Below are 67,977 nucleotides of genomic sequence, written 5' to 3'. Positions count from 1 at the left end.
TAAGGTAAGTTAAGGGGGTGGTTTGGAATTATTATGATGTTATCATTATGATGTTGAAGAACGTCTTTCGGCAACATATAGGTAGGTGTAATTTTTTTCAAAATAGAAATCGAGCATGTAACGAAAAGTGGTTAGGATTTGATTATTTATGACTTTTAAAACAAGTAGAGAATAGCTTGTGAACGTGTGTCTTCAGTGGTGGTTGACTAGGTTGAAACTAGAATTCATTCATTTCTTACAATCTTAAATTCTATACTCATTCAACACTCCTGAAGTCGTAGTGATTCCCATGCAACTCCGGAAGTACTCGAACTTCGGTTTCTGCAATGGCTTCGCTAGTCCGTCAGCTATCCGTACTCACGTAGGCCAGGTTGGATTTATTGGTATATAATCGGAGCCGTAGAAAGAACAACTTGTTCGTACAGTGGTTGAAACAGGAATGAAACTTTATTTAAATTGACTTAATGACATTTGGGAGTGTAGGGTTACTGTGATGTGTTTTAGTGTTCTACAGACTACTGTGATTGCTAGTCTTGACGCTTCACACTCCAATACTCCTCCTCGACAAGATCTGGCAAAACTCCAATCTTCTCCCGTAATGTCTTGATCCTAACGTTTTGTAAAGGTTTCGTCAGGATATCTGCTAACATGACTTCAGTGGGGCAATACTTCAAAGTAATCTCCTTCTTGTCATTCAAGTCGCGCACATAAAAATATTTCGTATCGATGTGCTTTGTTCGTTTTTCAATTTTGTCTCCTTCTACCAACTTGATACAACCTTGGTTGTCTTCATATGTGGGCACTGGAATAGAAACATCTTCACCGAAGTCTTTTAGCAACTTCTTGATCCAGCTAAGTTCCTGGCATCCTTCCGTCAATGCTACAAATTCAGCTTCAGTTGATGACAACGAAATGCAACTTTGTTTTCTTGACGCCCAGCTGATCAATCCTCCTCCGAAACGTACTATGAATCCGGAATTTGATTTTCTGTCTCTATGGTTGCTTGCCCAATCTGCATCCACAAACATTTCCAGTCCGGTTGATGATGATCCAAGGTGCAATCTATGCTGGCTAGTGCTATGGAGATACCGCAAAACCCGTTTTGCCTCTTGCCAGTCACGTTGTGTAGGACAGGAGCACTTCTGTGCCAAAATTGACATGCTTGCTGACACGTCTGGGCGGGAATTCACAGCCACGTACAGCAGACCTCCTATCAAACTTAGGAATTGATTGTTGTTCGGTAGTTGGCAATCCTCCTCCTCCTTCTGCTGTAGGTATGACGGATCTAGTGGAATTTTCGACGGTTTCGCATGGTCCAGGTTGAATCGGTCAGCTAGCTTCCGGATGTACTGACGTTGGCACAACGTATAACGACCTCCTGGCTCCTTCCTGATTTCAAGACCCAGAAAATGCTTGATGTCACCAAGATTCGTCATCGTGAAGTTTTCTTGTAGTACGCCGAATATTTCATTGAACTCTTCTTCAGTTTGTGTGGCAATGATAACGTCATCCACGTAGATTAGGATGTAGCTTATTCTTCCATTCTTCATCCTTACGTATAAGCACGGATCCGCCTTGGACGGCTTGAACTGCATCGATTTGAAAACGCTGTCAATCCGTTGGTTCCACACACGAGCTGATTGTTTGAGTCCATATAGGCTTTTCTTTAAACGGCAGACAACATTTGCTCCTCCTGAGTGGTACATTTCCGGTTGCTTCATGTATATGGTTTCATCCAGTATTCCATGAAGGTATGCTGTCTTCACATCAACGTGTTTGACAATCATTTTTCGTCGACTTGCTATAGTGAGTAGTGTCCGCATAGTTACTTGTTTGGCTACAGGTGCAAATACTTCGTCAAAATCCACTCCGTATTTCTGAGTGAATCCCTGCGCCACAAGTCTAGCTTTATGCCTTACAATGTCACCTTTTTCGTCTCGCTTTGACTTGAATAGCCATTTGCATCCGATGGCCTTCCTATTTGATGGTAGTTCGACTAGCTCCCATGTACCATTCTCGACCAGGGAACGGTATTCGTCATCCATTGCGTCCATCCATTCTTGAGACTTGGCACCTTTTAAAGCTTCAGCTGGAGTACGGGGGTCACTATCGCCAGCTGCATTATCCATAGTCACCAGTCCTTGTTGAGGTTGGTTCGTCACAAGATCCATGTTCCGGTTTGAATTCTCCATGGTGTCACCAGTTTCGTTCTCGTCACCAGAAAAACGATTTGACGACAAACCTCGACTTGGAAAGAAGAAATCACGCAGCTTGTCTGGAAGATAGCGCTCCCTTCCACTTCGTCTCAATGGTAGTGTTTCTTGTTGGAATGGAACTTGATGCTGAGAACATGTCGGAACTGCATCATCTTGAAATTCTTCGTCGCTTTCATCACTCGTGATAATAGTTTCATCTCTCGGCATTGTTTCATCGATTACCTCAGCGGCTGTTACTTCGTCCGGTTCCTCGATTGCATCTTGAATGGGTTGAGGTTCGTATGAAGCTACTTCCACGTAATCCAAACTAACGATCTTCGATTTGGGGTTCACCGGAATCTGTACGTCTTGTACGACAGTCTGTGCTTGCTCGCTGAGAAACGTCACATCTCGAGACTTGACCAGCTTTCTTGATGCAGAGTCCCATAGACGATAAGCCTTCGTGTCCTCATCAAAACCAGTTAGAACGCACTCGAAAGCCTTCGGATCCCACTTCTTGCGTTTTTGTTTAGGGATGTGCGCCATTGCAGGTGATCCGAAAATACGCACGTGGGCTAGGTCAGGCTTCCTACCACTCCAAGCTTCTTCCGGGGTCATTTGGTGTCCTTTGGTTGGCGATCGATTTATTAAATACACCGCTGTCGCGACTGCTTCGGCCCAGAACGTTTTGGGAAGGTCTGCTTCGAACAGCATGCATCTTGCTCTTTCAACGATGGTTCGGTTGCATCGTTCCGCCAGTCCGTTCTGCTCTGGAGTATAATCCGCCGAAGTCTGATGCCGTATGCCCAAACGCTGTAGGTGGTCTTCGAATCGCTTGTTCACAAACTCCTTGCCGTTGTCTGTTCGGAGAGTTTTTAGCTGCTTACCCGTTTGTTTTTCAGCCATGCTTCGGAAATTTTCAAATGCCTTGTAGACGCTTTCTCCAGATTTCTCCTCCAGAAAATAGATCCAAATCTTGCGCGATTTGTCATCCGTAAACGTCAGGTAATAGCGGCTGCCACCCAAAGACGAGACCTCCATTGGTCCGCCAATATCAGAATGTACCAGCTCCAGAAGTTCATTCGCTCTTGTTCCTGATTTCGGAAATGGTAAACGCGTTTGCTTTCCCATCGCACAAACTTTACATTTCAGGTCTACTTTTGCCGTAGGGTGCTTCGAGACTTCCATACCGGTAACCATTCCATTCGTCAAACGATGTAGGCTTTTGATGTTGAGGTGTCCCATTCGTCTATGCCACAGGCCCAGATTCTCCGAGGAAGAGCATGCCAACGCCCTACGTGACACCAGTTGGTCCAACTTGAAAAGGTCGTTGTGTCTGGAACCAGTAGCGATGACCTGTCCCGATGGATTGATGACTTGAACTCCGCCCATGCTGAACTTCACTTCGTGGCCTCGCTTCACTATCTGGTTCACGGAAATCAAATTAACGGACAGTTCTGGAATTACCTGGACATCATGCATCTCTATTGGCGAATCTTCAGGGCAGCATTCGGGGTATATCTTAACCGTTCCTTTCGCAACGACGTTCATGGCACCTTTGTTGGCTGCAACGACTTTTCCACCGCACTTACGTGAATTTTCCAGCAATTCTTCCGTCTTCGTGAAGTGGCCGGATGCTCCCGAATCAAAATACCAATTCTGATCATCCTCAGCGATCGTCGATAATACGGTACACCACGCTTTTCCATTTTCGTGCTTCGAAACCTTCACTGGACAATATTTTGCGATATGCCCGAACTTCTTGCAGTTTCTACACTTTGGACCGTTGCTTGCCGTTTTCGTATTTGCATCTTGCCTTTGCTTCCATACTTGCTTCTTGCCTGCGTATGCAGCCCCGGTTGAAGGTATACTTACTTCTTGCAAGAGTTTGGTTTTGATAACATCAGCACTTATCTTCAACCCGGAGTTCTCAATTGCCATTATCATTGGGCGATATTCTTCAGGCAAGCCGGCGAGCAGCAACGTCCCGATCCATTCGTCTCCAATATCGAAACCAATACCGCGCAACTGGTGGGCTGTTGCGATGATGCTGTTCACAAAGACCTCCATGGACGCACAGTTCTCCAGAGTCGTTGAAATCAGCTTCCTGAGCAGTCCGACTTTCCTGGTTAGACCGGAGTCCTCGAATGCTGCCTCCAAGCGCGACCACGTCTCCCGAGCTGTTGAAACGTCCTTGACGTGAACGTAGTTTACAGGATCCAGTAAGAGTATGATCTTGCCACGAGCTCTTCTGTCCTTCATCACGTCCACATCCGCAAATGTTCCATCGGCGTTTCTTCCAGGCTTCACAGCGTCCCACAAATCTTCCAACTCCAAAAATGTTTGCACAGCAAAACGCCAGGTAGACCAATTATCGCGTCCCTGCAGCAACTGAATTGACGGCAAACTTAATGGATTGTGGCTTCGACTTGCACCAGCAGCGATCGTTCCAGCTTGACTTCGACCAGATCCGGTAGCCATGTCACCTCCGCCGTATTGCGTATTCATCTTTGTTGGAATTCCTTTGGTTCGATAAACTATTCTTCAGTACTTCAAAAAACTTTCTAGGCAAGGCCCATAACCTATTGGTATATAATCGGAGCCGTAGAAAGAACAACTTGTTCGTACAGTGGTTGAAACAGGAATGAAACTTTATTTAAATTAACTTAATGACATTTGGGAGTGTAGGGTTACTGTGATGTGTTTTAGTGTTCTACAGACTACTGTGATTGCTAGTCTTGACGCTTCACACTCCAATAGGATTGCCTCCAAAAAAACTTGTAATACCGTGCCACCAAGCTTGTACGGCGGCCGACACCACCATGTACTCCGCTTCACACGTCGAAAGCGCAACTGTTGATTGCTTTTTGCAGGACCACGATATCGCTCTTCCTGAAACAAGGATGAAGACATATCTGCTTGTGGATTTCCGTTGATGTGGACCCCCAGTTAGCATTGCAGTACCCTACAATATCCAGATTGTAGTTTAGCTTGTAGTGCACTGAGCCACATACACAATGCATCCGACTACCTCCGGATATGGAGTGTTCTTCATCGTTGTGACCTCTCCGTCGATCTTCAGCGATTTTTCGGTTGAGAGATTCTCTCCGGTGTTCATCGGAAGTTCAATACGGTCCCGACGTACGTTTCCTGGTCCAGGAGGATACCGTCGTTCGTCTTCTCGATCTGAATTCCAATGCAATGCAATGCCTCGCCGTTCCGAGATCCTTCATACGAAAGTAATTGCTGAGATGCTTCTTGAGCTTGTTTTTCATAGCTTCATCTTTGCTCATGATGATCAGATCAGCCGCGTAGATAGCCACAAGCAAGATGGGAAAACTCACTTGCAAAAAGTTACACTCCTCTGGTGTTTTCTCAGCTCAGAAGCATTCAATCAAGAAACCATGTATGTACGACTTTTAGCTTGTGGTTTTGTCTAAAAGTTTGCCGAATATAGTACCTCTCGCACACGCATACCGAAGTCGCTTCATTCAGTTCAAACCTTGCAACAATTTTTATTATGTATGCTGATTGACTCTCGACGAACGCTCCATCAATTTTCTTCACAATCATTCCCAAAAAATGTGCCAGCATCGAGAGTGTTGGCGCAGTTTGGGGGATGACGGAGTGAATGAAAACAGTCTTTCAGTTGTTATACTGAACAGCTTTAAAGCTAAAATATATTTGTAAGGATTAATTTTCATTGGATAAATTCATCGATAAGGAACTTACATTTCTGTCTTCTCCATAGACTAAGTACCGCTTCCCAACGTCTTCCAAACTAATTAATATAGCAAACCAACATTATTTGCACTTACTACGTGCCAAATTCGTTTGACAAAATACCGCCAACTCGCTGAGGCCGCCAACAATGAGGCTGACTGTGCTCTTTAAACTAAATCTTCTGCACAGGCTATATTGGCTACAATTGATCTGTCGAGAGCACCGACACACAAAAGAATACCTGGTTGTTTCACCATCTCGCGCGATTGCCGCTGCACAGTGGTTGCGGCAACAGAGAGTTTGAGTTCTCTTTCAGCACGGCCATAAACTTTTGGAATTCTTTTGGAATTCTTACAGGCTATCACCATGTCATTTTCATTGTGATAGCAATGTAATCGGTTTTTCCGTTGCACTCCCACTTGTACTAACACGGATCCGATTGACAGTGCAGAAAGTTCATCTTTCGCATCACATTGTCCAATGTCTTGTTCCAGACTCTTCCAGCCTGCTTGAGTTCGTAAATACTTTTGTTCAGCCGGCAAACGTGATTTGGATCTACATACCTTCCATCCAGCGGGTGGCTTCATGTATATGACTTCGTCCAGTTCACCATATAGATATGCAGACTTCACATCGACGTGCTTCCTTTGGCTGGTTATGGTCAGCAGTACATAGAATGTTGGTTGTTTGACTACTGTAGCAAAGACCTCTTCACAGTCAGTGCCGCCGTACCGCTGTGAAAAGCACTGCGCCACCAATGTTGCATTGTAACGGACCAAGGCGAAATTCTGGTCAGTCTTCTTCTTAAAGATCCATCTACTCCCCACAGCCGTTTTTCCAAGTGGTAACGTCGTCATTTCCCACGTTTCGTTATCCGCCCTCCTGCATGGCGATTATCCACTGTTCGCGTTCCAATCCACTAACGGCTTCATGGTAGTTTCGAGGTTCGTCCATCAAATGTACAGCAGCTCCATTTACTGCTTGATAACGAAGAGGGGGCACACCTTTGTTGATACGCTTTGATCTCCGACTTGATCCATACTCGTTCAGATCCTGATCTTCGCCCAACAAGGTAGTATCGAATGAATTCTTCGCTGCTGACTCGAATTCCTCCAGTTGTTCGCTGTCATTGTCGGATTTCTCCTTCATGTTCGTCCAAAACTTGGTCATCGGGTTTTTGCTCATCGGAATTACTTACTTGCAGATTCTCGCTACAGGAACTCTTCAATTCGTACTGCAACACGTTGTTAATGACCTTACCAAGCGTATCCTATTCTTGATTGTTATGGTTGGTCTTCGACTGTTGAAATTCGCCATCTCGATTAAGTAATGCGCCACCGGTGTACTCACCGCCGTTGTCCGACCTGATCGCCTTCGGTGTTCGGTTGAATTGCCTTTGGACCCTTTTGTCGAACTGTTGAATTTTCTCCACTACTTCGGACTTCTTCTTCATAAAGTGCAGCACACAGTATCTGCTATGTTCATCTGTTAGCGTGATGAAGTATTGATTGATTGATTTGTCTTTATTAAAGAGACTTTCAGGTGATGAAGTACCTGAATACGCTCATCGAGTTGGTTTCCATCGGACCACACACGTCAGTATGTATCAGGTCCACTGTCGCCACTCGCATAACAGTCCCATCTTTGCTGGGTTTCCTATTCATATGGGACTGTTTTGCGAGTGGGGGCAGTCCAGTACTTCCGAAATCATCTTCTCTGTCGATTTTGGGAAAGGTTTCCTGGTTTGTTTTCCAACAGCTTACAGTCTTCACGTACACCCCGTACATGCGCTCCCTTTTGGATCAGGTTGCTTACGGACAGCAGGTTTATCTATAGTCCGGGAACAAACAGAACTTCCGATAGCATGACAGCTGTTCGATCTCCACGTTCATCGACGCTGTGAATTATTCCAGATCCGACACCTTGAAGTTTCGCTTCATTTCCATTTTTTGCAAGGAATACATGTCCGATCACGGACACTGGACGGAGGTTGGCCGGCTCTTCCCACTGAAGAGGGCCGCAGGAACAAAGCTGCAGACGATAGCTCGACGACTTCAAATAACTCTCAAGTGGTTAGCCTTGTAAAAGGCTGATGGTTTCGGCTGTCCAAGTAAGAAGGCTTGAGGATGAATTTTCTCAGATGTTTATTTGATCACTGCTTCACAAAGACTGAATGCTCTTCGAGCAAATGCGATCACTTATATATCCCACCCCAGCATTCCCAAAACACACCATCCACCAATCAGCGCGAGCCTCGCTCGCATTGGTTGGTGCCCTGATAGACGCTGAGATGCGAACATGTCGCAACGTGTTCTTCGCGTCTTCGTCTCGCTTCGCTCGCATGATGTTGTAATTTGGTCTCGCTGTTGTCGGCGTCGATGTGGGGGAAAACATATCACCGGCAGAAACTGGAAACTTCGCTTCGTGAGCGAACAATACACTTTGACCCTACCTGACTTGATAGTATCGAAGAATCTCTGGTCACAGCAAACATGCGAAGAATCGACAATCCACTCTTTTTCTGATCTCGGACGTCATCCAGAACAAAAGCTTCTCCTTCTTCGATTTTTCGACAGGCTTTGATTCTTCCTTCCTAATCTCGAGTCTCGTTTGGCATTGCAGTCCTTCTTCTTGTGTCTTCGCCTCGCTTTCCACAGTTGTGGCACGAAAATCTCTTCAAGGCCTTGATTTCCAGGACCGATTCTCCATTTTTGTCATCATCGTGTAACTTCTTGGAGTATTCTAGGAACTTGCCCCTGGACGAAACTGCCTATGATCGCATATCAGTCCCATATTTGCTGGGTTTCCTATTCATATGGGACAGTTATGCGATCATAGGCAGGAAATCTATTTTCAGCTCGTCATTCTTCAGGATCAGCAATGTCGTCGGCACATGCTCGTAGAACATCGGTAAACTTCGCATTAAAATCGCTACTTGGATGTCCTATCCTAGATCTTTCCCGACAATTTGGAGCCTTGAGAACAGCTCCTCCAGGCTCCAGGTCGTAGATGTGAGCTTCAATGTCGCCACCTTCCGCAAGCTTCGCAAACTTGACAAATCAGGGCCACTCTTGGACACATCGACGTCTTTTGATGTTGACTCTTGAGCCGTTCCCAGGTTTCCTTAGCCGTTCTTGAGTCCCTGATCAACGGATGTTGTCGCTTCTTGACCAGCAGCGAAATCATTGCCCGAGCTTTCTGGTCTCCAGATGTCCAAGCAGTCGTGACTTCAGCCGGAGGATTCTTCGCAACGTATTTCCATAGGTCTTCTCGTTCGAACAGCATCTCGACTTCAAAACTCCATTGCGGGTACTTTCTATTGATGAGCTTTTCGATCCCCTGCTTGCTATCCATTTTCGTTCGAATATTTTCTTCCTCTTGAAAAACGTCAAGCCTTTTCGCACCTAGCCTACAGAGATCATAACCTCTTAGAGGACGAAGCGAGGAAGTAAAACTCGTGTGGCTAGTGTAACGATCAGCATAGGAATGAGTTTATTAGCAGTGATTGTAATGACTATAAATTATCAAGGCTACCATAATGTGCACGTCTAACATATTATTATCGGCAGGTTTGTTCTCTTTGTCATGAGGGATTTCGTCGACTGCCTGGAACTTGGTTGTATAAGGGTGCCGTTATAGTTACGCGTGAGAGTGAGAGTGCGCGTGTGCGAAGCCACAAAAATGAATATCAACAACAGCAAATCCACGAAAATCCTTTGGACGCGCACTCCCACTCTCACTTTGAAGCGGCACTATGGCAGCGCCGTAATTCTGTTGAAGAGCAGGCAGCTGCGTCAATCATAGTAGTGATAGGTTTTATTAGTATTGAATAATGTTCACTTTTCTTCGAATCATCAACCGAACTGGACGTTCTTCTTGCGCACTCCCAATAGGTTACGTGCGAACGTTCTGTTGGGAAGTTTCTAAAAGTCAGCCAGATTTTTTCAAAAGAAGATTTTTCTATCAGTCAAGATAATATCCAGCGCAAGCGGATCTAGCGGAACCGGAAGTTACCAGTCGATATCAAGCCTGCCCGGGATTGAACGCCTCATCGGTCGCGAGAATTGGGCAACCTGGAAGTTTGCGGTGCAAACCTACTTGGAGCTCGAAGATCTTTGAAGTGCGGTGAAACCGGCCCGGATGGATGACGGTACCTATGAAGCGGTAGGTAGGAGCTGGCAAGGATTGCAAGGCGCGCGCGAAGATCATCCTGCTGTTGGAACCGGTGAACTACGTCCACGTCCGGGAAGCAGGCACAGCTTAGCAAGTATGGTCCATATTGGAGAAAGCTTTCGAGGACTCGGGTCTAACCAGGCGAGTCGGGCTTCTCCATAAGCTGATCAAAACGGAGCTGTCATCGTGTGATTCCATGGCCGACGGTCGACTACGTCAATCAAATCGTGACGACAGCGATTTCTAAAGAGTAGGTTGGCACGTTATTGCTGGCCGGGTTCCCCGATGAGTATTGTCCCATGATCGTGGCCCTCGAGAACTCAGGAACACCGATCACCGCAGATGTTATCAAAACGAAGTTACTCCAAGAGATCCAGGTTCCGAGCGTGGATTCGGCGTTGGCAACGTATAAAAGCGGTAGCAGAAACGGTAAGCAAACCAAGAAGGTGGATCCCCCAAGAGGTCCGAAGTGTCGACGTTCAATGACAGCGACCAGGATCAGTGGTTCTTCGATTCAGGCGCAAGCGTGCACATGACCTGGAACCACAATCTGAAGGAGAACATGAAGCATTCTGTCGGCACATTGATAGCAGCAAATGAAGGCATCATAAAGGTGACAGCGACGGGCTCGACGGTACTCAAGCCACATTGCCAGCAAGAGGCCATTCCGGTCAAGGAAGTGCAGCTGTTGCCGGAGCTCGGTGCAAACCTTCTGTCCGTGAGCCAAATTGTGAAGCAGGGGCACACCGTGATTTTCACCAACGACGGATGCAGAGTGGTCGATACGGACGGCGACTTTATTGCTACAGGTATCCACGACAACAATCTTTTCAAACTAGAACAGCATCGACAGGACACGGAAAGCGCGCTAGCTTTTTCGTCGTCCGAGAGCTTGGAGGTTTGGCATCGAAGATTGGACCACTTGAACGTCAACAGCATTCGGCGGTTAGCCGATGGTTTAGTCGATGGAGTGAAAATCAACAGCGGTAACCATGGGAACTGCAAAGTCTGTCCTATAGGGCACTGCATGAAATTCTCTCCTTCTCTTTCACTCTTACAGAAACTTTGTAAACAACAAGGCCAAGAAACGTCAAAATCCCATGCAAAATCAAAACAGTGCAGTGCCCTATAGGGCAGTGCATGAAATTATCTCCTTCTCTTTCACTCTTACAGAAATTTTGTAAACAACAAGGCCACGAAACGTCAAAATCCCATACAAAATCAAAACAGTGCAGTGCCCTATGGGTAAGCAGTGTCGGCATCCGTTCAGCAAACAAGGCTCCCGTGCTGCCGAGAAATTGGATGTCGTTCATTCCGATTTCCAATTTGTGCGGACCAATGGAGGTGACTCCCCTGGGAGGTAGTCGATACAACATTGTTTTCGTAGATAACAACTCCCAGCGCATGTGGGTGTATTTCTTCAAGTAGAAGTCTAAGGGCGCCGTTATAGTTACGCGTGAGAGTGCGCGTGTGCGAAGCCGCAAAGAAGAATATCAACAATAGCAAATCCACGAAAATTCTATGGACGCGCAGTCTCACTCTCATTTTGATGCGGCTCTATGTCAGTGTTCAAAGAATTCCATGTGATGGCGGAACGGAAATCCAGGAGGAAGCTCAAAGAACCGACAACAGGGAGGAACACGTGGACCGTGGTTTCGAGGCGTACCTGAAACAGCCCGGCAAAAGGCACCAAATGACGAACGAGTACACTCCGGAGCAGAATGGCATAGCAGAGCGAGCAAACCGATCGATTGTGGAGCGTGATCGGTGCATGTTGTACGAAGCAGGACTACCACAAACCTGCTGGGCGGAAGCTGTCTCGACGGCTGTTTATTTGCTGAATTGATCTCCAACTCAGGGTCACGACGTTACCCCTCAAGGAAACGAAGCCAAACCTGTCCCACGTGATGGTATTCAAGCCGAAGTGGAAGAAAAGGGATCCGAAGTCCCAAGAGTGTATCCTGACTGGTTTCGACGAAGATATCAAAGAGTACAGGCTGTGCGATCCCAAATCCATCAACCAATGATGCGAAGTAGGAAGTTCCACGACGTATGCTGGTGCAGATGGATTGGGTTATTTTCATAAAATTCGTCGGGTAATTCGCCAATTGTTGCACACCTTAAAAACTCTTCAATTGTTACACACCTCATAAAAAAAACCGATTTAATCCACCTATGGTGAACAGAACCATTCTTACACTTATTAAAACTATTGTTGTATTATTTGTATTTAACATTTATTTTGTGTGATGGATCAAAAGTTCCAGAAAATATTGTGGATTTGGCATCTAGTGGATTGGTTTCCAAAATAGCATCATAGACCATGGACTTGACTACCAGAAATGCCAGACACCTTCTAGAATCTTGTGTGAAATTTAAAAAAAATAGCTTACATATTCTGGAATATTGTATCTTTTGTTAACTGCCAAAAGATCTTGAATCGATTAACAAATGGATAAGAAAATCAGCGAGATACACTTTGTCTAATATCTCTTAATCAGTCGAATAAATTAGCTCCGAAGTACTTGGTATTCATGGTTATGGTGTAAAAAGGACAAAAATAATATATCTATGCTAATCAGTTTTGGAATAAGCTAGTTATTTTGGCTGCCCAGTTCATGCATATTTCCCACAATACATAAATTCAAAGCTTTCATTTAACATATTGTTAGTTTTCATAGAATTCCTGTTTATTTGTAATTTGTTATTTATAATTTTATTGAAAACAATATCCTGCTAGTATACACTTTATATGAGGTCAGCATTATTGATTGAACAATAATTTCCCATAGACTGGTCAAAAGCTCATGCAAGAAAACAAACGAATATAATAATAAAAAACCCGATTTAATCCACCGTTGGTGCACAGAACCCTTCTTACACTTATTAAAATTATTGTTGTATTATTTGTATTTAACATATTTGTTTTGTGGAATTGACCAAAAGTTCTAGAAAATATTGTGGATTTGGCATCTAGTGGATTGGTTTCCAAAATAGCATCATGGACCATGGACTAAACTACCAGAAATGCCAGACACTTCCTAGAGTCTTAAATGGAATATTTAAAAAATAGCTTTCATATTCTGGAATTTTGTATCTTTTATTAACTGCTAAAAGATCTTGAATCGATTAACAAATGGGTAAGAAAATCAGCGAGATATACTTTGTCTAAATCAGTCTATTAAATTAGCTCCGAAGTACTTGGTGTTCATGGTTATGGTGTAAAAACGACAAAAATGATATATCTACTAAGTTAATCAGTTTTGGCATTAGCTAGTTATTTTGGCTGTCTGGTTCTTCAAAGCTTTCATTTAACATATTGTTAGTTTCCATAAAATTCCTGTGTATTAGTAATTTGTTATTTATAATTTTGTTGAAAACAATAACCTGCTAGTATAAGGACTGTTCAATTTATAAAACGGACAACTTTACAAGGCTATAAAAACAAAACGCATAGTTCAAATTTAACCACCCTTGCTTCGTTGTTCAGTACATCATCTTTCATTATAGTAATCATTTTTGAATCGAATAAAAATAGTTTTATCTAATAGAAAATCGGCCAGGTGTTAAATGAGGTGAATTTTTCGATTGCTGAAAATTGAAAATATATATAAAATTACTGTTCAGATATGATATATCGTTTCTAATAATAGAAAAGTATGTGCCATGCAGCTGCAGCATGAGTAATAAACATGCTAGCAAAATTTAAACGCAATTGTAAAATTAAGTGTTGAGATATTCAAGTCTCAAGTGAGATTCAATTTTTTGAATAAAATTCATTTGTAAAGCAAAAAGAGTATTTAAATAATAAATAATCAATTTTTTTATGCGTCCAGTCGAAAGTGGAAATAATGAGGTTTTAAATGCAGAAAACTGCTTCTTAATAACATTGTTGGTTTGGTTACTGTGCGCCATTACAGACACAGCAATCAAAACAGTTTCGTTCTTTGAAGGTTCTTGCAAATAACAATGACACCTAATGCAAATTTTGCATAACAATGATGTTGGAAATAAAAACTTTGCATCAGATTATTATTAAATAAGGTGTACAATAACATAGGACCAACTTTGTTGAAAATAAATAATAACAAGATTTGCTGGAGTCGAAAATCTGCATCAGTGACAATGAAAAGTATGACATTTTTTAATATGACCATCTTTATGGATTAAATTTTTGATGAAAAATACAATTGAAAGTAAATTTTTCTTCTGTATCATTTAGAGAGCAATATTCTACTACTCTGGACAAATTTTTAGCCCAATCCGTGATGCTATTGCAACACAGGACTTAAATGAACATTTTTTAAAAATTTCTGTGAAAACAAGGCAACTCACTATATCAAGCTGGAAACTGCTTGGTGCATTATTACTGATCAACTTTTGAGCTTTACCTTTAGTAGAATAGTACAAGATTCCAATTAATTAAAAACTTCAAGAATATGTGCATGTTAGGTATGTAAAAAGTAATGCCGAAATTTGAGAAATGGGTTTTATTGATGTTTTACGAAAACCGTTTCAGTTATACAATAAAGAAAATTTTGCTTTATGTTATATTTTTCCTACATTTGAGAATAGCTATAGAAAGTTATGCAAAAAACTGATAATGATTTTATTGCAAAATAAAAAAGATATCGCACAAGCAAGGTGTCCGTTTTATAAATTGAACAGTCCTTACACTTTGTATGAGGTCAGCATCATTTATTCAAAAATAATTTCCCATAGACTGGTCAAAAACAAATGCACGATAACAAGTGAATATAATAAAAAAAAGAATTTATTGAAATACTCCTCGTAAGATATCTCAGTAATCAAATGTCGAATCGAAATAAAATTTCAGGGCCTTATACAAGCATATTGTAGCTTTCATTTGGTGCATAGAGAATCCAAATCAGTTGACAGGCGGCTGAGATATTTATTATGGTACCCTTACCCTTGGTCAAACATCTCTCAAAAAGTTAACTTGTATTACTCCCAAGTACTCTTTGAAAGATATCTCGGTAACCAAATGTCCAATCCTAATGAAATTGTATAGGGTTCTACTAGAATATTGTAGCTTTCATTTGGTGCCAGGGTAACCGAAATCGGTTGACAGACGGCGAAGATATTTATTATTACATGTTTGGTCAAAAATCTCAAAAAGTTTAGTTGTATAAATCCTAAGTACTCTTCGAAAGATGTCTCTGTAACCAAATGTCCAATCGAAATAAAATTTCTGGGTGATCTACTAGGATGCTGTAGCTTTCATTTGGTGCCAAGAGAACTTAAATCGATTGACAAACGGCCGAAATATTTATTATGATACACTTGGTCAAAAATCTTAAAAAGTTTAGAAGTATGACTCATAAGTACTCTTCGAGAGATATCTCGGTAACCAAACGTCCAATCGGAAAAAAATTCAATAGCGTTCTACTAGGATGTAGTAGCTTTCATTTGTTTCCAAGAGAACTCAAATCGGTTGACAGACGGCTGAGATACGTGCGTGACTTTTTTTTGTAACGCACATACACACACACACACATACACACATACACACATACACACATACACACACACACACACATACAGACATTTGCTCAGTTCGTCGAGCTGAGTTCATTAGTATATGAGACTCGGCCCTCCGGGCCTCGGATCGAAAGTCGGTTTTTCGAGCGATATTTATACCCTTCTTATGGGTGTAAGAAGGGTAAAAAGAATTTATTGAAATACTCCTCGTAAGATATCTCAGTAATTAAATGTCGAATCGAAATAAAATTTCAGGGCCTTATACAAGCATATTGTAGCTTTCATTTGGTGCATAGAGAATCCAAATCAGTTGACAGGCGGCTGAGATATTTATTATGGTACCCTTACCCTTGGTCAAACATCTCTCAAAAAGTTAACTTGTATTACTCCCAAGTACTCTTTGAAAGATATCTCGGTAACCAAATGTCCAATCCTAATGAAATTGTATAGGGTTCTACTAGAATGTTGTAGCTTTTATTTGGTGCCAGGATAACCGAAATCGGTTGACAGACGGCTAAGATATTTATTATGATAATTTTGGTCAAAAATCTCAAAAGGTTTAGTTGTATAAATCTGAAGTACTCTTCGAAAGATATCTCTGTAACCAAATGTCCAATCGAAATAAAGTTTCTGGGTGATCTACTAGGATGCTGTAGCTTTCATTTGGTGCCAAGAGAACTTAAATCGATTGACAAACGGCCGAAATATTTATTATGATACACTTGGTCAAAAATCTTAAAAAGTTTAGAAGTATGACTCATAAGTACTCTTCGAGAGATATCTCGGTAACCAAACGTCCAATCGAAAAAAAAATCAATAGCGTTCTACTAGGATGTAGTAGCTTTCATTTGCTTCCAAGAGAACTCAAATCGGTTGACAGACGGCTGAGAAACGTGCGTGACTTTTTTTTGTAACGCACATACACACACACACACATACACACACACACATACAGACATTTGCTCAGTTCGTCGAGCTGAGTTCATTGGTATATGAGACTCGGCCCTCCGGGCCTCGGATCGAAAGTCGGTTTTTCGAGCGATATTTATACCCTTCTTATGGGTGTAAGAAGGGTAAAAAAGAATTTATTGAAATATTCTTCGTAAGATATCTCAGTAATCAAATGTCGAATCGAAATAAAATTTTAGGGCCTTATACAAGGATATTGTAGCTTTCATTTGGTGCTTAGCGAACCCAAATCGGTTGACAGATGGCTGAGATATTTATTATGGTACCCTTGGTCCAAAATCTTTCAAAAAGTTAACCTGTATTACTCCCAAGTACTCTTTGAAAGATATCTCGGTAATCAAATGTCCAATCCTAATGAAATTGTATAGGGTTCTACTAGAATATTGTAGCTTTCATTTGGTGCCAGGGTAACCGAAATCGGTTGACAGACGGCTAAGATATTTATTATTACATGTTTGGTCAAAAATCTCAAAAAGTTTAGTTGTATAAATCCTAAGTACTCTTCGAAAGATGTCTCTGTAACCAAATGTCCAATCGAAATAAAATTTCTGGGTGATCTACTAGGATGCTGTAGCTTTCATTTGGTGCCAAGAGAACTTAAATCGATTGACAAACGGCCGAAATATTTATTATGATACACTTGGTCAAAAATCTTAAAAAGTTTAGAAGTATGACTCATATTATGTATGTACTCTTCGAGAGATATCTCGGTAACCAAACGTCCAATCGGAAAAAAATTCAATAGCGTTCTACTAGGATGTAGTAGCTTTCATTTGCTTCCAAGAGAACTCAAATCGGTTGACAGACGGCTGAGAAACGTGCGTGACTTTTTTTTGTAACGCACATACACACACACACACATACACACATACACACACACACACATACAGACATTTGCTCAGTTCGTCGAGCTGAGTTCATTGGTATATGAGACTCGGCCCTCCGGGCCTCGGATCGAAAGTCGGTTTTTCGAGCGATATTTATACCCTTCTTATGGGTGTAAGAAGGGTAAAAAGAATTTATTGAAATATTCTTCGTAAGATATCTCAGTAATCAAATGTCGAATCGAAATAAAATTTCAGGGCCTTATACAAGGATATTGTAGCTTTCATTTGGTGCTTAGCGAACCCAAATCGGTTGACAGATGGCTGAGATATTTATTATGGTACCCTTGGTCCAAAATCTTTCAAAAAGTTAACCTGTATTACTCCCAAGTACTCTTTGAAAGATATCTCGGTAATCAAATGTCCAATCCTAATGAAATTGTATAGGGTTCTACTAGAATATTGTAGCTTTCATTTGGTGCCAGGGTAACCGAAATCGGTTGACAGACGGCTAAGATATTTATTATTACATGTTTGGTCAAAAATCTCAAAAAGTTTAGTTGTATAAATCCTAAGTACTCTTCGAAAGATATCTCTGTAACCAAATGTCCAATCGAAATAAAATTTCTGGGTGATCTACTAGGATGCTGTAGCTTTCATTTGGTGCCAAGAGAACTTAAATCGATTGACAAACGGCCGAAATATTTATTATGATACACTTGGTCAAAAATCTTAAAAAGTTTAGAAGTATGACTCATAAGTACTCTTCGAGAGATATCTCGGTAACCAAACGTCCAATCGGAAAAAAATTCAACAGCGTTCTACTAGGATGTAGTAGCTTTCATTTGCTTCCAAGAGAACTCAAATCGGTTGACAGACGGCTGAGAAACGTGCGTGACTTTTTTTTGTAACGCACATACACACACACACACACATACACACATACACACATACACACACACACACATACAGACATTTGCTCAGTTCGTCGAGCTGAGTTCATTGGTATATGAGACTCGGCCCTCCGGGCCTCGGATCGAAAGTCGGTTTTTCGAGCGATATTTATGCCCTTCTTATGGGTGTAAGAAGGGTAAAAAGAATTTATTGAAATATTCTTCGTAAGATATCTCAGTAATCAAATGTCGAATCGAAATAAAATTTCAGGGCCTTATACAAGGATATTGTAGCTTTCATTTGGTGCTTAGCGAACCCAAATCGGTTGACAGAGGGCTGAGATATTTATTATGGTACCCTTGGTCCAAAATCTTTCAAAAAGTTAACCTGTATTACTCCCAAGTACTCTTTGAAAGATATCTCGGTAATCAAATGTCCAATCCTAATGAAATTGTATAGGGTTCTACTAGAATATTGTAGCTTTCATTTGGTGCCAGGGTAACCGAAATCGGTTGACAGACGGCTAAGATATTTATTATTACATGTTTGGTCAAAAATCTCAAAAAGTTTAGTTGTATAAATCCTAAGTACTCTTCGAAAGATGTCTCTGTATATCAGGTATCAGGTATCAGTAGGTCGGCTCTAGAGGCACGTTCTCCTCCATTTGGGAAATTTGTGCCATCGCCATGAACACGAGCCTATTCATCATTTACCTGACGGAAAAGGGAAGGAAAAAGGATAGGACATGGGAAAGGACAGGTAAGGGAATAGGATCGTCATACTCGCAAAAGCGTACCACAATGGGTTCACATAGCGTCCTGAAAAGGACACTGTAATAACGCATAAGCGTGCCACAATGGGTTTGAACAGCGCCCTGAGAAGGGCACTGTGATAATGCATAAAGCGTAAAGAGAGCCTATAGCTCTTTACCACAGCGGGTCAAGAACAACAGAACGTCCTGAAGATTCAGGTTTCTGAAGTCAGTTTCACTTAATAAGTGTTTCCCGAGTACTCGGAAACGCAATTGCGCAAAAGCTGGACAGTTACATATTAAATGATACGAAGTTCCATAATCGGATTCACAGCTATCACATGCAAATGAATCAGCTTGCTGAATATTCGCCATGTGATAACTGAGTCGGCAGTGGCCAGTCAATGCTTTGACCAGCATGCTGCAATTCTGCTTTGACAGATTTGTTAGATACTTTGCCACCCCTAGAGATGGCTCAGTACAATACAATTTTGTTTGACGACATGACTCCAAACTATTCCAGTATTGTTTGTGCTGAGTGGAAGCCCAGGTGTCAATCTGAAGCTTCACCCAACACTTGGATACCGGAATAGCTGGCTCAGGGCCAATGAAGTCATGTGATGCTCCAGTGCGAGCTAACTCATCAGCCAATTCATTTCCAGCGATGGAAGAATGGCCAGGTACCCATACAAGGTGAACAGCGTTTGCTGAATTCAGCTCCTCAATTTGAGTTCGACAAGCGATAACTATCTTCGACCTGGAGTTGGCCGAAGCAAGTGCTTTAATAGCAGCCTGGCTATCTGAACAGAAGTATATTACTTTGCCCATTACGTGCTGCTGAAGTGCTGATTGCACTCCGCACATAAGAGCAAAGATTTCGGCCTGAAAAACGGTGCAGTGTCTGCCAAGTGAATAAGACTGATACAGCCTTAGTTCACGAGAATAAACACCAGCACCTGCTCGACCTTCTAGAAGGGAGCCATCAGTGTAACATACGATGCCGTCTGAAATACTTCTCTCCAGATAACCAGATGTCCACTCTTCCCGGGAAGGGAATTTCGTGGAAAATGTCCTATATGGAAAATTACAAGCAATTGTAAGATCACTTGGAGCAAGGACAACTTTGTCCCAATTCACCAAAAGTGGAAACAACGAGGTGTGTGTTGAACTGCGGTTCACAGGAGTTTCCTCTAGTAAACCGAGTACCCATAGACGGTAAGTGCAAGAAAGTGCTTCTTGTTTGAGATGAATGTGTAGTGGGACAACGTCAAAGAGAACTTCGAGCGCTGCCGTGGGAGTTGAAGAGAACGCTCCAGACATCGCCATTAAGCACATCCTTTGGAGATGGCCTAACTTTGATTGGACCGTTCTCACTTCGCCCTTTTGCCACCACACAAGACATCCATAGGCCAATATTGGCCGAACAACAGTTGTGTAGATCCATTTGATATACTTGGGTTTTAGACCCCAAGTTGTACCAAAGGTTCGCCGGCATTGCCCGAAGGCCATACAAGCTTTCTTGATTCTGAACTCAACATGAGGTGTCCAGGAAAGCTTGGAATCAAGAATGACTCCAACGTACTTTACCTGTTCAGTCACATTGATTTCAGAATCAAAGAGACGTAAAGTTCGAACACCATTACGGTTTCGCTTTTCCGTGAAAAGAACAATAGATGTTTTACTCGGATTTACCGAAAGGCCATATTGGCGACACCAACCCTCAACTACCTGAAGAGCGTTTTGCATCAGGTCGAAAAGGGTGCTGATGCACATACCGACTAACAATGTTAGGTAGTCGTCGGCAAAACCATAAGTAGGAAAACCGCTATTATTGAGTTGCCTCAATAGCGTATCTGCTACGAGATTCCATAAAAGTGGTGATAAGACTCCCCCTTGGGGACATCCACAAACACTCAATTTCCTAATCGCCGCTTGACGCAATGTCGAGAAGAGATGTCGGTTTTTGAGCATTTGGTGAATCCAATTGGAAATCATTGGAGATATACCATGACCCCGTGCGGCTTCCAATATGGCATCGAAAGGCACGTTGTCAAAGGCACCCTCGATATCTAAGAAAACACCCAAGCAGGATTGCTTTTGAGCGAATGCCTTCTCGATATCGTAAACAACTTTGTGTAAAAGAGTCACAGTGGACTTTCCAGATTGGTAAGCATGTTGGTTCACATGAAGAGGCACATTGGCCAGATAAACATCACGGATGTGATGATCCACAATGCGTTCTAAGCATTTCAGAAGAAAAGAGGTCAAACTGATAGGTCTGAAGCTCTTTGCTTCTTCATACGACGCGCGACCCACTTTCGGAATAAACTTCACAGTAATATCCCGCCAGGATTTGGGAATATACCCTGTAGCAAAACTGCAAACAAGTAGTTGTTTCAAAACATGTTTGAAATGATCAAATCCCTTCTGAAGCAAAATAGGATAAATCCCATCTGCCCCAGGAGATTTGAAAGGAGCAAAGCTATTAAGTGCCCATTCAATCGATTCTAAAGTTATGATACTCCGAGCCGAAGCTAAAGAATCATAACTACAAGAAAAGACATCAGGTTCATCCGAAGATGTAATATCCACACATCCGGGGAAGTGTGTACTGAATAAACATTCTAAAACTTCCTCATCAGAGGAAGTGAAATCACCATTTGGCAAACGAAGTCCGTTCACTTGAAAATCCTTAGATTTTGCAAGGATTTTGTTCAATCGACTGGCTTCACTCAGACTGGAAACATTTGTACAAAGGTTTTTCCAGCCGGATCGTTCAGCAGACCGAAGAGCTTTCTGGTAGGCCTTGCGAGCCGACCTGAAAGCCTCCGATCCAGCCGAACGTCGTCTGTTCCAACTCTTTCTACATTGTTTCCTAAGCTTCGCCAGATCGGAGTTCCACCAAGGGGTTCCTCTTGTGGTCTTCACAGACCGCAGAGGGCAGGCTTCTTCAAAAGCTTCCATGATGAAGGCCGTTGTGGTATCAACGGCATCATCTAAATCACTTGGAGTGTCAATTGATGGTGAGTATCCATGAAATTTGGCTGCAACCAAATCGGTAAAGAGATCCCAGTTGGTTGACCGGGGATTCCTGAAACGCAAAGTTTGCGAAGTAAAATTCACATGTTCAAACAAGATGTAACGATGATCAGATAAAGATTCTTCATCTGACACATGCCAATTGGTCAGCTCATGACTAATTCTGCTAGAGCAAAGCGTTATGTCTAACACTTCCTCTCTACCAGATACCATGAAGGTTGGGCGGTTGCCTATGTTAAGTAATCCAAGATCTGTACTACTCAAGTATTCCATCAAACTGGAGCCTCTCAAATTGATGTCTGAGCTGCCCCAGATTATATGGTGAGCATTAGCATCACTACCAACAATTAGCGGAAGGCCTTTTGAAGTGCAGTATGCAATGACTTGCTTGAAAGCATCCGTAGGGGATGGTTCATCATGCGGTAAATAAACCGAACAATAAACGTATTTCCTGTTGAGGTTTCCAACAGATACATCTATTATGATAGCACATACATCTCTGGTAGTTAGTTCAGAGATGAGTGTAGCAACGATTGCGTTGTTGACAAGCACACATGCTCGAGGCATGACACGTGAGTTTGCCATTTCATTTTTACTGAAAGTAGCAAACACCGGATTCACAAGGTTTCCTAAATAGAAATTCCCCTTACGAAAGTAAGGTTCTTGGACTAACGCCACTTGGGCTGTACCATTTTGCATAAGTCTACAAAGATTGATCGTTGCTGTTCTTTTGTGCTGAAGATTGATCTGAGCTATCCTAACCGTAGCCACTACCCAAACTAGGCAAGATTAAACTCTTAACAATCACAGCACAAAAAAGAACAGCAACAATAAAGCCAGATCGGTATCGAATTGAGTGCGCCAAAGGCGAGGATGCACAGAATACACTGTGTAAAACGCATAATGCGAAACCATATAGGTGAAAATCTAAACTAATTAATAACATCTCATAATCCCGCCCTTATTCAGCCTCAAGTATGAGATTGAAGAAGGGCAGCTGATTGTCTCGGAGAAACACAAGGTCCACCGCGCTATTGCTCCGGTTAGCACAGTAAGGGCAAATACTGTGGAGGGTGCCCTGGTACTCCACAGGCTCCGTTTGCGGTTAGGTTTTTATTAGACCCCCCTAGCCATTCATTCCTAGGCACGGTGAGCATAAAGCCGCATAACACCATGAATTAGGGGTCACCTGATTAGTGGATTCCTACCACTGGAACAGGCGGTCCGTAGTGCTATTCTTAGCCAGTTGAACTAACCGCTACCGACACTACACAGCTATCTAGGCTGATCGGGAAAAGAAGTTGATATTGGTGATCAACTTCATACGGGCCCGAAAAGCCGTGTAGGATATTGTAGCTTTCATTTGGTGCTTAGCGAACCCAAATCGGTTGACAGAGGGCTGAGATATTTATTATGGTACCCTTGGTCCAAAATCTTTCAAAAAGTTAACCTGTATTACTCCCAAGTACTCTTTGAAAGATATCTCGGTAATCAAATGTCCAATCCTAATGAAATTGTATAGGGTTCTACTAGAATATTGTAGCTTTCATTTGGTGCCAGGGTAACCGAAATCGGTTGACAGACGGCTAAGATATTTATTATTACATGTTTGGTCAAAAATCTCAAAAAGTTTAGTTGTATAAATCCTAAGTACTCTTCGAAAGATGTCTCTGTAACCAAATGTCCAATCGAAATAAAATTTCTGGGTGATCTACTAGGATGCTGTAGCTTTCATTTGGTGCCAAGAGAACTTAAATCGATTGACAAACGGCCGAAATATTTATTATGATACACTTGGTCAAAAATCTTAAAAAGTTTAGAAGTATGACTCATAAGTACTCTTCGAGAGATATCTCGGTAACCAAACGTCCAATCGGAAAAAAATTCAATAGCGTTCTACTAGGATGTAGTAGCTTTCATTTGCTTCCAAGAGAACTCAAATCGGTTGACAGACGGCTGAGAAACGTGCGTGACTTTTTTTTGTAACGCACATACACACACACACACATACACACATACACACATACACACACACACACATACAGACATTTGCTCAGTTCGTCGAGCTGAGTTCATTGGTATATGAGACTCGGCCCTCCGGGCCTCGGATCGAAAGTCGGTTTTTCGAGCGATATTTATACCCTTCTTATGGGTTAAGAAGGGTAATTATGGGTGTAAGAAGGGTAAAAAGGAATTTATTGAAATACTCTTCGTAAGATTTCTCAGTAACCAAATGTCCAATCGAAATAAAATTTCTGGGTGATTTACTAGGGTGTTGTAGCTTTCATTTGATGCTAAGAGAACCCAAATAGGTTGACAAACGGCTGAGATATTCATTATGATGCACTTGATCAAAAATCTCAAAAAGTTTAGTTGTATAAATCCTAAGTACTCTTGGAAAGATATCTCTGTAACCAAATATCCAATCGAAATAAAATTTCTGGGTGATTTACTAGGATGTTGTAGCTTTCATTTGCTGCCAAGAGAATTCAAATCGGTTGACAGATGGCTGAGATATTCATCAATATGCTAAATGTCAAAAATCTCTCAAAAAGCTAACCTATATTACTTTAAAGTACTCTTCGAAAGATATCTCGGTAACCAAATGTCCGATCGTAATAATATTCAATAGGGTTCTACTAGGATGTTGTAGCTTTCATTTGCAACTAAGAGAATCCAAATCGGATATCAGACGGCTGAGGAACGTGCGTGACTTTTTTTGTAACATACGCACACACACACATACACACACACATACACACACACACACACACACACACACACACACACACACACACACACACACACACACACACACACACACACACACACACACACACACACACACACACACACACACACACACACACACACACACACACACACAGACATTTGCTCAGTTCGTCGAGCTGAGTTGATTGGTATATGAGACTCGGCCCTGCGGGCCTCGGATCGAAAGTCGGTTTTTCGAGCGGTATTTATACCCTTCTTATGGGTGTAAGAAGGGTAAAAACATGAAGTGAACAATAATTGGCGTGTTTTTAAAGTGTGCAATGATTGGCGATTTACCCTATTATCCGATAGTTAGTTGAGTGGCTTTTTTGCCTGCCATTGCATAAATTTATATATTGTGCTACAAGTACAATGCCCAGGGAGTCGTGGAAATTTTCCCGACTGGAACGGGAATCTAATCCGCCGTCTCCGGATTGGCGATCCATAGCTTTAACCACTAGGCTAATTGGAGGCCCCACTTACTGACCTTACTGACCCATTCAGCCCAATGAACGTCGACATAATGACCCATTCAGCCTAACATACTTAGGTTTAATGAACTGATACCGTTTCATGGCCTTTTCAGGGTGTTTTAGGAAGTTTAAGGTTGAAGTCTGCGGTTGAAGGATTCGTCATTGACATAACCGTCATCATCGAAAATTCGAAAGCAGTTTTCTCCTTCAAATTTGAAATTTCCGCAGTGAAAATGTATTCACTGTGTTTCGGATGGAGAATGGAGTACAGTGAATACATTTTCATTGCAAACATTTAAGCTTTGTGCGCGAGAACTGCATTTGAATTTTCAATGATGACGGTTTTGTCAATGACGAATCCTTCAACCTTAAGGAGGTTTCATGGACATTGAGGGCCTCTTGCAATGATCTGCAGCCCCCTAAGACGTTCTTTAAAACTCTCTGAAACCCCATCAAACCCCCTTTAATGCCCTTGAAATTCCTGCCAGGGGATTACCCCTAAAACTGGAATTCCTCCGCAAACCTCTTGAAAACCCTCTGAATGCTCCTGAAACCCCTTGACCGCTAGTAGCGTCCCTGTAACGCTCCCGAAAACCCATAGAAAACTCCCTTTCTGGCAACACCTATAATACAAAGCTTACGAATTATCCTCAACATCCGGAAGTCGCCGATGTCCACGCATCATCGATGGAACGCTGCAATCGATCGAACGAACTTCAAAAGACCAGCACAAGTCCGTGTGCGGATATGGTATCCATCTTATCTTTTGCTCGACTATCACCACATGGAAACAAATCATCCGACTTTTTGACTTTTCGTCGGTTGAGCCGATACAATCCTCTTTCCGCGACGCCCGGTGCGAAGACTTCTCCGTCAAATAGCCTCCTCAGTGGGTGAGACTGGGTCCATAACCTTCTGAAATTGTTTATCAACATTATATCAACTGCAACTAGGTATACATACATACATATAACTAACAGTCGTCCTCACATTCTTTCCAGATTCCGCACGTCACCTCGTTGGACAGTATGAAGGCCCTGCCACTCGTGGAGATCAACCTGGAGGGTAACCCGCTGAAGGACCGCATCAAGGACCAGACCGTGTACATCAGGTATTTCGTAGGTTCCGGTGGTTGTCGTTCGTTCGGTACCACTTCCCGGCCGAATCTACTACTACTACTACTACTACTATTTCTATGTGTTGTTGTCAGTGAGGTCAGTGCGGGAGATCCTAGTGGTGGGACGGTGGAACCGATGGTACTCCGACCGAAGACAACCATCAGTAGTGCTACTAGTGATCATGATGACATGGGTTGAAGTGTGACTTGTGCGTTAGTGTGTGTGTGGATGTTGATTTTTGATGACATTTCGTTTTGACGAATTATGTGAGGAATCCTGAAGTCCCCCGTGTCTGAGGAAAAGGTTGAAAGGTAAATCTGTGTAGCTCCTTTGGATTTTTCCGGCGGATGTCGGTGGTACTCTAGTGGCATGGAGCTTGGTGGATTATCCGAACGGTTGGAGCGGATACAGGTTTACTGCGACCGATGACCAATGGATTCTGTGGGCAGGATGTTCAGAGGGCAGTCCCAATGGGTTTGATTTTAGTAGTATTATGAAGTTTTTGCGAAAATTTTCGGTATAATATTGGGTGATTGGCTTTCGGAACATAGAATTCAACCGATTCGTTTCCACGGGTCTGTAATACATGGTAACACCAATAAACTCAGAGGTCAATATAGTAATACCTATGTAAGTTCTATCGAAATCTCCAGAAGTTTAAATTCTTAGGGTTTAATGCCGAGCTTCTTGTAAGATATCCTGAATAGATGTAAACATCGATGGTAAAAACTAGAATAGCGACTGTCTCAAGAGGACATTCTACCATTTGAAGCATGCAATATAGCTTGCCTAATTTGCAACGAATCCAGTTATTAAGAGCTATCCAAAGGCCTAAGAATTGAGTACCTCAAGTAACAATTTGAAGTCTACTTAGTTTCAAACAAGCTTTGACAACCATCACAAAACCAAATGGATTTTGTTTTGGTTTTATGATTAGGCAGCGTATTCAACATTTTTTTTCGTCTAATTTTTCCCGCGTATTTTTTTACGTCTCACAATAAAAAAAGACAAAAAATGGGAACGAATCGGTTGTTTAGATTAGGATTAGACAATTTGAAATAAAAATCCCTTATTTCATCAATCACTGGTTGAAAAACCAAGTCATGGTCACACATTTCGGCATTTTTCTCACGCATCATCTGGGGCGACTGTAAGCTTCCAGTTCCATTTTCATACCAATTCTCCAGTCGACGGATCCTTACGGTTGTTCAGGAAATGTTGATCAGTTGGTCTCATCTAGTTTGTCAGATTAGGAAGCTTTAAAGAATGCAAGTTTTGTCCTAATTTGGTTTTCAGTAACGTTTGTGGTTTTAAAACGGTTTTAAAGCTGTTCTAACATTTCTTTTTGGTCATTATATACGTAATAAAACCAGAAGTGTCACTGAAAGTGTGTTATGTTTAAGAATTGTGAAGTTTAAGATGATTTGTCAGCATGGTTGACCTTAGGGAACATAGATCACTAACAGTTTACCTAATATTGTAATTCTGATGGTTTCTCGAAACGAAAAAATATCGAAAAAAATGCAATAGAGATTACCGCTCTCAACAGATTTCCTCGGATTGACGGCTCAAAACATTGATCAACTACACATTTGAATCTAGAAACCAACTCAGCGCTGCTCCGTGGATATCGAAGCAATTTGCTGGCAACCCTGCTGACAGACTGATGTGCAGACACTCCAGACGTTATCCACGATCACGAACAGATGTGGTCACTCCAGTAAAGGGGTGAAAAGTGCAATCCCAAGAATTCAGGTTTTATCTAGGTTTTACAACTGCTTTGGATTCAAAGCTTGACCACAATGAAGCCACGATAAAACTGAACTTGTTGCCAACGATATGTGTCTTGCCGTTTGATCAGTACTGCGCCAACAACGGCAAACGTCATCACAAGACAAACAAGGCCACCGCCATAACACGATACAGAAGCCGTGATCACCGTAAGCACATAGTCAGCAAAACAGGAGAGAAACTGTTACTGCTGATCTAGAGAACTGACGAAATCGGGGGAGGGACTGGGCAAACTAAACCGAGAACTGTCATCCGTACGCTCCGGATCCCGGGCCGTACACTGTGCTGAGAGTTCGATCGAGATACAATCGGCTTGTATTCGAAAACTGCGACATCTGATGAAGAAATTCGTAAAACTTGATCCACTAAGAGAGAAAAGAATTGGCAATCAATCCGAGGTAAAGACGTTTAGAGCAAAAGAAGTAATACAAAAAAAAATAAAACAGGAGAAAAAAATAACAAAAAAAAAAATCAAACAAAAAACAATGGATTGAAAAACAAACTCTAGACAATACAACATCGAGAAACTTGATGGAAATGTAGGATACATGCACTGCTAGGGAACACCACAATCTACAGTCACAATTGAACTTTATAGAATCTCATGTTAGGATATTTATCTAAATGGAACGAACTCACAATAACTACTAAGCAGGAAGAACTTGCATTCAAAGCGGCTGCTGAACACGAAGATCAACTGTGACAGCTTCCTTTTGAACTATACTTATTTACAGTGGGGCGTTTGGCATCTCAAGTATAAAGTAAAACATTGCCCAAATGTTGGAAGTTGGATTGAAAGCTTACAGGCCGCCACTTGAATTGCTGTGTCTTTCTACCACAGTATGAGTTTCGAATTCGCCCATACCCTTGGATATTAACCTTTTTTTTTTCTTTTTCACGTATCTTCCTACCCAGCGAGATTCGTAAGCGACTGCCCAAGATCATTAAGTTGGTAAGTATCCACCACAGTTCTTGTCAAACGTCTAGCCTTCCTAACATCCCTTCCCCGTACAGGACAACATGGATCTCCCGCCGCCGATCGGGTTCGACGTTCCGGAGGACGATCACAAGCTGCCCTCGGCCAAGGCGTCCTTCCTGTGCGACACGGCCGGGGCCGACATTGTCCGCCAGTTCCTGGAGCAGTACTTCGTGATCTACGACTCGGACAACCGGCAGCCGCTGCTGGAGGCGTACCACGAGCATGCCATGATCTCGATGACCGTATTCAACAGCCCCAGCCAGGGCAGCCAGCAGCGGTTGCAGACCTATCTGAACTTCAACCGCAACCTCAATCAGAAGCGCGATCTGGACACGCGGTGTCGAACGCTGAAGATGGGCCGGCTGCCGGTGGTGACGTTCCTGTCGGAGCTGCCGAAAACCAAGCATGACCCGCTGACGTTCGTCGTCGATCTGACGTTGTTTACGGTAAGTTTCAATTTTGCTTCAGTTCATTTGCTTTAGATGATAGAAGGTGGAAGATGATTTGGGATAGCATGTCGTAGGTGACATTCAAAATGGAGATAGTTCGAGAGTTCTCACATTCCATATGCCTTTCTTGTGAATGTGGTTCTGCTGCGTTCTTCAAAATCGCTCTGAACTCTCGAACTCTCTGTAGAACCATTCATTCCGCCGACTCCGTTTCACGTACCCGATGGTGCTCTCGGCCAGTCTTCTAAAGGCAGCAACTTGACTCCATCATCTACTATGCGTCCTCGAAGTCGAATATCAGCAAGGACATCAAGCAGATTTCATAAGTCGATGACCTAGCAAGACCTTTATAAACTTATGGTAATTGCTGTAACAGCAAAGAACGTGAAGCTGAAAGTCTCAAAGTCTATCCAGAATGAGGCCTTCGTATTCGCGGGAAGCCCAAAGAGTACGCAAGACGCGATCGCTTATGACAAGCAATCGCAGAAGCGCACGATGCAGTCATCAGAGCTACCAGGCAGCGCTCGCAAGGTCAGTAAGTTAACCGAAGATGAAAGTCAATAATGCCAGTTCGTCGGATCCCGGCCACGTTGAGAAGGGTGGGTCCGAAAGGACCAGCCCATTCCGGCATGAAGACAGCAGGGAGCTCGTAGGCCCTCAGTCACCTCAGATTGTGACGGAATGATGAGCAGGAGTTTTGAGGACGCCAAGGAGAATAGCTGACAATGGCTGCCCAGCGTCATCACGACAGAAGAATTTAAGTACTCAGAGGTCTTGAAGGCGATACGGAGCGATGTCAAGCTTACGGATCTTGGAGTATGCAGTATTCGACGTACTCGTACCGGAGATATGATCTTCGAGCTCAAGCGAAGGGTGCCGCTTGGGGAGAGTGTCGATGTTGAAGATCGAAGCAATCTATATAAGTTGTTTCTCAGTTCCACTCCGTTAATTTCTATCTTCGAGAGGTTATGGGCGACATATGTAGAGAACTGGAGCTGGATGCGAGAACTGGAAGTTTAGGATCGAGAAATTGTTGAAGTCGGCCGGATTGCTGGACGCGGTCAAGAAAGATGCGCCAACTGTTACAGCCGAATTAGCGAAGTTTCAAGAGATAGACAGGAAGCTGTGAAACTGATCATTTCCTTCATACGTGAAGATTTGTTGGATTTGATCCGGGAGAAGAAAACGTTGGAAGGTGTCTACGCCAAGAAGTCGATTTTGTCGCAAACGCTCATACGCAAGCAACTCGCGAAACTCAATTCGTCGATCAGGGACCATCTGAAGACGTTCGATGAGCTCATCCGAAAACTCAAGTCAGCGGGAGCGAAACTTGGAGAAGGCGATTTGGTTTTGAAGTTGTTCGTCACTCTTCCAGAATCCTACGATCCGTTGGAACAACAGCTTTGGAAAACCTGCACCACAGATAACAGACGTTTATGCTTATATTGGCAATGTGTGTAAAAATGCTCAACAGCCATTTTGTATGTAACGAGCAGCTGAAACTCATGTGGCAATCATTTAGAGATGGCGCAGTGATCGATAGTCAGTGATCGCTTTCAAGATTGCATGCACTACGCAATTTTACATTCAAGATTGTATTCGATCTTGAATGAAACTGGAACTTTGAACTATTCTTGCATTCAAGTTAGATGTAATGTCGCAATAAGTTGAGTAGATGGCGGTAGTGAGCCAACGTATATCGTTTTGAACATTTACACAGGATTCTGCGAAAAATTTGTACTAGCATAAACATCTGTTATCTGTGCCTGCACGAAGACAAACTGACGCTGGATGCCGTAAGAGCATGGTTGTTAGCAGAAGATCGGAAGAAAAGTGACCGGATAACTGTAGCCGGAGAAAAAAATACCTTCATGCTGGACTCCGGTACTGGCAATCATCAGGTGAATTGGTAGGAAAATTTCGTTCGTTTAAAGATACTGAAGCATCCAATCCACATTCGTTTGGTGAAGGACGACCAATCCAAAAAAACCAATAGGACACAATCGGTGAAGAATTGAAGTAATGAGCTGATTTTTTGTAAGGACTGTTCATTTTATAAAGAGGACAACTTTGCAAGGCTATAAAAAGAAAACGCGTAGTTCAAATTTGAGCAGCCTTGGTTAGTTGTTCAGTACATTATATTAGCAGATAATAATCATAAATAAATTGGTTTAAAATTATTGAACCTCATTGAAATGTGGCAAAATGTTTCGAGAGATCAATTTTTCAATTCCCAAAAACTATAGATAAACTCAAAATTTATGTAAAACATCGGTGTATCGTTTTTAATTGCAAAAAAGTGTTTGCCATGCTGCAGCAGTTTGAGTGATACATATTCTGGCAAAATATAAACCTAATCGGAATAATGGTTGTTTTGATATTAAAGTTACAAATTGGACTCGATTTTCAGAATAAAATTTATTTGTTAAACAAAAATGTATAAACATATTAAATTTTGAATGTTTTCAATGGATCTAGTCGAAAGTACTAATAATGCAAATTAAAATGCAGAAAACCGCTTCTTGATAGCATTGTTGGCTTGGTTACTGTGCTTCATGGCAGTTACCGGAGATAAAACCGCTTCATTCTATGAAGGTTCTTCTAAATAACGATGTACTCTATTGCAAATACAACGTAACAATGATGTCGAAAATAAAAATTAACCTGTAGTTATTTTCAAATAAGGTATATAATTACATAGGGTCAGACCTTGCTGAAAATAAATAATAATAAGCTTCTCCAGAATCAAAAACTTGCATTGATGGAGCAAAAAGTATGCAATTTTTCATTATGGCCATCATTAAGTATTAAATTTATGATGAAGAATGTACTTTAAAGCATATTTTTCTTCGGTATCATTTAGAATGTGATTCTCTTCTATACTGGACAAATTTTGAACTGTTTCCGTAGTGTTATTGCATCACTGGACTTAAACAAGTATTTTTTATCAATTTCATTGATAACAAGGCAACTCACTATATCAAGCTGTATAATGCTTGGCGCATTATTACTGACCAACTATTACACTCTACCTTTAGAAGAATAGTATTAGATCCCAACACATTGAAAAGTACATGAAAATTTTAAAGTTATGTATGTGGAAAGTTGTGTAGAATTTTGAGAAATGGGGTTTTATTGAGTTTAAACGAAAACCGCTTCAATTCCATAACTAAGGACAATTTGTATAATGTTATATTTTTCCTACACTGTAGAATAGCTATGGAAATTTATGCAAAAAACCGATAATGGTTTTATTGAAAAATAAAAAAGATATCACACAAATAAGGTGTCCTCTTTATAAAATGAACAGTCCTTATGGTGAGAAGGTCAATTCTCCATTTCTGCAATTGAGTTGTCCAAAAAATGTCTCACGAAACCTAATGCAAGCCTATCCATATACGTGAGAACAAAAGATGTTTACAAAGTTCTTACAGATAGATTAACACGGGAAGTTTGAACACAAATCACTTCCACTCAGGCATTTGGATTGGTCAATGAAATGGTTCAAAAAGCGTGAGTGTTATGATTTCTTGTCTAATTTGATGCTGTTTGAGCAAAATTTTGGGTAACCGAGTTGTTGTTTTCTCTATTTTTTGCAACATAAACAAACTCGGTTATCCAAAGTTTTGCTCAAACAGCATCAAATTAGACAAGGAATCACAATACTCACGCTTTTTGAACCATTTGTAAAAATGGAGAATTGACCTTCTCATCATTCAAAAATTCAGCTCATTACTTCAATTCTACTGCCGCCACTCGCATAACAGTCCCATCTTTGCTGGGTTTCCTATTCATATGGGACTGTTTAGCGAGTGGAGGCAGTCTAGTACTTCACCGATAATGTCCTGTTACCGCGTGGCACAAGGGATAAACCATAGAAACCATCAGACATGGAGTTCTGCGCTTCATAAAGGATGTTCTGTATGTGCCTGATGTAAGGGCGAATCTGCTTTCTGTAAAGAAGATGACCGAAGCTTATTACAAATAATCAACATGAAACCCTACAAATGCTAGGGCCCCACGTTATGCGCCATTATTACAAATATAATAAATATGTAGAAAAATTAATGGCCCACGTTGGGTGCCAAATTACGAAGAAACAACAATGGAACCCTATAAATGCTCTATTTTAATTTTCATTACGAAAAGTAACTAGAATATTATAAATGCACAAAAAATATGATATCACGCCACGAATTCACTGACAATACAAAACATAAATGTGCCCGGTTACTCAAATTGGTAACCATTTACGATCACAGGATGACGAGGTTTCATAACTTGGTTTTGGTCCATAAGTCAATCCTGAAATAGTGTTTTATTTGGCGGATGGCCTTCCTGTTAACAGTATTTGTTCTGTATTCATAACTTGATCGTTGATGATCGTTGTATTCATAACTTGATTTTGTCTAGGAAAACTAATCCTAATGGGCCATCCCGTATTGGGTTTTAATGCAAGACGGCTGCATTTTGATAGTACGTACTAGGGACCGGTTTGCCTGTTGACGAGTGGCAGCTAGTGAAATGTTTGTTAATTCTGTGTTCATCAACCTTCGCCTCGTAAGGACTTTAACTCTCGAGCGATCGCGCTGTTGTATTTTGTACAACACGGTAAAAAAAATCTCGCTTTTTATACTCAGCATTAGCGGGGTGCTGTCGGTGGTGGCCAACCGCGCGAGTTACGGAAGGTTAATATAAGTTGTTTCTCAGTTCCAACAACTACGTTAATTCCTACCTTCAAAAGTCAAGTATAAGGCTCTCATTGCTAAAGCGACCCCAAAGGGCAAACCTTGACAAGATCACGATCGCGGAAAAGCTCGGTAGCACTTAATGGGGCCTTAGCTGTAGTTACAAATGGCGGACGCCAACAACTTTGTTAAATTTGGGAAGATGAAGGTGGGTTGGTCGGTACGCCCGATGGTCTGTGTTTTGAACCGGGATACAAATTACGGGACTGCAAAGACTCTGGCAAGGTTGTATAAGCCCTCCCAAGTGTTTGATTTCTTCCGGGAAATCCGCGAACAGCAAACACCCGACGGGAGGCCCCAAGAGCCTGAACTTCAAGAGAACCTCAGCTGACAAGTCACAGTGCAGCTAACGCAGCTAAACCTGATCCATTGTGACACAGCCTTGCAACTGCTGTGCCTGGTAGTCGCTAAGTGAAGTACGGATATCGCCGTCATATTTGATCCATATCGCGTACCCGCCGGAAATGGTAATCGGGTTTCGGAGGGGTTCTTCTGTGGCTGTTATGCGCCTCTTCGGTGATCGGTGAGCATTTTACGCAGATGCTAAACTGTATGATGGCGGAGTTGACATGGCAAAGACCGGTTGTAATAGAGGATGACTTCAATACCTGGGCTGTGAAAGGGAGAAGCCGATAAGCTAGAGAAGGGAGCAGAGTCGATCATCGACATTTGTTTTTGAAGTCCTGCTGTAACAAATAACTTTGACTGGAGGGTAGACGATGCCTGCAAGCACAGCGATTACTTGGTGGTCCGCCACAGTACCGAGTAGATCAACAGCAGGTAGCGGGCGGAGTAAGGGGCGACCCTCGCAAATGGAAGAATCATACTTCATCGACGAGCTATTTACGGTAGGCTAAAGAGTCCACCGCCGTACCGGTGGACTCAAGCTTTTGCGAACCTGCGACGATCCTGTCTACAGGCTTGGCAGCGGACACAGCAAGCACGTACTGCACGCACTGATGAGTAACGGGATGAAGCATGAACGACGGATGGCGCTCGCGACTGCCGAAAAGTTGCACTTCAAGACCAAGATATAGACAAGCAAAAAGCCCTGCTATGAAGGCGTGTGTCAGATGCCAATATGAACCCATGGGGTGACGCCCACAAGGTCGTGATGGCTAAGACACGAGATGTAATGGTTTCCACCGAGCAGTTTCAAGAGATGCTGGGTTCATCGCGGCTTTTCCAGCGATTTTACGGCATTTCTGGAGCATTTTCCGTACGGTGAAGATCCGATCTATTGTCGACTGGCCAATTGTCGATGAAGTTCCATATCAAGCGAAACCACGAGCACGCAGGTCTTCTTGATGTGGAAGATTTGTCAGTTGCGTCAGGGGAAGCAAGATGACATGGAAGTCCAGATTTCGAAGCTTACTTAACTTTTTGAACTACTGAACGATTTGGAGCCGGAGACAGTACTGGACGACCAGTGACACGTTCCTGTTCTGATCAGCAGCTTACCAGAAGAGTACAAAACGAAACGAAAGCAGTCACTAGTGCGCTAGTTGAAAGCAATACCGGATGAAGACCTCACGCTGAACACGCTCAAAGGAAAATTGCTAGATGAATGGCAAAAGCGGAAGAACCGGAAATTCGACGAAGTCACGCGATACTGGACTCTGGAGCAACGGGTCACATCGCTAATCAACGTGAATTCTTCGAGAAGTTGGACGAAAAATCCCAAAGACGACAAGATCCAAAAGCCATGGATCCATGGCTCCATGATTGTGACAACGAAAAGCGCCAATTATTACTTTGGACGTTTTTTTTTGTTTGTGCCGGACATGAAATCCAACTTATTGTCGGAGATCTGTTTGGTAGAGAAAGGATTCAAAGTTACGTTTGACTCTATTCATAAGAATGGAGTTGTGGGAGCTACAGATGAGCTTTCTGGAAACTTGTTCGTGTTACGTTGGATGAAAAGGCAGTTCTGGATACATCTTGCGCGGATTGTGTACACGTGTGGCATAGGAGACTGGTGCACAGAGATTGTGATGCCGTCCTCAAGATGCGAAGTCTGGCGAACGGGATTGAGCTGAAAGGTTGCAAGTTCTCGAGTTTGTTGCAAAGTTTGCTTAAATTAGTAAATTTCAATTTTTTTGTATGGACAAAAGTCTACGAGGGGGGAGGGGGTTTATGAACAGCCCCTTGTGACTAACACGGTTGCACTGTTTGCACTGATGATCCGAGAATGGACAATCCCGAATATAGTGCATTTAGTCACTGGCATTGCCACAAGCATTGCCAACAAAATGTACGAGAAACTTTACCTTCCGGTTTTGAAGACTGCTGTTGACGTGAACTTCACTTCTTCTCCTGAATTGCGTTCACTGATGATTACGAACTTGATTGATGTTCGATGATGAACGTGACCGTCTTCAAAATGATGAGCCGTTGATAGAACTTTTCCAAAAAGGTTCTGGAGAGTAAATGAAGCTTCAGCTGTCTCGCCTTCAATCCAGTATAGTAGCCTGGCTCGGATGTGGGTGTACACTCTCGATCAAAAGTTTAGGATCACCTCCTCGAAAACATGTCATTTTTTTGGCCTTTATCCGCCAATTAGTGTCCGATTTTAAATCCCCACGTCTCATTTAAAAGATAATAAGTCAAGAAAACTCTATTTTTTACAAAAATATTTATATTTTAACTTAGCCTAAAGTTGCAACTTACGGCAGTGTCGCTGGAAATTGGGTCCAACAAATTTAAAGATGAGCGCGGTAGTGTAACCTTATTTCTATGAGCTTTCAACTGCTTTTTACCTAGAAAAAAGTTATTTAACTCTTGATGTCATCAATCAACAGTTTGGGGTCATATCTCAAAATGATGTATCAACCAACAGTTTTGGGTCACTTCACTCTATTTAAACATGGAAAAGTGATTTGCTGATATCTTCGTTACCAAATTTACTTATTGCTTTTCATTTATTCCTTACCCCTCAGTGATCATAATGTACAGTTGATTTCTCACATTTTAATTCTTATTCTCACCTGTGTTGGTAAAAATTCAAATTCTCAAATCTCATGGTTGAGCTTTTTCACGCGCGGTTCTCGACTCGCCAAAATCACCACCGAAAAAATCATGCATGAGTTGCCTCGCGATTTCACTCATTGCGTTATTTCTTGGTGTTCTTATTATTTAAATCGAAGTTTTTAGGATTGCATGATAGAACAAGAGCATATCTAGCGTAAGAACATTGATTGTCGTTCAAATTAATTTGAATTCGTTTTACAAGCAAACGAGATTTTGGCGCTTGACTCGTGAGAGCGAGATTTTGCATGAAAAACTCGCACGTGAGAAAACGATTCAGAATCGCGCGCGAGTTTGCTCACGCAGGAGCGGTTCATGAGTGTGCTTTGAGTTTGAGTTTACCAACACTGATTCTCACTACTTATGTTCAATTCCTCGCTTATCACTCCTCACTCTTTGCTGCTTATTCATCAATGTACTCAACTTACTTCCCATTCTTATCTTCTTACTTTTATTTCAATTTCTCTTCACTAATCTTTCTTCACTAATCACCCAAACTTACTTACTGCTCACTCCTCGCTCTTCATTTTTCCATGTTCGCTCCTCACTGATACCTTTCATTCACTCCTCACCCCTCACTCTTCACTTCTGTGTATAAAGAATATACTCCGTTTACACATAAGCTGCAGCGAGAAGCGTGCACAGCAAACGCTTACAGCAAAGCAAAAACCGGCAAAACGAATTGCTGAATTTCCAGCAATATTTTGCTGGAATCCAGCAAAAATGTGTGCCCTATCAGCACAAATTGTTGGATGTTGCTGAAATCAGTGTTGGTAAACTCACACTCAAAGCACATTCATGAACTGCTCCTGCGTGAGCAAGCTCACGCGCGATTCTGAATCATTTTCTCACGCGCGAGAATTTCATGCAAAATCTCGCTCTCACGAGTCAAGCGCTGAAATCTCATTCGCTTGTAAAACGTATCCAAATCAATTTGAACGGCATTCAATGTTGTTGTACGCTAGATTTGCTTTTGTTCTATCATACAATCCTAAAAACATCGATTTAAATATTAAGAACACCAAGAAATAAAGCAATGAGTGAAATTATGAGTCAACTCATAATTGATTTTTTCGGCGGTGATTTTGGCGAGTCAAGAATCGCGCGTGAATCAACTCCAACCATGAGATTTAAGAATTTGAGTTTTTACCAACACTGGCTGAAATTTGTATTGCTGAATGCATTCTGAATGTCATTATTTCTGCATAGTTTGTGAAGTTTTATTAATTTGGATGTTTCTAAATGCTGAAAAAATATGTTTCGAACCATTGAAAAAAATATCACCGATTTTCAAATGGCGATATTTCCTATTTTATTGCATGGAGGTCACTTTTAATCCAGTGAGATGCAATTAAATAATTGCTTATAAGATGTGAGAGTTTAATTTCTTAAGAAAGTTTGCTTAATAGTGATGTGCCCATTTTCTCACTAATGCATGATTATTGGTATTTAGATACTTTGACTTCCTATTTTTTGCGGTTCACTTTATCACTCCTCACTCACTGTTCATTCCTATTTTCTCACTTTTCGTTCCTCATTCTTCCCTACTTACTATTCCTCGCTCTTAATTGCTCACTCCTCACTACGAAATAAGCACTACTCACTCATCACTCTTCACTGTTCAATATCCAGTAATCGATGCCAATCAAGCCGCACATTTCACTACCCAAGACACAGAGATAGCTGAATAACAGTTTCATAAGCAGAAGTTTGCACTCCCAAAGAAACTTCTCACGCTTCACTGTTCATTCCACATTCTATTCTGAGTACTCCTCACTCTTTATTGCACACTTCCCATTCCTCATCATTTGTAGGACAGCTTTTTTAACCGTATAAATTCACGCAAATAGCACACATGTTCTTCAAATGTGTATGTTACTCCCATTCCCATATGCCTGAATTTGGTCATACATTTAAGAGGTATAGACTTATGTATACTATTCGGAAAGCATATGACAGCTTCTATGCTTTCCGAATACTAAGGGCCCACATAGCCGAGGCGGTAAACGCACGGGTATTCAGCATGACCATGCTGAGGGTGACGGGTTCGATTCCCGGTCGGTCCAGGATCTTTTCGTAAAGGAAATTTCCTTGACTTCCTTGGGCATAGAGTATCTTTGTGCCTGCCACACGATATACACATGCAAAATGGTCATTGGCAGAGGAAGCTCTCAGTTAATAAATGTGGAAGTGCTCATAGAACACTAAGCTGATGAAGAAGAAGAAGATGACAGTGTTATGTTTGAGTAACCACACAGAAGAATACTGTTTAGTACACTGGATCGAAATACAACCCAGCTAGCTTTATTACTTGACTATTTATAGCCCCGTCACAACAATAACAATGATTCAGCTATTCAGTAAACTTATGTAAAACTACACATCATCACTACTACCACAACACCCAAACACAGTATTTACAATTGCACGGATCAGCCGCCGGCCGTGTTCACTTCTTCTGACTTAAGCGGGCATTACAGACAGCTTCTAAGAAAAAAAGCATAGTGCATCTTAATGAGCATGAGCATGAGCATAGATGACCGCACAATTGGGTTTTTAAATTAAGAAAAATATATTGATGTTTCGATTTTATACGAAAGAGCACCTTTTTCCGAGCCACTGTGATTTTTTTCAGATTTTTAGAACCTTATTTTGGTACCTAAAATCAATTTCAAAGAATTTTTTTGAAATCACCTTTTGACAGCTGGGCAACTGTTTGACAGCTCCGCCCAGTACAAACTGCGACAAGGGGTGATTCGACAAATCGCTCCCATACTAACTTCAAATTGATTTTTAAATAGGTTCCCGGGCTCCGAAATTCAGAAAATTTGGATTTCGGCTCAGTTTGACATGCAGATTCAGAATATCGAATTAACTTAACACCGTTAAAGAAGCCAATTCGTAGTTGCTACTCCGTGATTGACCAGAGCAATCGAAATTGCACAAGGAATCAATGAATATGGGGACTAGCTTACTATTCTCAATGTACACAGTTCGAGAGCTCTCAACTTTATTAAGGTCAATAACGGCGCCGGCCACGTCCTTGCGGTCATCGAGGAAGGGAGGGAATGTTAGTAAGACAAACGTGGTTATAAAGACCGCGAATCGCTGCATCTCCACGTTTGTCTCAGGATGGAATTTTTTGATAGTAGGGTAAGGTACATTGTCAGTCCGGGAGTCACCTATGGTTGGTGATATGATTTGACAATGGATCAATATACACAAACCGCCGTTAACAACCGACCACTTTTCGACGCAAAAACTAGCCAAAAATAAAATTCTATTGCGCGTCTCCACTTCCACTAGGGAGCAGAAACCTTTAGTCTATTCCACACAGAAATACACTGAACGCGACTCACTTGTCGGCGCCCGGATTTTTTTCTCGACCGGCGAGCCCGAACTAACATTTTTCATTCTTTTGTGTAAATGCAAAAAAATGAAAGAAAATATTTATTATCAACTGAAAGTGTACTGCCGGTGGAAGCATATTTGTCCCATGTGCATTTTTGGCAATATTGAGATTTTGCAGCTTATGAACTTAATTCATAGTGTACTATCATACAGGGAAACAAAAAGAGTTAGTTTGTTCTGAAAATTGTCGAAAAAATGCAACGCCGATTTGTCACATTCTAAAAAGTGGACGCAAAAGCGTCACGTTTCATTGCAAATCCTATGGAACAATAAAATCGCTCTAAAACAAAAATTAGTGCTCAAATTCAAAATTGGTCGATGTTATAACACGATTCAGCACTTATGCTTCATAGTTGAGGCATTTTACTTTTTGAACTTTGGACGCGATTTTCTCGATTGTCTGTTTTTGCACATGGGACAATTATGCGTCCACCGACAGTGTAGGTATTGGGAACTAGCGCCGACGGGAAGCGAAAAATTCGGAACCGACTCGAGCCACGACGCGTCCACCGCACACTGAACTCCGAAAAAGCGGCCTGTACACTTTGCCTCCAAAAACTCACTCTTCTAAGAAAAAAAAACATAGTGCATCTTAAGATGATAAAACTGAACATGAAACTTGATGTTGATTTCGTAGTTTTCGAGCAAAGTATACTAACCGAGAGTATGTATAATCTTGTATAAGTAAAAATAGACGATTGGCAATGGAAAAGCCAAAATTGTCGAAAATTAACATAGGAAAACGATACTGCACATTAGTGTGGGTCATCGGAACCGTTTTCTCAGATCGAAGCTTTTTTGGTTCCGTTTCGGGTCCTGAGTATCTGTGCAAAGTTTGAGCACGATCGGTTTGCGCATTGCAATTGAAATTTGTATGGGATTTTGTATGGGAAAACATACTTTTTTGCATTTTTGTCATAAGTTGAAAAAGTTTGTCTGAAACTTTTTAACCGATACTATAAAATGATAGCCTAGGATGTTCTGAAAAACTTTGTTGAAGACCGCAAAGCGATCCGATGCTTGTGAAAATAGTTATAACCAACGCACCACATGCATGTTTTTATGTTTTAACATGTAAAGGAATAACAATAGCAACAAAATCATGCTGTTTCGCCAAGCAATGCCAACGCTATAACAATTTTCATAAGCATCAGATCACTTCGCGGTCTTCGACAAAGTTTTTCAGGACACCCTAGGCTATGTTTTCCTTTTATCGGTTACATGGTTTCAGAAAAGTTCGCGCTCGTTATGAGAGAAATGCAAAAAAGGGTGTTTTCCCATATAAAACCCCATACAAACTTCAAACACGATGCGCAAAACGTAGACATAACCGATCGTGCCCAAATTTTGCACACTTATTTGGGTCCTGAAATGGGATCAAAAAAGCTTTGATCTGATGGGATACCATTGAATTTTTTTATTTTCCATATAAACGATGACCCACTCTACTGCACATGGTTGCATTGCCCAAATTCGTAACGTAAAGCTAGAAAAAAAGAAGAGGCTAATCCTCCATATTGAATATGTTTTCGAATATCACTGTGGTCTGCGTCTGCATAGGTCTGGTCTGGTCACTGGTCTAGCGATGGGTGATTTTAAATCGAGATGTCTAACACGAGGCTAGTTCATCTCGGGATCCACGGCTTTACTTCCCTTCCGATGGGAAAACACACATTTTGTGTGTTTGTCGGAAGTGGGACTCGATCCCAGGTTCTCGGCGTGATAGTCATGTGCTCTAACCATCACACTAGGCTCGCTCGATGTTGAATCAACTAACATAAGATTTTTTTCCTCTTGTTTACAGCCCCAACTCATCCTCCTAACCGTGACGGGTGTCTTCAAGGAGCGCAAAGTGGCCGTCATCAACGAACCGTACCGATCGTTCCAGCGTTCGCTGGTAATCGTTCCGTCCGGCAGTGGGTTCTGCATCCGCAACGAGATGATCCACATCAACAACGCCACCCGAATACAGGAGGACAAAGCTTTCAAGGATCCGGCCTCCAGTGGCTTCCAAGCGCCGGCCACCGCTGCACCAGTGGCCACAGTACCAATACCGGTGGCACCGGTTGTTCCTCCAGTAGTCGACGACAACACCAAACTGCAGATGGTCCAGGCGATGGCCGCCCACAGCAACATGAACCTCGAGTGGAGCCGGAAGTGTCTGGAGGAGACGAACTGGGACTTTGAGCGAGCTGGGTTCGCATTCACCGAGCTGCACAAGCAGAACCGGATACCACCGGAGGCGTTCGTTAAGAATTGAAGACGAGGAGGAGTGTGACGAGTACGGCGCGCGGTGGAACCGCTTTGGACCCCAGCCCGGGGGATTTTAGGTTTAGGTTTTTGATTTAGGCGTTGCTTTTTTGGGAGAATGATTAAAGTTGTTACAAAAGACTCGGAAAGATTATGGGGATGACTTGGGCGACTATATAATGCAAGAAATAGATGTTTGTTTAGAGAAACTTGTTCAAATTTCAGTCTAACAAAATTAATCCTTCTCCCAAAGGCGTCCCATCTGTGTAGTTATTAGTAGGTAAGTTCAAGCAGTACAACACTGCTGGGAAAGTTTCAAACAATGAAAATCGTGATCGATTCAAAGTAGTAATAAAACGGTATCAATTTTTCTTCTTACGAAACTGATGATCGCAAGTTGTAGAATGAATATTGAGAGTGAATGAGTTTAAAAGATGAGCGATCGTGTCGAAATTATATGTTTTCACATAGAGTCAACCACTTTTCATTTAACGTACAACATTCAGGTAGCAATCAATTATTTCAGAGAGTTTTTAGCCAGTCCCATAATGGAAACCATGCAACTATGTGTCCTTTTATTAATTTTAAGATCGTGTGTAGACCCCATTGATCAAAAGAGCATAATTTATTGTAAATGTGTAACTCTTTACAAATGATTATATTTTTATCAAAAACAGACGAAAACAGCCATCACTGTGACTTAGAAGTCGCAGCTGACTTTCAACCAGAAAAATAATACAAAAATTTAAAAGATGTACTTTTGTATACGTTGTGTTTCATTCGGTAAAATGTGTCCGAAATAGATTAGTGGCGCCAGAATACGAGCGCCAGCGGTCCAAGAATGTTTCGTCTCTACACATCCTCTCTGAAAAAGATAGTCCGTGTAGTTGCCGGCCTAAAATAGCTCTACGGGATACCTGTTTCGATGGTAAGAATCCAACAAACAAGGTGCAATCAGTGCCCACAAGTGCCGAGGAATGCATGATCGAGAGGGTGAAAAAGATAGTCGATTTTTAACGGAGCCTGTGGGACTCCTGATCACTCCTCGTTGTAAGCATCAGTTCTCTGTCGTGGTTTTCCCATACTACTCGTGGGATTCCAAAGTTAATACAATTCAAAAATAAGTAGTGGTAGTGGTGAGGTTAACCTCTTCGCAAGAAATCAATTACAACTTTTTTTAAGGAGAGCAGAGACACGAGAAGGTAGCTGTGTGCGAAGTGCTAGTGCATGGCACATTTCCTCTCCGCCTAGTATGTCGGTTTAGATCATGACTCCATCATTGACTTTACGTCCTCGAAGCCGATCTCAGCAAGGACCTGGTTGAGACTTCGCAAATCAACGATGGCGGCCAAGCAGGACCGTGGTAAACTCGCGAAGTTGAAGGTAACGAAGTATAGCCAGACGGAGGCCTTCGTTTTAAAAGGGAGCCCTAAGAGGACGCTGGGCGCGATTGTTTATGACAAGCAATCGCAGCAGCGTGTAAGGCAGCCGTCAGGTGAGAAGCTACCAGGTAGCACCCACAAGGTTGTTACCCGACGTCTCCACTAGACAGAAATGTCTTGCCATTTTGCTGGACAGATGTGTCATGACAGAAATGTTCTCTCGCTGTTTGCATGGAAAGCAACGGTGTTGATCATTTCTGTTACGTTTTCTCTTTCTGGCAGCAAAATAGCAAGGCATTTCTGTCTAGTGGAGACGTAGGGTTAGATTCGAAAGCAGGGAAAAGTGAGTCTGAGAAGGCCGGCCCGTCCCGCAACAAAGAGAACACGGGGTTCCGACCATTCTCAGTCACCAAAGATTAGGGCGAGTAAGAAGAAGGATGCCCCTGAACCATAGAGGGAAGGAAACGGTAGAAGAAATCGGAGTAGTGGGCAGAGACTGGAAAACACGTCTTGCGTCTTGTGTCGTGTCCTCACTGCTCGTAGCCCAATCCGCATCAGCGTACCCTGTAATCGTCGAGTCTGCGTCGTTTTTGTAGGTCAAGTGAAACTTAGAGATACCTATCAGGTTTCTCAACAGATGTTCGATGGCGTTCCAATACTTTTATCCGGGGTTTTCATTGAACCGGCACAAAACGTTGACCGCGTAGCATATGTCCGGACTTGTGCACTGCGCCAGATGCTTCAGACGTTCTACGGCCCCCTTGTACGGAACACGTTCGGCATCTTTATCACCGGTTGGTTGCATTGCTTTGGTAAGCCTGTCGTTCGGATTCAATGGTATCCCAACCGGATTGTTCTTGGACATTTGGAAACGCTACAATATGGTCGATGGTAATCTCCCTTTGGCTCCTCGTTATACGCATCCCCCAAACGTGCTTGGTTGGATCGATGTCTTTCATCAGAAACTTCCTTACCAGATCATCCTTCAGTTGCTTCCGCCATCGATGACAGCTCGTGAAGGTGAGCACATCATCGAAGTGGATCGCTACAAACACAACTTTGTTGCCGGCGATGCACAAGTCGTTTGTTGAACACCCAGAAATAAAAGTATACACGGAATTACTATAATTTATGCATTTTGTATCCTTGAATCCTGTTCAATCCTTCAGGTACGTGAACGGCGACAGTATGGTTGGTAGGTACAATTGTTGGAGAGATGGTAGAGGTATGAAGTTTGGAAGAAGTTTGTTGAATTGTATATATGTACCTGAATGGAATAAAGAGTGTGGCGGTTGCAGATTGAGGTATCAGTCGGCAGCCGTCTAGTTTGATGGAAGATGTTTAGCGTTCTTTTTATTTATTATTAAGAAACAGGCGTCGATGGAGCTAGCCTCGCTATGGCCTGCGTGGCCATGGTGGACTAGCTTCCAACATTTTTGACCAAATGGTGCAACAAATCGGATTTAAGTTTTCATAGTATCGTTAGAAATCGCTTATAATTTCATGCCTGAAGTATTTCCAATCAGATATTTTTTTTTTAAATATAGTGTTTTTAGCAAAAACATTATTAGTGGGACTGTTATGCCTAGAAATGTGGTCCTGTTGGCGATATTTCTAGGCATATCAGTCCCACGAGAATTAGTCGTTTCTTTTCACGCTCAATGTGGTCTGTTCTATACTTTTTAGCTGTATTTTTTAATAGCAAACAATGTTAGCTTCTCTTATAACATTATAAAACTCTCATGCGTAAGGCTCAAATGTCTCGAGGCAAAACGGAGCCGAAAGACAACATAAGAGTGACATCACATTTTAACACTTTCTTAATAATCGGGTAAGTAGGAACTAGGTGAGTGAGTTGGTGAATAATTAGTAAATTGATGAGAGGATGAATGTGAGGTGCTCCAAAATTAAGTGAGTTGGTGAGTGAGTCAGTTACGAATTACGAAAGTTACAGCTTACAGGGAGTTGCCCCGTTAATTTTAATGTGTTGATAAGAGAATTATTAAATTGGTGAGTGTGTGTGGGATAGTAAGTAAATGAGTTATTAAGTCAGTGAGTGACATAGTGAGTAAGTGAGTTTGTTGGTTTATGAGTATATGAGATCTGTTCCATATGAGTGAGTGCATTAGTAAGTGAATTAGTGAGTTTGTATGTGTGTTATAAATTATGAGTTTCGTGGCCGTGCGGTTAGCAGCGCCAGCCATTTAGCCGTATTGATATCCACGTAGTGTGACTTCGTTTCTCACTCCAGTCTGAGGAAACTTTCCATCAATCGAAGAATTGTTCATTGGGCCACTGGATATTGTACACTCTAATCTCCATTAAAGAAATAAGTCGGGGATATTTAAATGTATTCATTACGTAAATGGATTCATTTTTTTTACTTAAATAGCTCTTCCATCGCAGTTTACGTCGAAATATATAAATACAGTATTATTGAAATAAGCGATTAGAACGTTAGGCCAAAAACGTTATAAGGTCGGAAAGGTCATTGGGCCGAAAATGTTGTTAGGTCGAAAAGGTCACCAGGCAGATATATCGTTTGGTCGGAAAAACGTCGTGAGACCGCAAAATATTGTTACATCAAAGTATTTATGTGGCCGAATAAGTCATTAGGCCAAAAATTTCATTAGACCGGATTGGTCATTAGGCCGAAAACGTCATGAAGTCGAAAAGGTCTTTAGGCTAAAAATGTCTTCAGGTCGAAAAGGTTTCAAGGCCGAAAAGGTAATTAGGCTGAAAATGAATTGAGGCCGAAAAGGTCTTTAGGCTGAAAAGATCTTTAGGCCGAAAAGGTTTTTAGGCCGATAAGGTTTTAAGGCCGAAATGGTTTTTAGGCTGAAAATCAATTGAGGCCGAAAAGGTCTTTAGACTGAAAAGGTCTTAAGGCCGAAAAGATCTTTAGGCCGAAAAGATCTTTAGACCGAAAAGGTCTTTAGGCCGAAAAGGTCTTTAGGCCGAAAAGGTCTTTAGCCCGGAAAGGTCTTTAGGCCGAAAAGGTCTTTAGGCCAGAAAGGTCTTTGGGCCGAAAATGTTTTACTAACAACAGTTTACTCAAGAATTCGCTTACTCATCAAGTCTCTGAGCGTCTAGGTCACTTGTTTATCTAGTTACTCAATATGTAACTCATAAACACGTTCTTTCAAAACAGTCACTCACTTACCCATCAGCCCATTAAAAAATCAACTCACTTATCAAAACACTCGCTTATCATCTTACTCATTTACTCATCAACCCACACACTTACAAAATCTCGCTCACCAAGTCACTCACTTAGTCTTCAATTCGCATACTCGGTTGATCTCTAATCAATGGACTACCTGCATCGGTTTCCGACATATTCCACCGCGAGAGGCGCTTCAAGTACACTCTAGCTCTATCGGAGACTAATGGAAACATTCTAATGTTCCACCAAATTCCAATAGGTGGCGGCTCGATAGAGAAAACAAGTCTACCGTGATTGCACCAAATTAGGGAAGATGGTATTTAATGAACTGTTACTCCTGATTTAATTTAAAATGATAATTTTAGTACTCCGTTCAGCGCATTACTTCATATTTCTATTGTTTTTGTTAATGAAATAAAGCACATGTAATTATTTTTGTATAAAATGAGCAGTAATAATATATGAGAAACAATAAAATTTTCATTTCGTGCCGCAAATGGTGCAGTACGGTAAAGCTGCTAGAAAAAATTTGACAGCTCATTTGCGTTCGCGGCTACGAAGGTAAAAGAGATTCCAACTCTTTGTCGCTCTAATGAAAAAGCTCGTAAGGAACTGTCAGAATGTGCGTGAAAAAAAGCAAAAAACATTTCCGTCTCATTTTTTCTCACGTAAGGTTTACGCACAACTTCGTAGTCGCGAATGGGTAGAGAAGCAAAATGAGCAAAACATTGAAAACAGTAGAGGAGTCGCGATCACTACGAGCAATGTAAATCGAGAGTAAAATTAAAACAACACACGAATTGTATTTTAGTTCGCGAGTGATAAAACAATGTTAGCCTGTGATAGGAGATTGGACTATTTGACGAATTATACAAATGTCCCGAAAGAAGCTAGCATGAATCAGAAATTTCCACAGAAGGATAGCAGGTAGGTCTTGTGGTACCGTCACTGTTTGTGCCCAAAAACTCAACTTTACATGATTTTAGATTAATCAACAAGTGCCCCAAGGAGTCCAAACTGAAGGAAAACGAAATAAAGATGTCGACCAGCCAGAATTTCAGAGAAATATGGGGAAAGATGATCCAGGAGCAGTACAAGTCCAATGCGCGAAGTGGCCGTGAAGATTTTTTTCCAAGATTCGGAACTGATGCAGGAGCTTCCGCCGTTGTGCCAGTTTTTGGTCATAATCAATTTGCAATCCCGTTTGGACTCTTCAATGGAATCGATCGTAAGAATACAAACTGCTGCATTCCACGACTGCTGTTAGTCTGACCACTAGTGGAAGCGAGTAAGGAAAGATAAGGCTGTTCAAACTTTTACTTGACTGTTGTGAAATGAAAAGTTATATAAAATTCATTGTCCAATTCAAACTCTGCGTCAGCCACTCTGAATCCATATCACATTCCCCCAACTTTCATTGCACCATTTCTGTCGGGATCATTTCTGGATCTCAGTTTGAAGACAGCACTTAGGTTACGATCAAAAACTACACGGACGTACATATACACCCTCATTCTTGTTTACGGGCGTATCCGCTTTCGAACGTATTTGGTTCGTTCGAATCCGTAGCCCATTTGATTTTGCTGGCGTAAACAGGAATGCGGACGATTTTCGATCGAAAGTGGATTCGATCGAAAACAAGAATGAGGGTGATAAGTTTTCCAAAGCATTTGGTTAGTATGCATCCGTAAACTTATACGTCTACTTGGGAGGACTCGGTAAACCAGTCTGGATTTTCCGGTTGAATGCAAGAACTATTTCCAGCCTAAGAATATGATTAAAAACTGAACCACTATTGCGTCATCTCGCAACTTAGGAACCATCTTCGATTATTTCCGGTTAAAAGCAAGAATCGCTTATAAACCATTTAAAAATTTAGCCAAAGAACAGTTTCAAAAACTGAACAAGTATTGCGCCATCTCGCAACTTAGGAGGACTTGATGAACCATCTTCGATTATTTCCGGTTAAAAGCAAGAATCGCTTATAAACCATTTCAATGTTTTCAGCCAAAGAACATGTTTCAAAAACTGAACAAGTATTGCGCCATCTCGCAGCTTAGGAGGACTTGATGAACCATCTTCGATTATTTCCGGTTAAAAGCAAGAATCGCTTATAAACCATTTCAATGTTTTCAGCCAAAGAACATATTTCAAAAACTGAACAAGTATTGCGCCATCTCGCACCTTAGGAGGACTTGATGAACCATCTTCGATTATTTCTGGTTAAAAGCAAGAATCGCTTATAAACCATTTGAAAGTTTAGCCAAAGTACAGTTTCAAAAACTGAACAAGTATTGCGCCATCTCGCAACTTAGGAGGACTTGATGAACCATCTTCGATTATTTCCGGTTAAAAGCAAGAATCGCTTATAAACCATTTCAATGTTTTCAGCCAAAGAACATGTTTCAAAAACTGAACAAGTATTGCGCCATCTCGCAGCTTAGGAGGACTTGATGAACCATCTTCGATTATTTCCGGTTAAAAGCAAGAATCGCTTATAAACCATTTCAATGTTTTCAGCCAAAGAACATATTTCAAAAACTGAACAAGTATTGCGCCATCTCGCACCTTAGGAGGACTTGATGAACCATCTTCGATTATTTCTGGTTAAAAGCAAGAATCGCTTATAAACCATTTGAAAGTTTAGCCAAAGTACAGTTTCAAAAACTGAACAAGTATTGCGCCATCTCGCAACTTAGGAGGACTTGATGAACCATCTTCGATTATTTCCGGTTAAAAGCAAGAATCGCTTATAAACCATTTCAATGTTTTCAGCCAAAGAACATATTTCAAAAACTGAACAAGTATTGCGCCATCTCGCAACTTAGGAGGACTTGATGAACCATCTTCGATTATTTCTGGTTAGAAGCAAGAATCGCTTATAAACCATTTGAAAGTTTAGCCAAAGAACAGTTTCAAAAACTGAACAAGTATTGCGCCATCTCGCAGCTTAGGAGGACTTGATGAACCATCTTCGATTATTTCCGGTTAAAAGCAAGAATCGCTTATAAACCATTTCAATGTTTTCAGCTTAAGAACATGTTGCAAAAGCTGAACAATTATTGCGTTATCTAGCAACGTGGGGGGACGAACCAGCCAGGATTATTACCGATTAAATGCAAGAAACGTTGATAAACTATTAAATATTGAAATTTTCAAAGATTCAAAATGAAAAATATGTTTAAAAAACAACACAACTTATGCGTCACCTAGCAACTTGAAAAGATTTGATGAATCAACCTGGATTATGTTCGGTTAAATGCAAGAATAACTGATGACTCATTTATAAACTTCAAATTTGGTAACAGATATGGTGAACCTACCCTAGGATGTTCAGATATGTTTTATAGCCCAGTAACCCCACCCCCCTGTTGATTATTTTTATTTTACATTAAAAATATAAATTTGAATTGTTAATAAAAACTTTTTCGGACTTCTGCAGTAATGACCAAGATGAGGATGTTTATGGTCCAGTTCTTCCTCATATAGGTAGCTTTATAACCAGAGTGGTAAATGATGGGCAGCCTCTATTGCCAGGAGAAACTGTAAGAAACTGAAAAAAACATATGATGATTAAAATAACGGCGGGTTTTCACCTAAAATGCACATTTCAATATTTCTTAGTATAAAATTTTTATGTCATACGCAATACGCTTCACCAGCAGGGGTTGTCAGACTTTTTTGCTAGCTAAGGTTTTTGGTTGTTGATCAAACAATTGCATTATGATTCATAATGCAACTGAAATGAGTAGCATTATGAACTATAATGCAATTGTTTGGCATAGTGAGGAAAAGTAGGCCGTTTCGTTACTAAAACAATTAGTATAAACATAGAATTTATAGTGTCGAGTTGCAAAAAGTAAATTTACTTGTTGAAGTATGTTACATTAGTAAGATATCAAATATTTGTTGATATTGGACCACTCAAAACGAAACCACCAAACGAAGTGGCACCATTTTTTGCATCGACAAAAACATTTACTGGAAATGATTATTTCCATCAAAATCGCCGTGTTTCCCAGTAGTTGAATGGGAACACACACGTCTTCCATCATATTGTTCGTGCAGTTGAAAATCGGGATTTTTGACAAGCGAAAACCGATTTTTCTCCCAAACCGTGCGTCGGGCAAAGTGCGCTGGATAGAGGGCCAGATCCACTACCCAGCGCACTACATCCGACGTTAGGTTTCACGTATGGATTTGAAGAAAAATCGATTGTCGCGTGTGGGAAAACTTCGGGTTTCAACCGCGACAATACTGAAAAAGAAATTTAAATTAAGCTACCTATAACCGTCACAGATTTTCCAGCTCTTGTCGTGGAAACACGGGTTGTCGAGTAAACAATTGTTGTATGATTCATAATGCAACCGACATGAGTTGCATTGTGAACCATAATGCAACTGATTGGTATAGTGAGGAAAAGTAGGCCGAAGTGATACTAAAATGACAAGTAGGTACATATACAATAGAAATTATAGTGCTGAGTTCACTTTTCATTTACAAAAACAACAAATGTGTAAGCATACTCGTAGTGTAATGTCATAAGGTAGCAAAAAACATGTGAAATTATTATGTACGCCGTACGCCAACAAACGATCATGTACACCACGATCCGATGTACACCAACAGGGATACAGTGGATGATATTTATGTAGCCATTCACCATGACTGAACTGGTGTACTTGATTTTGTTTCAGAAACATAAAGAAAAGCATTTATTCATACCTTGTTGCTGTTGTTGATTTCTACCACTCTGATCCGCCTCCACGAACCCATCTCTCCAGCCACCACAATCCTGTCGAAGCTGGGGTTATTCCTTGAAGTCTCATAAGATTGCTTTCTCACCCTAATTGACCTGAAGGCATTTCCTCATGATCTATCCGGTGTGCGCACTGTAGATTGAATGGGTTGCGGAGTGCGTGTTCTTGTGCGTGAGGTTCATGTGGTCATCGAAGAGATTATGTCAGATGTCACAGTCGCAGTTGATGTAAAAAGTTTGGCAGCGTATCCTGGAATCCGGAAGAGTTTCAGGTTTTCCAGAACGAGACCAAGTTTCGTGCAAGATCCGGAGGTTTTCGTTGACGGCGATGTATATTCGGTTGATTAAGTAGTACATACATATCCTACTTTGAACTTGTGCTGGGATCGCTGTGAAACGAACAGTGGGAAGCAAAAAAGAAAATGCATTCCGTTGTTAGAGAAGTGGTTCATTCATAGCTAATGTATACAATGGTCTGGCAGTCGTACTTTCTGATGCTGTCGGCTCCAACTGCAATAAGGCATTTTATGAGACGTTTCAAATCAGCTGTTTTTTGAATGTTTACCAGCTTTGAAGCCCAACCGGTGGGCCCATTTATTTACATTTTCGCTAGCATAACATGTGATACAGGCCCATCCATTAAACGGGGTTCATTTGTCTGCAAAAATGCGTCAATCCGCCCACTATAATTAATATTCGTAGATCGTGGGGTTGTTTTTTTCATCTGCTAGTGACACCATGCAGCACGGGGGATTGATTCATGCCACATTAGAAACCGAAACATCTCTGCCAGCAAAAATCTGATTGACGCTCACCACATGTTATACTACTTTTCGCGAAAACAAAAACATCAAATGTAAACAATAACAATGAGCGGCCCACCGGTAGAACGTCTCGTAAAATAGCTTATGATGAATCATTAGGTTGGCGGTCTGTTTATCTAGAAGAATTAAGAGAAATCGGCAGTACAGTATCCCGATACAAGGTTAAATATCATCGACCACTGGAATATTACCATCTTTACGGACTCGGCGTTGCTTCTGACCGCCGTTCTTCTCGGAAGACAATTTGATGTGCCGACGATGACTCCTTACCGGATCAACAATACGTGCGCAACACTAGGAACATCTTCAACGACATAACGGAACTTTAATCCGTCTCGATGAACCGTTTATAAGTCGCCGCATTGCCAGCGGAACTCCTGCGAGAGCAGCGACGCAATGACGCCGTCGAGGTTTTTCCCTACAGACGATGCATATTCCTGGGCTCTGTTGAAACATCTGGAGTCTATGTATGATCGTGTATCTGAAATAATCAGTATTATAAAATTAGATATTAGTTTTAATACTTTTAATATGTAATAAAATGAAATATTTACCGCAGATTTTTGATTCCGCGTTGCCACTCTAAACTTTTTTTCATTTTTTTTACTTCGACTCATTGACAGAAGGGTAAAGGTAAACATGGATCCATGTATTTACGTGATGCCATGTATTGTCGGGCCGCCACCAAACCGGACGTCGCACAATCGAGTCGCGACGCGATCCAACTCGCGACGTTTTTGAATCATGTCAAAAGTAGTGCGCATCCTTCCCGACGCTGTCAGCAACACAGCGCACTAGATGCGAAACAGTTGCGACACTTGTAGACCAAGAAAATGGCAATTTTTGATCGAATGTCTGTCTTGATTCCAACCGGATAGACAATATAGGCAAACGAAGATCAACCAATATCAAGGCAGAAGTTTTCGGTCGAAATAATGTATGGAGATTTGAACATTTTTTCAAATATTTCAAATATTTCGAAATTTTGGGAAAAAATATTTGGTATCGTAGATTGCGATCATTATGGCCTACAATCTGTACCAAATATTTTTTCCGATAAAATGCCTATTAAGTCAAGAAATTATTTTTTATTAATTTCTCCATACATTTTAAAAGTAAAAAACTCCTGCTCACTAGCGCCATCTGTTGCAATTTTTGTCAAAGCTGGTAATCCATTGATATATTGATTGTTTGTTCAGTGCCTTCAGCAGTTCATCTTCGATTTGGGTTTAACCCAAAAATGTTCTTTTTATTTTCTAAATAGGCGATAACTAAGCCACTCACTTACCGACACACTAATTCAATCAAATTATTGGGATAACATATTGAAATAAAAAAGTGAAACTCATCAACTCACTTACCAACAATATTTCAAGCTTGCTTAAATTCTGAAAATTTTCACATATACCAGTCATTCAATTCAGCAACCTCTATGTCATTATATTGGATCGGCTTCGTCATGCTTCACGACATTTGAGCCTCTTAAATACGTTAAAATGTTTATGTTTGGTTTAGGGCCTGTCCATAAACTACGTAGACTCTTAGGGGGGGACGGGGGGGGTCTGGCCAAAGTCTACGCTCCATACAAATTTCGAAAATTTTGTATGAACAAAAGTCTACGAGGGGGGAGGGGGGGTCTGAGATGGCCCAAAAAAAGTCTACGTAGTTTATGGACAGCGCCTTATGAGCTCAACGCGCATTGCAGCAATATGGGATTTCAGATTGCAACTGCAAGTTGCAAAGAAATAACAGTTTTTGTTTAACCCGCAAACACCCGGGACGATCTACTTTTGGCAGAAATGCAATATCTTCTTTGTTTTAAAAGATTTTACCCCGCATTTTTTTATAGTCAAGGGGAATAGTTGTGCTATGAAATGCATGGTACCTCCCCCCTTTGCACCCTCCCCCCTTTTGCGGGGAGGCGAAAATACGTGGCTTTTTTTTGTATTTTTCATAAATTCTACATGTTTTTGCTGAAATTTCATCGTTTTGCTTATCATCAATAGTTTTCACTTATCCTAGACATGCAATGTATTACTACCCATCATAGTCTGTTGAAGTTTTGATCCCAGAGCTATTCTAAGGCCTCCAAAGTACTCCGAACTTTGTGACTCAAATCTAGCATTCTCAACCAAATTTTATACACGATGAATGATTACAGAATATTGTCTACGGTACTCAAAAAGCCTCAAAGCACCCCTAGAAAATTCATGGTACATGAATTGGGTGATCTAGGTCATCCAAACTACTCTGGAATTCATTTTCTTAAGATCTAAAACATCTACCATCGTTTGTGTTCACTCTGTCCAAGAAATTTAGTCACGTTAATGTCTATTACACCTCACAATGCTATGAGCAACTTGATATTGTGGTAGTTGGACATTCCGTGAAATACAAATGGCCTCCAAAACACTTTGAAGTTTGGCTTACGATATCTACATACGGTCTCATGCTTTAGTTGTGAAAAAAAAATCGTGGAATGTAGTCTATAGTGCTGATGGAACCTCAGTGCACATCTATAAAGCTTTTGGTACATTCATGGGATATTCCAGGCTTTCCAAACTATTCTGGAATTAGGAACTTCAAGGTCTACAGGCTCTACTCTTGTTTTTCTTCACTCTATTGGTATAATTCTTTCACGATTGTGTCTGTTGCACCTCATTATATTACGAGTATCTGTATTTATTGCTATTTGGGTGTCCACTGGCATACAAATGAACCCAATGTATTTTGAAGTATGGGTCGCAATATCTGTAAATCTTAGGATTTTTTTTATTGCAGCGAATGCTCACGGAATATAATCTACGCTACTCTTAGAACATCAGGGTGCAATTCTGATAACTTAGCAACATTCACTTGGGTCATCTAGGTCATCCAAACTATTCTGGAATTAAGACCTTCAAGCTTTACACTTTTGTATCTCTTTACTTTATTCTTCCACGATTACCTCTGTTGTATCTCGTAATGTTTTGAGTATTTCTTTGTGTTGCTTTTTACGCTGACTATAAAACAACAAGGGGTGATTCGATTTTGACGTTTGTTGCCGACGGGTTTTATAGTTTGATCAAGTTTGGTCAAAGTAGACTTTGAGTTGAGATTGTTGATTGAGCTGTCAATAATTTTCACTCGATTTGTTGTGAATTATCATGCTCTCAACCATTAAGGGTCTGTGTCAATTGGTGAATTAAAATTAATTTTCACTTAAACTTGACAGTTCGATAATTATTTCCTTGGGAAAAGTGTCAAGTTTAAGTGTTGAACTGTCAAATTTAAGTAAAAATTAATTTTAATTCACCAATTGACACAGACCCTAAGAATATTTAATTAACAACCTTTTTATTATATTTTAGACCTGCAAAAACCGAAAATCTGCCGGATGCATTTGGGACGAGGCCTTGATATGACTCTAAACTATTAAAAGTAGAAGTTTGTCAAACAAAATTACTGAATCTGGTTGTACTGCAATGGACTGTGCTTCAGCGGGTATTCAAAGGGATCTGGTCGCTCTGGTCAAATCAGTTTTTTTAAACGGAAAGGAGTGTGTTATAAGATTCATGAAATTTTCGGCAAGGATTCAGGAACAACGTGTAGACTCCAAACAAAATGTTCAAACGAATGTTTACGAGGCAGTTTGAGCAATCAAAATCAACATGACTTACTAGCACCACCGTCCGTCTTCAGGAGTTGATCGGCTGACCGCAAAAAATACAAGGATATAACTTGATTAATAACGACGTCTATGCAAAGTACGTTTTCTCGAGCGTTTTCTGAATTGAAGTTAAGGGACTAAAAATCTAACAGTCAAAGCTTCCCACCAGAATAATTAGACCGTGGCAGAAACCATTTGAACGCAAAGTTTGCAGATTAGTTCGGAAAGCCAGATCTTTTCTATAGAAAAGTTCCAAACAATTATTCCATCGAGACCGACAGGCGCTTGTCGAAGGCACTTCCTTTCAGAGGGCACATGAAAGATTCAAAAAAGAATTGGGGACGAGACGTCAAGAATTTGTAAATGTTTTGGATAGGTTAGATGTCTTTATTGAAGATTTGCAGCCCGAGGCAACCAAGAGGCAACTTAATCTCTTATTTAATGGACATAATTCATGCATCAGTGCCGAGAGCATGGTGTTCATAATTAAAATCCTAAATTACTGCACGGAATTAGGTCATTTCGTAGCCTCACGATAATGCATAAACCATGACTAAAAACGGCCCTCGAAAATCGGTCTCCAACAGCATCGCATTGTTGTTTGAAATGCTGCATAAATTTGAATGAACTGCCTCGATTGGCTGGCCACTTCCATTTCTTACATCATCCTAAAATGTAAAAATAGAAGAGTTGTTAACAAATCACGGAACAATAATTCTAATTCACACTCAAGCATCCGGGACAGGAGCGAAAATTGTTGACACTTCATTTTCAACAATGAAATTGTTCAGCATTGCTAAGTTTGCTATGATCCAATTAAAAAAATTATAGTGTCGGCAAGAAATGTCAGAGGGGGTGATTCAAAATTTATGGCAAGGCTAGCGTAAAAACCTGGATTGATGATAAGCAAAACGATGAAATTTCAGTAAAAACATGTAGAATTTATGAAAAATACAAAAAAAAGCCACGTATTTTCGCCTCCCCGCAAAAGGGGGGAGGGTGCAAAGGGGGGAGGTACCATGCATTTCATAGCACAACTATTCCCCTTGACTATAAAAAAAATGCGGGGTAAAATCTTTTAAAACAAAGAAGATATTGCATTTCTGCCAAAAGTAGATCGTCCCGGGTGTTTGCGGGTTAACTGGAGAACAAGTTTTGTTCCAGCTGGAGCGTAATGTCAACATAAAAGAAAAGTTTATACCATGCAGTATTGAAATAGCTATGCTATTAGGTGAAGCTAAGTTACTAAAAATGCTTATTGTATCAGTTTTACGTAGAAATTTTATAGTGGGACTGTTATGCGTAGAATTTCAATTGTGGGACAATTTGACTTGACATGCTTTTCATTGAGTCTTCGAACAAAGTATGTTATTTTTTGATGTCATATGAAAATATACGTATAAATAGAGCGCTCGGTGCAAAAAAGTCAAAATTTCCAAAAAGTAACATGGGACAACTATGCTTATAACGGCAGTACAGTACTATGAGCCATTTTACGAAGTGACAACAATATTGATGATGATATTGGTTTTCACGGGTTATTGGACGCTACCTCCTGTCAAAATTCATTCATAAAATCGGCTCGTAAAATGGACTATAGTGAAAATTTATTTCTAATGGCTTAAGGTGCCATTACTGTTTGTTTATAGATCACAAGTCATTGGTTGCTTCAATTTGTTCTTTCACAGTAACAAGAGCGTAGGGTCACCACGCATTGGCGTAGCTAGCTTTTTCTTTTATCTCGCTCACTCTCCTAAACAAACACGAGAAAGAGAAGGATGAAAGAGGGGGCACAGGCCCCCTCTTGCATCCCGCTCTTTCTCGTACTTGTTTAGGAGAGTGAGTAAGATAAAAGAAAAAGCTAGCTACGCCAATAGTCACCAGGCCAAAGAAAAGCACGTGTCAAGCGCGAGAAGGTTGACACACTCATCATCAAGACGGCAGAGACTGCTGGTCCACTGAAATTGCACTTTGTGCGATAGCCGCGTTTCAATAAAGCTCCTTAATTGTTACTCCGAGCCACGGTTACGAAATCCTGAAATGTAAATGTGTAAATTTGACACAGCGAATTCCTATTTTCAACAAATTTTAAATAATAATCCAGCAATTACCTCAAACCCACCAACGACGATAGCCCATCTCGATAGCTCTTTCACTTTCATTGAGCTTCATTTCATTACGGTACATTTGAGAGTATGAAGCATTTTGAACGTGTACACTCACTCTCACTCTCTTTGTTCTATGCACGCTTAAAAAATACTTCATGATCTGCTGTGCGCTTGAACCGTGGCTTGAACGGAAAATAATCATTTTGCGAGATAGTGAACAGCTGTTGCGGGTGCTTGATTGTCACTAATCTTGAATGATCTCTTGTTACGACACTTAAAAAGCCCTAAATAAAAATATGTTCTTCTGCCTTTCATTCGTATGAACCCTTTTGAGCGTGCATCAACATCAACCATTGATGCATAACGATTGCAGAAGAATGATCCGATTCAACACGCGAAGAAACCGCATCGCGCGCGCTCGTCCGTCGATCGTGCGCCTTTGAGAATCCGCGATCAGTTGATCGTTTGCCCGCGTTCGGAGTAGTAGTTGCTCACGGTTATTCACACCAGCATCTCTGTTGCTGCTGCTCGATCGATCGAAGGTGATCGCGTCTTCGCCATTTGTTGTGCGTTTTTTTTTTACTGTTCGAACGAAAAGCATCTCCGCGTGTACGAACGAATCTGCCGCGGCGCGGCATCGAATTTTCACCAAACCTCGATAGATCGATCGATACCAATCAACACTAAGCGCGCCGCGGTTGTGGCCTACTTGGACGGTGAAACGCGTGGCGCCGCCGCTGGCGACAGCTTTTCGAATTTCGGTTCCGTTGCATCCGTCAGCTGTGCGCGTATGGGTGGTTTTACATCGCGTGGCGCCGAATTTGTGCGATTGTGAAGGCGCTTATTGTTTTGTGATTGTGCGTTGTACTTGAATGTCGGTCAGCATCAGTAACTGCTCAGCTCTCGGGTAAATCCATGTTTCCACCTACTTTATTTCCAATGCATTGTGTTCTACAAGTTGAATCAACAAAGAGAAGCTTGAATCAAATCCTGTCAGTTCTACAACAACAAACCACAAGTAGGGCTGAAAAAGGGCGTAAAATAAATTGCGGTTACAGACAGCAGACGGAGAATCCCATCATCCAATTATTCGTCAAACTCACGCGTTTGATGGAATAATGGCCGCGTCGACGTTTGCGATGCTGCTAGTTTGAAAGATGAGCAACCATCACAGCAAGTGTGGTCGGTTTCGGTTGGTGTTTGAATGATGAGTAGGCCTTGCGGTTGCTACTGGATACTGTACACGGTGCAGAACTATAGGAGGAGTCGATGAACGAACGAGTGGTGATAAGCCAAACAACAACGGTGAAGCCTCATCCGTATCAGTTCAGCTGGTTGGATTGAGAATCATCCATCCGTCGTTCTCCCTTTTCCTTCCTCGCAGTTTAGTTAATCTTGTTCGAATGGAAATGCGATGATCGTGTTGCGGAGCAAGACGAAACTTTGAAGCAGATTAGGAGGGTAGACGATGTCTCGCTCTCTAACAAGACATAAATCAGCATTATAAATGCTAACTAATGCACTAAACCAACAGTAAATGTGTTACAGAACTGAACAAAATTTCGGACCACAATCTGATGATTATGAATGATCGTTCAATTTGATTTAGTGTTATTAGGAAATATTAGATCAAAATGGTAGATCTAGATCTTATCGGCAACAAGTAGATTGATCAAATTCTTTGTTGCGTGTTTTTTGCCTTTTTCGTCTGACAATTCTCTTTTCTGGTTTAAATTTTTATTGCCTTTCTCGTACACCAAAGTGTACTGAAAGGCTATATGTTCACTCACAAAAACGAATTTTCGTTAGAAGGCTCGGAGGGTCGAGTCACATATACCAATCAACTCAGTTCGACGAATTGAGATGATGTCTGTATGTTTGTATGTATGTCTGTCTACAAAATGTCACTTATTTTTAAGGCACTTCCCATAGGCCATATGATTTTACGGATTATAGCTCGAATCGAACCGGAATTTTACCACATTGTTTGTTATTGAAAATGATCCGGATCGGTCAAGGCGTTCCGGAGTTCTGACCATTTTTAGTCAACCGGATCAGCACCGTTAGAACTGGCCGTATATAAAACTGAACCAAGCCCCACCATGCGACACATCAAACTGCGGAGATTTTTGTAACCTTTAGCATGGTTGACGAATTTTACTGGAGACCAAATGTCGGCCCAAAATTCAAGATGCCGGTTGTGTAATAGAGTTTTAGGCCTTAACCCGTTTCGGTCCTAGTTGGGAATTTAATTTAAAAAAAAAACGCGCTTGGGGTGCGTTCGGAGGGCACTTCTCAAACGTTCCCTACACATGACATTTTTTCTCGCATAATTCTAAAAACAGGCTTGTCATGATTCATTCTTCATAATTTTGTATACTAAGTATATTGAAGGAATATTCAAAGGTTTTTTTGACATATTGGCCGCCATCCCGGATGTTCCGGGAACCTGGGACCATCCGGGGGAATGGCCATTTTCCAAACAGTTATGAAACATGGCTTGCGACATATCAATCTTCATGATTTTGCAAATGAAGTATGTTAGAAGAGAATTTAGAGGTTTTTGGACATATTGGCCACAATTCCGTATGTTCCGGGAACCAGGAACCACCCGAGGAAGTGGCCATTTCTCAAACAGTTATGAATCAAGGCTTGTTACATATCAATCTTCATGATTTTGCAAAACAAATATGTTAGAGTAGAATTCAGAGGTTTTTGGACATATTGGCCACAATTTCGGATGTTCCGGGAATCTGGAACCACCCAGGGAAGTGGCCATTTCTCCAAACAGTTATGCAACATGGCTTGCGACATATCAGTCTTTATGATTTTGCAAAACAAGTATATTAGAGTAGAATTCGAAGATTTTTGGACATATTGGCCACAATTTCGGATGTTCCGAGAACCTGGAACCACCTGGGGAAGTGGCCATTTTCCAAACAATTATGATACATGGCTTGCGACATATCAATCTTCATGATTTTGCCAAACAAGTATGTAAGAGTGAAGCTCAGAGGTTTTTCATCCGGAGTATTATCCAATATGTCCACAACCATCTGGATTCTCCTCTAACCTACCTAATTTGCAAAATCATGCAGATTGATATGTTGCAAGCCATGTTGCATAATTTATTGGGGCATGGTCACTTCCCCGGGTGGTCCCCGGTTACCAGAATATTCAAGATGGTAGCCAATATGGCCAAAATTCGCTGAATTCTACTCTAACATACTTCATTTGAAAATTCATGAAGATTGATATGTCGCAAGCCATGTTTCATAACAATTTGGAAAATGGCCACTTCCCCGGCTGGTTTGAGGTTCCCGGAACATCCGGGATGGCGGCCAATATGTTCAACAGTCTCTGAGTTTTACTCTTACTTACTTATTTTGCAAAATCATGAAGATTGATATGTCGTAAGCCATGTTTCATAATTGTTTGGAAAATGGCCACTTCCTCAGGTGGTCCCAAGTTCCCGGAACATCCGAAATTGTGGCCAATATGTCCAAAAACCTCTGAATTCTCCTCTAACATACTTGTTTTGCAATATCATGAAGATTGATATATCACAAGCCTTGTTTCTTAACTGTTTGGAAAATGGCCACCTCCCCGGGTGGTTCCAGGTTCCCGGATTATCCGGGATCGTAGCCAATATGTCCAAAAACCTCTGAATTTTCCTCAAACATACTTGTTTTGCAAAATCATGAAGATTGATATATCGCTAGCCATGTTTCATAATTGTTTGGAAAATGGCCACTTCCCCAGGTTGTTCCAAGTTCCCGGAACATCCGTAATTGTGGCCAATATGTCCAAAAACCTATGAAGTCTCGTCTAGCATACTTGTTTTGCAAAATCATGAAGATTGATATGTCGCAAGCCATGTTTCATAACAATTTGAAAAATGGCCACTTCCCCGAGTGGTTCCAGGTTCCCGGAACATCCGAAATTGTGGCCAATATGCCCAAAAACGTCTAAATTATCCTTTAACATACTTGTTTTGCAAAAACATGGAGATTGATATGTCGCAAGCCATGTTTCATAACAATTTGAAAAATGGCCGCTTCCCCGGATGGTCCCAGGTTCCCGGAACATCCGGAATGGTGGCCAATATGTCCAAAAACCTCTGAATTCTACTCTAGCACACTTGTTTTGCAAAATTTTGAAGATTGATGTGTCGCAATCCATGTTTCATAACAATTTGGAAAATGGCCACTTCCCGGGTGGTTCCAGGTTCCTGGAACATCCGGGATGGTGGCCAATATGTCTAAAAACCTCTGAACTCTACTCTTACATACTTGTTTGACAAAAACATGAAGATTGATATGTCGCAAGCCATGTTTCATAACTGTTTAGAAAATGGCCACTTCCCCGGATGGTCCCAGGTTCCCGGAACATCCGGGATGGCGGCCAATATGTCAAAAAACCTTTGAATATTCCTTCAATATACTTAGTATACAAAATTATGAAGAATGAATCATGACAAGCCTGTTTTTAGAATTATGCGAGAAAAACTGTCATGTGTAGGGAACGTTTGAGAAGTGTCCTCCGAACGCACCCCAAACGCGACCCGGAACATCCGGAACCAAATCCAGACAATCCTAATTTACTCAAACTATGCGTCTGTAATAATAAAAAGATAATTGAACATGTTTGCAATCATATTGCTTGTGTTTTTTACAAGTAATCAGTGGTTAAAAGGAAGTTGGTCCATTTTTGACCCGATTTGACCCATATAACCCCTTCAATAACTCAGATCCCAAGGACCAAAATACCATTTTAATATTTTTCCATACAACTAGAGATGTAGCGCGATCTTCTTTCAAAATTTCGTAAAAATCGGTTGGAAAATGAAGTCACAGTGATTTTTTGAAATTAAATTCCCAACTAGGACCGAATCGGGTTAAAACTATGCTATATGGAGGTTATTTGCTACGACCAGAATATCCAAGATGGCGGCCTAAAATTCAAGATGGCAGCTATCTAACTGGAGACTGATGACGGGTGAAAACACTCAACTACAGAAAATTGAATGGAAATTTAGCCCTGTCAGCTCTCGCTTTCAGCACGCTGCGTGCGAGTGTGAGTACCTATTTCATTTCGCTCCCGTGTTGCTGATCGGAAAGCAACATTGACAGAAAAACCAAAACGAAGAAAATGGAAAAAGCAAAATATCGCTATCAAAAAGGCCTGTCGAAAAATTGCAGCACTGGTTGGAACTAGTCCGCCACGCCCATAGCAAGGCTAGCTCTATCGCTGACCGTTCCTAAATCATAAAGAAAAAGAATGTACACCCAAACCTCCATTTAGGTAAAATCTATTTAGGTCCCTCAATTTAGGTAACTTTACCTAAATGGAATCAGATTGTGTTAAGGTTTCTTAAGAACTTTCTTGAGCATAAGTATTGAATAATACGTCTGCTAGGTTTCCTGGGAAGCTGACTAGACTGATTAAAGCAACGATGGACGGTGTGCAAAACTGCGTAAGGGTTTCGGGTGAACTATCCAGTTCATTCGTATCTCGCCGGGGACTGCGACAAGGTGACGGACTCTCATGTCTACTCTTCAACATCGCGCTGGAAGGTGTGATGCGACGAGCCGGGCTCAACAGCCGGGGAACGATTTTCACAAAATCCGGTCAATTTGTGTGCTTTGCGGACGACATGGACATTATCGCTAGAACATTTGGAACGGTGGCAGAACTGTACACCCGCCTGAAACGCGAAGCAGCAAAGGTCGGACTGGTGGTGAATGCCTCAAAAACAAAGTACATGCTGGTAGGCGGAACCGAACACGACCGGATCCGTCTGGGTAGTAATGTTACGATAGACGGGGATACTTTCGAGGTGGTGGAGGAATTCGTCTACCTCGGATCCTTACTGACGGCTGAGAACAACGTGAGCCGTGAAATTCGGAGGCGTATCATCAGCGGAAGTCGAGCCTACTACGGGCTCCAGAAGAAGCTGCGGTCGAAAAAGATTCACCCACGCAACAAATGCACCATGTACAAAACGTTAATAAGACCGGTAATCCTCTACGGGCACGAGACATGGACCATGCTCGAGGAGGACCTACAAGCACTCGGAGTTTTCGAGCGACGCGTGCTAAGAACGATCTTCGGCGGTGTGCAGAAGAACGGTGTGTGGCGGAGAAGGATGAACCACGAGCTCGCTGCACTTTACGGCGAACCCAGCATCCAGAAGGTGGCCAAAGCCGGAAGGATACGGTGGGCAGGGCATGTTGCAAGAATGCCGGACAACAACCCTGCAAAGCTGGTGTTTGCAACGGATCCGGTTGGCACAAGAAGGCGTGGAGCGCAGAGAGCACGATGGGCGGACCAGGTGGAGCGTGACTTGGCGAGCATTGGGCGCGACCGAGGATGGAGAGCGGCAGCCACAAACCGAGTATTGTGGCGTACTATTGTTGATTATGTCTTGTCTTAATGATGTGGAACAAATAAATGTATGTATGTATGTATGTATGTTAGAGTGGGTCATCGTTTATATGGAAAAGTGAAAAATTCAATGGTATCCCATCAGATAAAAGCTTTTTTGATCCCATTTCAGGCCCCAAGTAAGTGTGCAAAATTTGGGCACGATCGGTTATGTCTACGTTTTGCGCATCGCGTTTGAAGTTTGTATGGGGTTTTATATGGAAAAACACACTTTTTTGCATTTCTCTCATAACAAGCTCGAATTTTTATAAAACCGTGTAACCGTTAAAATGAAAACATATCCTAGGGTGTCCTGAAAAACTTTGTCGAAGACCGCGAACTGATCTGATGTTTATGGAAAAAGTTATAGCGTTGGCATTGCTTGGCGAAACATTATGATTTTGTTGCTATTGTTATTCCTTTACATGTTAAAACATAAACACATGCATGCGGTTCGTTCACGCTAAAACTGCTCAGCACTAAAATGTGTAAGACCTACTCATAAGTGCATAATTTCCAGACCACACAAAAATGTGTGACAGTTACACATTCTCAAAAAACAGCTCGTACACTCGTCTAGATGTGAAATGTTGATTTTTTTTTGTTTTCCAAGGTCACTAGTAATCCTAGCTAGATTGTTGTACAAAAATTTTTGCGAATTTAACGATTTTGCGGACACTGGAGCTGATTTTGTAAATGTGCAAGGGTTACACATTTTTGGTGTAGTCTGGAAATTATGCACTTTAGTGCTGAGCGGCGTTAGCGTGTTGGTTATAACTATTTTCACAAGCATCGGATCGCTTTGCGGTCTTCAACAAAGTTTTTCAGAACATTCTAGGCTATCATTTTACAGTATCGGTTAAAAAGTTTCAGACAAAATTTTTCAACTTATGGCTAAAATGCAAAAAAGTATGTTTTCCCATACAACATCCCATACAAATTTCAATTGCAATGCGCAAAGTGTAGACGCAACCGATCATGCTTAAATTTTGCACAGATACTCAGGACCCGAAACGGAACCAAAAAAGCTTTGATCTGAGAAAACGCTTCCGATGACCCACACTAATGTATGTATGTCTGCTAGGTTTGGTAGTCTTATACTTAATGAGGTTTATTGAACTAATCTAATCATGACATACTACAATTCGATGGTTACTATTCTATCATCCCCCCTTAACCGAGAATTTCTCTAATTCCGAGGGTCTTCCTTCCATCTTCAAAGTTCTTCGTCGGTAGTGCCTTGGTGAGCATGTCCGCAGCTTGATACTTGGCACTAACATGTTCGAGAATAATGTATTTGTCTTCGATGTACTGCCTGACGAAATGATGCCGAATATCAATATGTTTGCTTCTTGAAGAATAACCGATTTCTTTCTCCGCCAGGTGAACAGCACTCCGATTGTCGCAAAAAATGGGCACCGGTTCAGCACATCCGGACAGCTCCTCTCGAAAACCTCTCCACCAGATGGCTTCCTGCGTAGCAGCCGAAATCGCCATGTACTCGGCTTCCGTCGTCGAGAGAGCAACCGTCGTCTGCTTGCGACAGTTCCATGATATCGGCCCACCAGATTGCAGGAACACATATCCGGTGATGGACCGACGGGTGTCGGTGTCGTTTCCCCAGTCCGCATCACAGTAGCCTACGAAGCTTCCGTTGCACCGTCCGTTGTACGTCAGCTTCATTTTCTTCGTGCCTTTTAGGTAGCGGAGGATTCGCTTCGCCGCAGTCCAGTGAGCTTTCCCCGGATCGTTGACGAAATGGCTTACGGCGTTAACAGCAAAGCTAATATCCGGCCGAGTGCCTTGGGCCAAATATTGCAGGCCGCCGACTAGTTCCCGGAAAGGAACCTTCTGCATCTGCTTCCGCTCTTCTTCCGACTTTGGACTCATTGGCTTCGTGAGCTTCTGTCCCGGGTCCGCTGGTGTGGTAACGGTGTTGCAGTCAGTCGCGCCGAACCGATCTAAGAGCTCGTTGATGTACTGCTCTTGGTCCAACCTTATTACGCCGTCCTCTCTGGTTACACGAATTCCGAGAACTTTGTTGGCCAGTCCCAAGTCCTTCATCCTGAACTTCTTGGTAAGCTGCTTCTTCAAATTGTCCTCCCAGCGCGTGTTGTTCGAAAAGATGAGCAGGTCGTCCACATACACTGCTACTATCAGGATACTTGTGCCTTCGATCTTGTAGTAGACACAGGTGTCGTATCTGGACCGCTTCAACCCGATTCGCTTGAGCTCAGCATCCAGCTTCAGATTCCAGACCCTGCTGGCCTGTTTGAGGCCGTACAACGCCTTCTTCAACTTGCAGACTTTCGTTGGCACCTTCTGGTCCACGAACCCTTCTGGTTGCTCCATGAATATTTCCTCGTCCTCTAGGTCTCCCTGCAAGAACGCCGTCACGGCATCCATCTGCTGCACCTTCAAATTCATCCTGGCTGCCAGGGACATGAGGTAGCGAACGGTGGCGTATCGCACTACAGGTGCATAGGTCTCATTGTAGTCCACACCCTTAACTTGAGAGAAGCCCTTGATTACCAGGCGGGCTTTGTATCTCTCCACCGTCCCATCGGAGTTGGTC

General features: G+C 41.6%; 1 protein-coding gene across 1 annotated transcript; it reads left to right on the top strand.

Annotated features, from left to right (window-relative positions):
- The first annotated feature begins 10,390 nt into the window (after positions 1-10,390).
- On the top strand, positions 10,391-43,853 carry LOC109418413 (nuclear RNA export factor 1). The gene is made up of 6 exons (XM_062857207.1): positions 10,391-10,497; positions 10,554-11,097; positions 26,296-26,426; positions 29,140-29,176; positions 29,239-29,649; positions 42,643-43,853. The coding sequence occupies exons 1-6, from the start codon at positions 10,391-10,393 to the stop codon at positions 43,096-43,098; spliced, it is 1,686 nt and encodes a 561-aa protein (XP_062713191.1). The 3' UTR covers positions 43,099-43,853.
- Positions 43,854-67,977: the final 24,124 nt, after the last annotated feature.

The sequence above is a fragment of the Aedes albopictus genome, chromosome 3, assembly GCF_035046485.1.
Source record: "Aedes albopictus strain Foshan chromosome 3, AalbF5, whole genome shotgun sequence".
Taxonomy (NCBI): domain Eukaryota; kingdom Metazoa; phylum Arthropoda; class Insecta; order Diptera; family Culicidae; genus Aedes; species Aedes albopictus.
This window is presented reverse-complemented; position numbering and strand designations above follow the sequence as displayed.

Coding starts and splice junctions, on each gene's coding strand:
- LOC109418413 (XM_062857207.1), top strand. CDS start 10,391: ATGATCGTGGCCCTCGAGAACTCAGGAACACCGATCACCGCAGATGTT. Junction 26,427..29,139: donor GACCAGACCGTGTACATCAG/GTATTTCGTAGG, acceptor CTTCCTACCCAG/CGAGATTCGTAAGCGACTGC. Junction 29,650..42,642: donor TCGATCTGACGTTGTTTACG/GTAAGTTTCAAT, acceptor TCTTGTTTACAG/CCCCAACTCATCCTCCTAAC.